This window comes from Ceratotherium simum, chromosome 26 (assembly GCF_057802395.1).
Source record: "Ceratotherium simum simum isolate JZ-2026a chromosome 26, ASM5780239v1, whole genome shotgun sequence".
NCBI lineage: Eukaryota > Metazoa > Chordata > Mammalia > Perissodactyla > Rhinocerotidae > Ceratotherium > Ceratotherium simum.
Genome location: NC_141925.1, coordinates 39,236,679 through 39,302,827, shown reverse-complemented (window position 1 = coordinate 39,302,827; position 66,149 = coordinate 39,236,679). Strand labels below are relative to the sequence as shown.

The 66,149-nt window shown below is 41.7% G+C and overlaps 2 pseudogenes; one reads left to right on the top strand and one right to left on the bottom strand.

Annotated features, from left to right (window-relative positions):
- Nucleotides 1-21,498: 21,498 nt before the first annotated feature.
- LOC101387351 (cytochrome P450 3A12-like) lies at nucleotides 21,499-56,651 on the bottom strand (annotated as a pseudogene).
- Nucleotides 26,864-27,195, top strand: LOC101388129 (tumor suppressor candidate 2 pseudogene; annotated as a pseudogene).
- Nucleotides 56,652-66,149: the final 9,498 nt, after the last annotated feature.

The window sequence follows — 66,149 nt, the reverse complement described above, 5'->3', positions numbered from 1 at the left end:
TAACACTTGGCACAGTGTCATGGACACTCCAGTTTGACTTCCTTTGAGTTCCTATTCTGTGGGAAATCAATAAACAACTCAATCAATGTTATCAGTAAGCCAAAAGTTACAGACACTCAAGTAAAGCTACTGGCCTTCAATCTCTAACTTGCCCTTGACTCCATGGCTGCATGCACTCCGAAATACTTGAAATCCTTCAAACTGGCTAGGACTACAGATCTTTACCCATTCAGTTTCCTCTGCCTAGAAATGCACCTGTGCCTCCTAGAAGGCCCCTACTCATTCTTCTAAACCCAGCTCAGACAGAACCCCCTCTGTTAGGGCATTTCCTCACCAATCTCCTTAACAGATATAACCACTTCCTCCTCTGGGAAATTTCTATCTCCCCCCCAATCCTATTGTTGTCCTCTCCACCTTCCAGCACTATTGTTGGTTTCCACACCTAGTTCTCTTACCCGATTGAGAGCTTCTCAAGTGCACAGTCTGGGTATTAGTCACCATATATCCCTAGTCCCTAGTAGAGTGCTTTATGCAAAGGCTGCATCCAGAATGGTTACTGGAGTCGAGTTGATGGAAGTAGAAATGCTGGGCCCCCTGCGTGTCCTTTCCCTGTGGCTCATTGCTGACCACACCATATTCTTGGACTGTTACTACAACAAGAGGGCCTGGCTGTGCCTTGACCACTATCACTGTAAACCTAGGCTGATCCATCACATTCTGCTGACAAGAGAGCACCTGAGGGAGAGGCAGGACATTGACAAGGTGGTGATGGCTGCACCAAGCGGTATCAATTCATCCTGCTTCCTGTCCCACCCTTCTGATGGTCCTGTAAGTATAAAGCAAGCCAGACATGATTCTTGACCAAAGAATAGACCCTCTTTCTGTAAGATCAATGTCCAAGAATAATGGGCATGAAGGGAGTGATGAGGAGAACAGCAGCTTGGATGGCCAAGTGGACCCAAAGCACTTGGTCCACCAAATATGTCACCACAGGCAGCACACATAGCACCCAGGACTCCAAAAATTGACATGAGCTTTTTCTTCAGGGATCAGAGCAGATGGCTTCCTGCTTTTTGATGAGTGGAAAAATTTCTAATGGGTGGTGAGGAGATGGTAAGGAGGAGGTCTGTAAAAGCAGTTAGTGTCACCTGTGAGACACCCACCACATAGCTGATGGGAAAGATCCAAGGGCTGAGCATCTTAAAATTATACCAACTCATTATCATCACTCTGACCCATGTTCTGTGCCTGCTTGGCCTGAGAAACTGTAGATTATGTGAAAAACAAAACTTCAAATGTTTTTTAAACTCGACAAGAACAGAAGACATTTAAGCTGTATTTGTGCACTTCCTTCTCTCTTTATCCTTTCTTACCTTCAGCCCCTCTGAAGAAAGTGATACTCATCCCTCGTCAACTCATTCCATCTCTCTAACCTGAAAGTCCCCCGGGCAGCCCAAAACTGGTCTGAGTAGGTGGACATCTCATTTGTAAAATGCAATAGGTCCAAACTATCTCAACCATCTCCTTTTATTTACTTGGGGGCACATCATGGAGCCTGAAATTTACACCATCACAGTTTGTCATCTTTGTCTTATGGTTCTCTTCAGGAGGCACCTGTTAAAACCCATATCTCACTGGAAAGTGTAGTGCACAAATTCATTTATTCATTCATGCATTCACCCCAGGAAAAATGGGTGAATGTTAAGTGTAGGTATCATGCAGGCTATGGGCTAGCAGCCATACAGTCCCCTTTAGAGGGACAGAGACATAATATGCTCAGAACATGGGTTTTAGAGACTCTGGGATAATGGAGCCCTACAGAGAGGGAATTAAGGATAGAAGTGGCTGCAAACTGGAATACCAACAAAGGACAGACATGGGAAGCTAGAATATGATCCCCAGAAAAATTAAGATAGAAAGTTCCAGGAATTCAAACATGTATCTGACACCTTTTTGTACCTTCCCTGGGCACTGGTAAATAGGGTCATGCTACCATCCCCAGTTTATGGATGTAGAAACTGAGACTCAGTGACAGCAAGTGGCTTTCCAACAGCAACTGATCACAACATAGTATAAATAAGCTAATAGGAATGGAGACTGAAAAGTCTGCTACTCTGAAATGCCAATATTCAACATTTGCCATTTCCTGGTAAGGGCCACTATCAGAACTAGAGAGACCCATGGCTGCAACAACAAACTTGTTAAAATTCTGGTTCTTATATCCATGGCCAACCCCACAGCAGCTCCACCATGGGTCTTCCGGAGCAAAGGTCTCCATCTCATCTCAGCAAGAACAAAGACAGATGCAAGTCAGGAAAATACTAAGGGTATTGTTGGGTAGGATCTCCCCTCTATGCTCCCAACCAGAGAAGTACCAGAATACATCCAAATTAGGAAAGACTAGAGTGTCATCTGATAACTATTGACAACTTAATTCTCTCACCAAAGTACAAAGACTTTCTTATTCTTCTTGGAAACAAAACCTCATCAAAACTAATATGCATTCATCTTCCTCCAAAATGCATACTCAGCTACAATGATTTTGTAACTAAGCTGAGTATGACCATCCACCTGCCCCAGTCACCCCAGTGCCTGATCCAGCTGGGATCTATCCCAATGGTGATAGGCTAGTCATTGCTTAGAACTAAAATGTAGCCAGCACCATGTCCTAACCAATGCAAGTGGCCTTGCTCTGTAAGGAGAAATAATAGTTGCCATGATCTTTGTGCCCCTTCTTTCCTCAGAAGGTAACACATAACGTGAAGAGACTCCCATCCTAACAGTTGTGCTGAATATGTGAAGGAAGACATTGTGTGTTGGAAGAAAACCCCACACACCCCATGTCTGTCTCTCATCTATTTGTTTCTGTGCTAATGGGTTCCTCATATACTTTCAAAACTCTGTGCTAAATGCTTAGGGTACAAATATAACTAAGACCCAGAAGTTATTCAGGTTGAAGATAGAGACAATAGATAATTATAGTACACACAAATAAAAGTAATTATATAGTTATGAGAAACAGTGTCCTCATCAACAGAAAGTGGCTTATCTGCTTTCTCAGTCTCCTTAGCAATCGGTCCAAGTTGAATCTCAAATAGCATTCAGGTAAGCATTAGGCTCAGATATCAGTACAGGTGGACAGATTGTCAGGGACTCAGTGATACAAGAAGGCCCATCAGTCTGACAGTCCCATCCTTTTATACTGTTAGCCCAAGTGGCTCCTCTTCTGGGGAGCCTGTCCTGACTTCCACTGGCCAAAAGAATTGCTCCTGGTATGGGGAGGCACCATTGATCTGGAATAATTTGTGCATTAGATTCAAATTTCTTAGGTCAAGACCTAGAATGTGCAAAAAATGAAAGCAAGATTATGTATCTGTAACTCAGCTCTCAAGCCCCTATTCTTCTCATTAGGGCAAACATTGGTCTTGCCAATTTGGGGTAACCAGGTGGTATCTATGTTTTTGTGGCTGGGCCTTGTAGTTGGTGGGGGAGTGGTGATGAAAGCGGCGGGTCCATGTACATTCTCTCTCGGCATTGGAGGAGGTTGGAGGCAACTCTTCTCAGTGCCATTGTATGTTGGTTGGGTTCTATGCTTGCTGTGCTCAGCTATGGGCCAAGACTGAATACAAAAGAGTCAGGATCCTTGCCCTCATGAAGCCATGGGGGAAAGATACTAAACAAATGAACATGCAAATAAGTATTGAGTTATAAATCGGGACACGTGCTATGAATTAGCAGTATTGGACACAGTTGACCCTTCTTCTTTCCTTAAATTCTCTCCTCCTTTGAAAGATATAAAGATAATAGAATCAACAGGACTTGGTGGATTGGAAGTATGTGACCTTGGGCATGCTTGTGCTTGTGTCCTCATCTGTCTGTGAAGGAAATTAACCAGAATCAACCCAAGAGAACCTTATCCCGACCACAAGGCCCCTTCCCTGCCTGAGTCTCTCAGCCTCTGTGTCTCTTGAGGATTTTCTCAACCCTCCTTCCTCCCCATTTATTCTCCTTCCTGCTGTTTAGGGTCCCCCAGTTCCCCCAGCCCAGTCAGGAACCAAGTTTCCTGAATGCAAGATGGAGAGCAAAGATGAAATAGGTGGACCTATGAGAAGACAATCACCCATTTAGGCCCTGAGCTCTAAATTCTATAGTGGTTTCTCAACTGGGATTGCAGAGAAAGGGGCATACAACATACCACACATGGCTGGCTTCTTCAGTCTTGTCTTCCTCCACTTCCCTGTGTGTACACGATATTTTAAGCAAACAATAAGTTTAGCAATCTCCAAGCTCCCACATGAGACATATCTGTGTCTCCTTGTGTCCGCACATGCTGTTCTTGTGCCTGGAATGGGTCCACCCCATTTTCCATGTGGTGAATTCCTAGGCATCCTCCAGGAGTCATCCATGGCATCATCTCCACTGCCTCTGTAAGAACATGCCAGAGATAGAGAAGGACAAGGAAAGTATGTGGCTTGGAACCTGGCCCAGGTGGCCCCTGAGCTCTCTATGTACTCGAGGGACATCTGTGCTCTCTGTTGTGTAGACAGCAGGCAGGTAGGGATCCACAGAATGTGACTGATATTCAGGCCCTGTGTGAGTTATATAAACCCTCTCAACCTCAGTTGCCTGATCTATAACACGAGCATCAATAATTATGTCTTTCCTTCTCAAAGGAGCCTAGGTCAGACCAGACCCTGGACCACAATCTGCAGGGGCTTGGGACCTTGATCTGCAAGTCTGGTGCCTGGTGGTTTTAACTGAAGAGAAGGTGTGATGTTGCCCAGCCAGATACCTGACCCTCGGCAGGCCGTCCAGAAATGTTCACCAAATATGAACACATGAACAGTTCAACTACTGGCTGAGAAAGGACAAAGTGTTATACGGTAACCCCAAACTGTGTAATGTTTTTTAGGAAGAAGAAGAAATATGAGTTTAAGTTTTAGTTGAATAAATAACTAAAAGATTGGGAGTTTGCTGCGTGGACTGTTTACCTTTTTCCTTCCTACTGAGAGTGTTTACATAGCTCTTTTTACCACCTGCTGTGTTGGAGCCACTGAGGTCACAAATATTCAGAGACTTAATTTCCTGGATTCTAATTGAGGCTGGTGGTGCATGTCCAGCTGTATGAGCACAGGGCCCAGAGCAAGATCACCATGCCCCTCTTTCCCCACTCATGTAGGATCTCAAAGACCCCCTTTCTTGGATGAAATCCCTTTTACTCTCCTCTTCACAGACTAGGGCAGAATCTGCTTCTACACAGTTCCTAAAATTGAGTGCACTGTACGCAGAGAAAAGGCAACTTCAAAGGAACTATAAAAAGGAGTAAAGAGGGCCGGCCCCATGGCTTAGCGGTTAAGTGCGTGCGCTCTGCTGCTGGCGGCCCGGGTTCGGTCCCGGGCACGCACCGACACACCCCTTCTCTGGCCATGCTGAGGCCGCGTCCCACATACAGCAACTAGAAGAATGTGCAGCTATGACATACAACTATCTACTGGGGCTTTGGGGGAAAAAAATAAATAAATAAAATCTTTAAAAAAAATAAATAAAAATAAAAAGGAGTAAAGAGAACTCATTCCCACCTTACAGACACAGTGTGTTTATAAAATTCAGTCAGAACCTCCAGAGCTGGGACTAGAGCAGTGAGAGTGAGGCATTCCACTTGAGCACCCAATGGCCAAAAATCTCAGTAATCATGATAAATTATACTCTAACCAATATTTTTAAAAATCAACATTAATGTAAAAAAATCTATGAGGGACAAAATATCAAAATTTACAATAAAGATGCGGTCAGTAGGTTAATTTTACTTACACACCGGGGTTCATCCAGTTAATGACACACATGCTTCAATGTTTAGGGGTGAAGTGTTCTCATTCTGAAACTTACACTGAAATGAGTTAAAAGTAAAATGGGTTGATGGATGGATAGAGGGGTAGACATAGGTGATAAAGCAAATTAAGCAAAATGCTCATTGTTCAATCTAGGTGGTGGGTATACAGGTTTTACTAAACATTTTTTTCCCACCATTTTGTTCAATTTTTCCGTATTCAAAAAGTTGTCATTATAAAATTTGGGGAAGCAATAACTAGCAATATCTTTTAAGAACTTAAACATCTTTCAAACATTCCCTTCTCCTCACTCCCCCTTCACCCTGCCCCAGTCAGACCCTCATCATCTCTGACCTCAACAATAACCACAGCCTCCTGGCTGATCTCCTTTCCAAGGGCCACCTTTGCACGTCTGATCAGGGTGCTCCCGAATTTGACCCCTCCCTCAGTCCCTTACTGCCAGTGCCTCCTATAGGTGAGAGGTGACCACACCCAGCTGGGTTCTCAGTCCCCTCCTCAGACCATGTGCTGCATCAGACTGGAGTCTTTGCAGGTCCCTGCACACTCCGTGCTCCACACCTTTGCTCAGGCTGCTCTGCCTGCCCTATTCTCTCCTGAATGCCTCCTTGTCTTTAAGATTCCTTCAGAAACTTAAACATGGTGGACTGAACACATGAATTTACCTCTGAAGCTGCCTGAAGCCCCAGTAAAATGAACTAAAGGGCTTTCTTAAAAGGCATAAATCCACAGGGACAAAGACAACCAGAGAGGAGACAAGAGCCACTGTTTGGCTGCATGCCCAGCTGGGTGAGTAGTGCGGGATAGGTTGCAGAGAGACCAAAGAAAGGACCCAGAGACAGCGAATGAGACATACAGGTTTATTGGGAGTTACTTACAGGAAAATCCAGTGGCAGCTGGCTGGAGGGAAATGTGCACCTGTAGTTACAAGTAGGGAATGTGTTGCTTATGTAGGCAGGGGAGACAAAGGTATATGCTTGCCAAGAAGGGCTGTCCCTGGTATGACCAGTGGTCCCAGGAACAGTAGCTCACATGGATGGGCTCCGTGTCCCTTTAAGACATAATGTTCTTTAAGTGAGATAAGGTAGGATAAGGGTTGACCAGGCCCTGGATTGTTCCAAATCCCAGCAGCTGGGCGTCCTGCCCAGAAGGGAGCCAGAAGGACACATGGTTGCAATGGGCTTGTGGGCGCTGGATTAGTAAGTTTGGAGGTTTTGGGTGGCCTCCCCACAATGAAGGGTGTTACTTTGATATCCTGTTCTAAGTTTGTTCCCCAAGGGGCTAAGAGACCACACCAGCAGGGCCCCACCAGCCAGTCTCAGGGCCAAGTGACCACGTGGGTACCAGTAGGGAGTCCCTGTGGCAGAGGCAAAAGCAAGTTGTTCTGAGTGCCCATCTGTGGGTGTAGCGTCTCTCCTTGATTAGCTCTTGTCTGTAGACATACTGTCGTATCAGGTCCTTGTGTCAACATCTGATATGCGCTGGGTCAGGTGCGCCTCTCGTGTTCATTCAGTTGACCTATTGCAGTTGTTAGGCATCACGTCCGGTGGGCTACGGTCCTGACTTCTGTCCTCAGTTGTTGTTTCAGCAAGCTATTCATTTGTTCCATCAGCCCTGCAGCCATGGGGTTGTGTGGCAGGTGAAAATGCCAATGTATGTCCATTTGATCAGCCCACTTCTGTACCTGGTGGCCAGGAAAATGTGTACTTTGGTCACTGTTGATGTTCATGGGAACACCATACGCAGTGCAGAGGTGTCCTAGGCCTCTTATGATGGTCTTTTGTGTGGTCCTCTTGCTGGGGTATGCCTGTAGCAGTCCTGTATATGTGTCCACACAGGTAAGGGCATACCGACAGCCATCAGAAAGAGGCAAGGGCCCAATGTAGTGCACCTGCCAGCGTTGAGCAGTCTGGTTGTCTCTAGCATTTGGCCTGTGTCCCAGGGAAAGGCCCAGGGTCTTTGCAAGGAACAAGAAGGGCACACCTGGCAGACCTGCACCACGCCAGCATAGCGTAGGGGGAGGCCCTAGACCTTGGCAATAGCCCATAGGGTCCTTTGTCCTTTGTGTCCAGTCTTGTGTAGCCATTCTGCCACTCTTTCAGCTGGTACTTCTTCCAGGAGATAGATCCGAGTTAACTCATGTTTGTTGGTTTTCTGGCAGTGTTGTCACCTGATGCACAGACACATTGTATACTGCAATCTTCATTCCACAGACCTACTGCCGGGTGTCATCTCAGAGTTCTGCTCCCCACAACGGGCAACCATTAATAGTTCACTTTTGTCGTGCCCATTGTGCCATCCACAGGGTGAGCCATTTATAGACTGCCCAACTGTCCATGCACAGACATATTAGATTGAGCTCATGAGTCAACACCATCCAGGCAGCCTGCAATTCTCCCTATTGACTACTGTTCCCAGAGCCGGAGACCAACCACATGCTGTCAGTTAAAGGCTTGATGGCCACTGCCGTCTACTGGGGGGTTACCCCTTGCGGAACCATCCATGTACCAGACCTCCTCCAGGATTGGTCCTTCTCCTTCTTGACAGGGTTTAAGGCATGGGTACCTCATCTAACAGAGTTGTTTCTTCTGTGGTGTATGTTACTGATTTCAGGATGGCATGCAATTCTGCGCTGATGGGACTACTGGTGAGGGTCCCTTGTTGTACTATGCACGCCAACTTGCTAATGTCTGTGTTGGGGCTGTTCCCAAGTGGGCCTTCTGGAAAGTGTCTCACAGCCACTCCACAATAGGCAGATGAGTACGGACTGTGACCAGCTGGGAATGGGTTATGGGCTCCACCTGCTGGAGGACCAAGTAAGCAGCACACAATTGTTGTTCCAGGGTGCTGAACCATATTTTAGCCCCTTTCCACAATTGAGACTAAAAGCCAAGGGGCACTCATTTATTGCCTTGCCTCTTCCAGATACTCTCACCTGAACCCCTCTGGATAACTGGAAATGTCCAATTCGCATGGTTGTCCTTGTGTGAAAACACCCAAGAAGTGGATCTGTTTCAGTGCTACTTTGGCTTGGGTGAAGGTCTCTTGCTCGGCCATCCCCCAGTCCTGTATAACGCTCTTTTGCACCAACTTATAAAGAGGACAGACAGCCTGTATCGTATCTACAACAGCATCAGGAACTACTTTTGTTTTACCCGACCAGACAACACCCAAGCATTCGACAGACAACCCAGACCTTTGCACTTTGTTGTCGTTCACTGTGACAAGGGAGCAGGAGTATTCCTGGAGGTCTGGAAGAGATTCAGAGGTTAACACGACATCATCAGTATAACGGAACAATGCAACACCAAGGGATCATGTTTACTATGCGGTGCCATAAAGGCGTTGCCACAGGGTGGGAGAAGTGATGGAAGCCATGTTGCTCATTTCTACCCCTGACAGCAAAATGCCTTCCACTTCAGTAGCCCAGAGACGCAAAAGCCACCCAGGGATGCTTTCCCTCCCCTTCTGCCGGAATTTATTTCCCAGTTCCACCAGTCATCACTTAATCTTAGCAAAACAAGAGGCTAGGATGTCTATTTTCTTATCAGACTCCATAGGCATGTCGACAGTGCCTCAGCTGTCCTGGCTTGAACCTGTTGAGCTCTCTTTCTAATTTCAGTTCCTCTTGTAGCTGCCTCACCTTGGATCTTGCTTCCATCTCAGCTTGTGTTGTGAGCCTTACAGCAGCAAGGAGGGGCCACCCCACAGCACAGCGACTGCCCAGGCTTCTGACTTCTTTTCTTCATCATTTATCATGCCCAGGACGTCCCCTGCTTTCACTGCAAGCCATCCCACAGTGAGGAAGGGCCACCCCACGGCTGTAGAAACAGCCTGGGTCCCTGAATTTTTCTTTTCTACATTTCTCATGCCCAGGACTTCCCCTAAGCCCTTTGGCATTTTCAGGGTGTCCTTGTACTCATGCAGTGGGCCCCATCCATCAAGAAGGATGGTGACTGGCTGCCACAGGGAAGACATCGGCCAATCCAGGACTTACCCTGCAGATTTCCTCTTCCCGTCCCCCCCGTAGTCTCAGCACTCCCAGCGGTGTCCTTGGTCTCATGGCTGGCTCGCCAATTACCCGGCCATACTCCCAGTTGGGTGAGCAGTGCCGCATAGGATGCAGAGAGATCGAAGAAAAGACTCAGAGACAGCGAATGAAACATATAGGTTTATTGGGAGTTACTTACAGAAAATGTCCAGTGGCAGGTGGCTGGATGGAAATGTGCACCCACAACCATGAGTGGGGAGGGGACACAAAGGCTACATGCTTGCCAAGAAGGGCTGTCCCTAGTACAACCAGCATTCCCAGGAACAGTAGCTCACATGGAGGGGCTCTGTGTCCCTTTAAGACACGATGTTCTTTAAGTGAGATAAGGTAGGATCCAGGCTGGCCAGGCCCTGGATTGTTACAAACCCCAGGAGTTGGGTGTCCTTCCCATAAGGGAACCACAAGGACACAAGATTGCAATGGGCTTGTGAGTTCTTGCTGAAAAAGCAAGGCCCAGGCCCTACAACCACCAAACATTTGAACTCAGCAATTAGATGTAGTCAAGAGTCACCACAAGCTCTTCATGCCAGACACCTTTCTAAGCACTGTCCTTAGTCCTCAGAATAACCTCATGCAGTAAGTTCTCTTATCATCACCCCCTTTTTACAGGCACAGGGAGGTTAAGTCACTTGGACAAGGTCACACGGCCACAGAGCTGGGATGTAAACCCAGACTCTGGCCCCCCAGAGTCCATCTCTGTGACCATTGTATTTCTGCTGTGAAAAGTCACTCACTTGGCAGAGCAGAGAAAGCTGAAGCTGAGGCCTGCAGCACTGCAGAGACCAGAAGCCAGCAGAACCAGGCTGTTGGAGCCCAACAAGACTCAGGAGCTGAACTAACCAGGAACGTCGGAAATCAGAAGTAGTAAGTGAGGCTGAAAACAGAATATTGTTTAAATTCTGTATAAGAAAGAGTTAGACTTCCAGATTCCCTCCTATACTGGGTTTAATAGTGTTTCCCCCAAAATTCATGTCCACCAGCAACTCTATTTGGAAATAGAGTTATGTAGATGTAATTTGTTAAGATGAAGTCATACTGGAGTAGAGTGGGCCCTAATTCAATGACTAGTGTCTTTGTAAGAAGTTACAGACACACACAGAGGGAAGGCAGCTGTGTGAAGATGGAGGCAGAGATTGAAGTGACACTGCCATAAGCCAAGGGACACCAAGGATTGCTGGTAACCACCAGAAGCTAGGAAGAGGCCCAGAGCAGATTATCCCTCAGAACCTCCAGTAGGAACCCACCCTGCTGACACTTTCATCTTGGACTTCTGGCCTCCAGAACAGTGAGAGAATAATTGTTTTAAGCTGCCCAGTTCATGGTACTTTGTTATGGACACATCTCTGACCCTGCAAAACACTGGGAGACTATCTTATGCACATTTTGAACTGGAAAGAAATGGACTCAGGGGTCCCTAGCAGAGAAGAGGATGAGATGCTGGACTGAAAGTGGGAAGATCCATGAGATTTCCATCATATTCGGCCTTCTGGCCAGCAGTCCAGGTTTCTACCTCCTGGGCAAAAAACCAGAGAATTCCTCCTTGGGAAGCTGCCCAACCCAAAGGCTCTACAGATCCTGATATTTAGAGGGTCTCCAGCCAGATGTATCTACCCCAAAACACACCCTTGACAAATCCCACACACTCTCAAATACAAGCAGACAGCCAAGGACCAGCTGGCACTCAAAGGAAAGACCAAAACAGAGAGCAGAGCTTGAACAAACAGAAGGAATGTGGGAGGAGAAAAGGAGCTTCAAAAACAGTCACAGCACCCTGAGAGCTGTGCTCATCTGAAATCATAGCGAAAGCAAAAGGAACTCTTAAATATAAAAAATATAACAGAAGAAGTAACATTCTGAAGACAGGTAGGAAGGTGAAGTTAAATAATTCACTCCAAAAGAAAAATAAGGATGGAAAATGGGAGAGAAATAATAAAAGAATTAAAGAATCATTCCAGGAGTTCCATCATCTGACCAATAGGGGTTTCAGAACAGAGGACAGAAAAAATGAGAGAAATAATTAAAGAAAATTTCCCAGGACCGAAGGCGAATACACTGCATTGTCCAATATGGTAGTCCCTAGACAAAAGTGGCTAGTTAAATTTGAGTACAAATTTATTAAAATCAGATAAAATAAGAAATTCAATTTCTCAGTCACATCAGCCATGATTCAAGTGTTCAATAGCCTCATGTGGTGGTGGCCACTGTGCTGGACAACACAGACACAGAGCATCTGCATCTTCGAAGAAAGGTTGATTGGACAGCTCTGGCCTAGAATAATGGATGAAAGTAGATCCACCAAGGCACATGGTCATGAAATTTCAGAACATGTGGGACAAAAAGAAGATCCCAAAGCTTCTAGAAAGGTTGACAGGAGAAAGAAACAGGTCACATTCAAACGATCAGAAATCAGAAGGGCATTAAACTTCTCAAGAACAATACTAAAAGCAAAACTCTATGTCTTCTCTTTCAAAAGCAGAGAGAAAATTCTATCCCACCTAGAATTCTATGCCCAAACTATCAATTGAGTATGAGGGTAGAACAGAGAATTATTCAGACATGCAAATTCCTAGAAAAAAATTTACTCCTGCGCATCACGCCTCAGAAAGTTACAAGAAGATGCCCTCTACCAAAACGAGGGAGAAAATGAAGAAAGGGACACCACAGGACCCAGGAACAGGCAATTCAGTGCAGCAGAGGGGCAAGTGGAATCACTAAAACTATGGCTCTGCAGAAGCCACGTGAGCAAGCAACCTGGACTGAAACAAGGAGAGTCTCGCAAGGGTTTAAACTTGCACAACAGAGTTACACTTCTTGCAGAAAATGCATGATAGGCACAGAGAAAACACATCAAGTCATAAAAAGGAACTATTGATTCCAAGAAAAATGAAAGTTGTTGAGAACAGAACTGAAAACATAAAAGTGGGTGTGGCTCACCTGTGAATAATAGGTACTTAAGTCATATTGATACAGACACCGAATAGGATTCCGATTCTCATCCCTGTTTTGGGAAGGCAGGAAGTGGCTGTGAGCCAAGAGGGATATCAGGAACCTAAACTGTCATCTTCCAGAACAATCAAGAAGCAGTAGTATAAGCATGTCATTTAGTGACACAGCAATAATCACCAGAAGAAATTACTAAACAGGTTGAAAATAGACTCTGGAGGAAAAGATGAGAGTGCAGATCAAGTAGGGCAAGGTGTCCCTAGTTTTCTTATGAAGTTTGTAGAACTGTTTGACTTTTTAAATCATGTACATCTATAAATTTGATTTTTTTAAATAAATTTTTAAAAGCCCCAGATCAGGTGTCACCTCCTCCCAAGCTCCTCCGGGGACAAGTACTTCTTCACTGTGTCCCAAAGCACCAGGGCTGACCTCCGGCCATATCGAATCAGTCTGTTCATGGGTCTGATGTTTTCCCACCAAACTGTGTGCATCTTGTACACACCCAGAGTGGTGCACAGGAAATGTCTGTGGGTATAAAGCAAAGACTGGACAAGGACCTCCCTGCTGACCTCCCCGGGGTGTTTGAGGCTCAGATGAACCTCGTGACATCAGGTATTGGGAAATCCCCAAGTGCCGTAGGACAAGTGGCACCAGTGGAGTCCAATGGTGTTTCCAATATGTGTTTAAAAACAGACATGAGATAATTTACTGAAGGCCTACTAAGTGCTTGGCAGTGTTCAAGGTCCTGAGAGGACACCATTGGGGCCAACGTTAGCCTCAAGGACATCCTGCACTTTGGGAGCCTCCTAGGCTCCATCCCAGCAGTGGGACTAATGAGGTTATTTGGAAACAGCACAGCATAATGGTTAAGGCCACGTGTCTGGAGGGCTCCAGCTTATCCACCTCCCTCACCTTGGGCAAGTCACTAACCTCTCTGTGCCTCAGTTCCCTCAAAAGGCTATTAGGAGGATTATATGAGAAATCTGTAAAATTAAAGCCTTGTACTCGAACACTGAGACTCCTTCTAACTCTCTGCTTCTCTCATTTCATCTTTGTTCATCAATCAACTGTTACGATACCAAATGCAGAAATGAGAGATATAGTGTTTTTGAAACTGCACACAGATGCTCAAAGGAAACGTAGATTTTTACCTTTTCATAATTGAGATCATCATCCCCATGAGATCTGGGGTGGGATTGGGGAGGGAGAATTTCTTGTTACCAGAAGACAACTTCTTGGTCTCACTTGGGTAATGAGCTTTTTTGAGTTTGGTCTCTCTGATCCACCCCATTCTTCCCCTGCTCTTCTTAGGATGAGATCAGGATGATCCGGGATATAACTTACAGGAATGGGAAAGTGGGCTCAGACCCTCTCCCTGCCCTGAACTTTGCAGTTGACACCTGCTCCCTACCCTAGTTCTGCAGAGGGTCCTCAAGTATTTACTGCTGCATTCCTGATTCTATCAGGCCTGAGAGTCACCCCTGCTGACCTGGGCCCTTCTCACTGGCACTCAGGTCCCAGTCCCACCCTCCACCAGCCTTGATGAGAGTGCACATGCACTGCTGTGTGTCCCCCTAGCCCTCCTGTGACAGCCACCTGCAGGCCCCTGGGATCTCTTCTCAGATCCTATTATAAGCTGAATTGTGTCCCCTTCAAATTTATACGTGGACTTCCTAACCCCTAGCCTCTGAGAATGTGACTGCAGTTGGAAATAGGATACTTAAAGAGATAATTAAAATTAAATGAGACCATATGAGTGGTCCTAATCCAATTTGAGTGGAGTTCTTATAAGAAGAGGAGATTAGAACACAGACATGCACAGAGGGAAGACCATGTGAGGACCAGGGAGAAGATGGCCATGTGCAAGCAAATCAGAGAGGCCTCAGAAGAAATCAGCCATGCTGACATCTTGATCTTGGATCCAACCTCTGGAATTGTGAGAGAATAAATTTCTGTTCTTTAAACCTCCCAGTATACCGTACTTTGATATAGCTGCCCTAGCAAATTAATATATATCCCTTCTCCTGCCCTCATGGGCCAGAGCAGAGGGTGTCTAGGGGCACACTGATTGTGCAATAATTATGTGTCTGTCTCTCCAATTAAATTATGATATCCTCCTGGGTAGGAACTTCAATTTATTCATTTCTATATTCCTAGGGCCTTAGAGTGCTATAGCTAGATGGTGATTTTGAATGAATACATGAGTAAAGGAATTGTCTCCACTTTACACAAGTATTTTCATATTTTAGTAAGATGGGGAGTGCAGAATTCACCTCACTCTGTAAATAGACCAATTAATTATCATTAGTACCAGTTCTCGTGGCATAACACAAAGGTCATGGATGCAATGATGTAAGCTGCTTGTAAGTCACTGGGATAGGAAGGGTCAAGCATTGGGTGAGTGTGGCTAGGGCTGTGGAACCCTTGACACCTGCAGTGGCTGGCTGTAAGCCCAGTGTCTGCTTCTGGCACTTCACCTGAATTCAATTCAAGATAAGTCAATTCACCTACACAGTAAGACACTAAGATCTAGATATTCAATCACTGCCATTTCTCTGACAAAACAGAGACATAAGCCCACAAAAATAGAGAATACAGTAAAGAGGGTTTGAGGGAAAGCCCACCCATGCACCACTGTGCCCATAGAATGGGGGCAGCAGGGTAGGCCCAAGGAAGGGACAATGCAGTGGGGGGGAGGCACAGATGTCAGGGCAGGACACAAGTCCTGAATAAAAATAGTAAAGCATGTTTACAGGAAAACCCACTCCTTCACCTCAGAGTGCAGCATCACAGGTTGGGGGGGGGGAGAAGTGAAACCTCACAAAGTGTCCTCAGGAATCCAGTGACTGAGTCATTCAGCCAAATGACTCTCCAGCAAATTGATCTGTGACAAATAGAGCTACCTCCATCACTTCTGCAGCTCAGGGTATGAATCTTAATAACAATGGCCAGCACTCTTTCTGGTTCACCACACGCCTGGAATCATTCTCAGAGTCTCAATTGTATTAACTTTGTTAATCCTCCCAATCACTCCAGGAACTAGGTTCTGTTATCAACACTGCTTCAAAGAAGAGGAAACTGAGGCTCACCAAGGTTAAATAACGAGGTCCCCCAGCTTGTAAGTGGAAGAGCTGGTTAACGAATCCAGGGAGAGACTGCCTTCTCAACCACTACACTTTATTTGCAGCAGTAATCTTTACCCTTTCATCAGGACGACTGCTGGGCTCCTACCTCTTCACATGTGTGTGAACACCCCTGTAAACACACACACACACACACACACACACAGAACCACTAACACTAACTCATTCCCTGGCCCAGCAAGTTCAGCTGACAGTCCCACCCCTGGACAGTCTTCAGAGTTCTCTGTTGCAGCCACCCAAGGTGATGTCTCAGCTCCTCTGTCTCTGTATTAGTTATCATTTGCACTGTAACAAATTACCCTAAAACTTACTGACTTAGAACAATAATTTTATTATCTCAGAACCTGTGGGTAAGGAATTCAGAAGTGACTTCACCGAGTGGTTCCAGCTCAGAGTCTCTCATGAGATTGCAGACATGCTGTTGGCAGGGACTGCCGTCATTTGAAAGCTGGACTGGGATAAATAATCTATTTCAAACGTAGCTCAGTCATGGGCCTGAAACATCAGGACTAATTATGGTAGGAGGTCTCAGTTCCTTGCCACATGGCTACTTGAGTGTCCTCACAACATGGCAGCTGGCTTCCCCCAGAGTGAGTGATCCAAGAAGAAACATGGTGGAAGCATCTATGTCTCTTATGACTCAGCATCTGAAGTCACACTTCATCACATCCGCCATATCCTAGTGCATCACAGGTCAGCCCAATGCATGTGGGAAGAGAGCACACAAGGGTGTGAATGCCAGGAGGAGACAATCAGTGGGGGTGCTTTGGACAGCCTACTGCCACAATGTCCCACTTACTGAAAGGTATGGTGGGAACACAAAGGCTTGGTGTCAAGCAGACTCAACACATGATAAGTATTCAATAAAGTTAGTACCCTCCCTTTCCCTTTGGTCCATGTGACTCCTGGTGTCACCTGCTTAGACCTTGGCACTCCTTCCTCTGAGGTGACACCCTACACCACTGCTGCTTCCAGTGATTCACAGTAACTTAAAGGTTCATTGCTACCTAAAATTTCCCTCAGTTCTCATCTGTCTTCTGGGTCTTATACATCTTACTGTACCTGAAGTGAAGGAAGGATGTTCAAATTATCTATTGTGGCATAACAGACCACTCAAAAAGAGTGGACAATAATGATCCTTTATTTTGCATATGAATCTTGCGTTGACTGGACTCAATTGGGCAGCTCTTGCTTGGGGTCTCTCATGTGGTTACAGGCAGGCTGGATCTGGGTCATCACAAAGGCTCTCCTCACACGTCTGGGTTGGAAAGACTCAAACAGCTGGGGGCTGGAAGGGCTGGGTCTCCTCAGTCATTTCTGTCTTTCTATATAGAAACAAAGATGATGATGATGATAGACAGATAATAGATAGGTAGATAGATAATGGATATATAGATAGATAGATAATAGATAGAAGATAATAGATATGTGATAGGTATAGACAAACAAATATAGATAGATGATAGATAAGTAGGTATATTGATATAGATGCATATAAATGTAGATAGATGAGTTATAGAAAGATAGATCAATATAGATAAATGATAGGTAAATAGGAAAATATATATACATGATTGAGAGTTATAGACAGATATATAGATAGATAGATGATAGAATGATATATACAGACTTACACACTGACACTTATAAGGACATTTTGCATCTTCAAACCGTATTCCATGAAGAGGATAATTCTTGGCCTAAAGAGGTGAAGATACAAGTTCAGACACCCAAATAAGGGCCTACCAGATCCACTTACTCTGTAGAAGGTCTCAGTTAGTCTGTCAGAGGAGAGGAAGTGAATCCCTGAATAAACCAACTTTGACTCAACAATTCCACGGCCCTGCCTATCTTTGAGCCCTGAAGGGATAAACCTGTCTCATCCTATCTTTACATGTATCCTGGACACTGCACAGCCTGGACATGAACAGAGATACTTGTCAGATTTCTGGGACCAGAAAAGAAAAGTAGGGGAGGGCAGAAGAGGGCCCACAGGAATGCAGTGGGAACGTTTCCCTTGAGTCAATTCAATGCATGCCCCACGCAAAGTTGCCTACACATAGTTGTTATGACAAAGACATACCTGAAATGGGGATGTTTATATTGTTTTTAGGGAAGTTATTGAACAACATCAGCTGTGACACCAATGATTTCATACTTAAACTTCCGTGAAAGATGGATGCAGTTATTTTCAAAACTGTTAGGTGAAGTTGGAGTTGATACTGCTGGACCCCAAACTTCAAAATCAATATGGGCTCCCTGAGGATTGAGCATAATATGTCTACGAAAATAATAGCTGACATTTATTAAGTGCTCACTTCCTGCCCCGTGATCTGTGTCCTAAATACTTCACACACCGCATCTGACTCCACCATCACTTGAGTTAGGTGCTATGTTATTTCTCTACTTTGCAGATGGGGACTCTGAGACACTAAGTACTAAGGTATGAAGGTAGTAAGTAATTTGTTCAAGGTCGCACTTGTAAGTGTATGTAGTGTAGGAGGGTACCAGATCCCTTTCACTGGGCTGCACACCCCTCCCAAGTTGCTGGGAATATTGCCTGTTACTAGCTCACAGCTGCCCCATTCTCTAGAGAATCACCCTTGGCCAAACTAAAGCCACTTCACCTGGGAGTTTAAGCATTTGCCCAAAGCCACTGATTGGTCCAGACTGGGCCCTGGACTGAGCTGGGATTCAAAACCCAGGAGATCCAGCTTCAGAGCCCCCCATCTCTCAATCACTGTGTGGTGCTGCCTCCTGATACTAAAATAATACAAGTAAGACTAAGATGAGAGAGTGGCAGAGCTGTGTGAGGCAAAAGGTGCCTTTATGGCTCTTTGCCCACCAACAATCAAAAACTTACAGAAGAGACAGTTCAAAGAGCTGTTTTCCTGAATCACCTCAGAATAAATGCAGAGCTGATCTTTCATAACCCGTGTATTTCCTATGAAAGGGATGTTGTCCTACATTTCCTCAACACAACCATCAAAGTCAGGAAGTTAACACTGCTACATGGCACATCTAACTCTCACACCCCATTGAATCCCCCCAGTTGTCCCAACAATGTCCTTTATAGCAGAAGAACCCAGCCCACATGTCATATTTAGATGTCACCTCTCTTTAGTCTCCTTCAGTCTGGAACACTTCCTCAGTGTTTGACTTTCATGACCTTGACACTTGAAGATTACAAACCAGTCATAGATGAGGTGTAGAGTATTCCTCAGTTTGAGTTTGTCTGACTATTGCAGGATTTCTTTCAGGTTTCCTTCCTTGGCAGAACTATCTCAGAGGTCACACTGAGTTCTTCTCACTGCATCCCATCAGGTGACACCCAATCAGTTCACCCTGTTCCTGGTGATGCTCTCTCTCATCATTTGATTAAGGGAGTGTCTGCCAGGTTTCTCCACTGTGAAGCTACTCTTTGCCAATACACTTAATGGGTATTTTGAGCATCAGCACTTTGAAACTGTGTAAACATCTTCATCAAATTGCTATTTAGCCATTTATATATATTTATATGTACTCGTGTTTTCCCTTTATACAGTAGCTCATAATCTCTTACCATCCTTCTTTATTATGATGCTCAAATTGTCTCTGCTTTGGTCAGTGGAAGCCCCTCAGGATGGCTTCTGGGTCCTGTTGACAGGTAACCATCACTTTCATTCTCTTCCATTATAGCACAACAAGACATTTCAGGCTCATCTTGTACTTTCCCGGTCCCAGCTCTGAAATCAGAGTTCTCTAAGGACCCCTGGTTCCTCTAGCAAAAAATATTATCTATAAGGCAAGATCTGGGCACGAGGTGTGTCATTGCTATTAGGGTGTCACTATTTCCAAGCATTATCAGTGGAGAGAAGTAAGGACAATATGTTTTTATATCTACGCAAACACACACACACACACACACACACACACACACACATACCTACAGCTATCTATCTATAAACCATCTACTATATAGAAAGCATGAATTTACTCTAATACATTATGATCTGATCTCTGACTCTGCAGGGTTCATTCCAGGCTTCTCCCTTTCTGAATCAGTGACTCCTTTATCCAACAATGGGAAACCTGGCTGCCATCATCCGTAATATATTAACTTATTTGATCAATCCCCCTTTATGCGGCCAATCCCCACTCCATCACTTTGCACTCACAGATGCACTCCATACCCTGCATGGTTTCTCCACATCCTATTTAGGCTCTGGCTGTTTTCACCAGGTCACCCCTCTGCGTGGACCCCCTTCTCACCCTGCTTATCTCCCACACCCATGCCATGCTGCTCCTCCCTGTACATACCCTCCCCACCCTACTCTGCTCTGACTTGGAGCCACTGCGACTCCCATCTCTGCCCTTGACCCACAATGTGTGGCTGGTCACATTGCTGTGCCCTGCCTACTGGCTTTAGGACTAAATTATCCAGGAAGAGAAAAGGAGGGAAGGGGAGGAAAGGGCCAGAACGGAAAAGGAAGAACATGTGCGGCTTCTGATACCAACTGAAACTGATGAAAGACAGCATCCTTTCTGCCCAATCAATTGACCAACCAATCACTTTTTATTTGATCTTCATTGTGTTAAGACAGTTGGGAGTTGAGGATGGAGTACAAAGACATATAAGAAAACATGTTTCCTGCCTTTCAGAAACGTCAGGGGAGAGGAGAAGAAAAGATTAAATCAAAACTAATAACGTAATAATAAGCGCCTCAGTTGAGTGTTACAAAAAATATGTGCTCCAGGGGCCAGCCCAGTGATGTAGCAGTTAAGTTCACACACTCCACTTCAGCGGCCTGGGATTCACAGGTTCAGATCCCAGGTGCCAACTTACATACTGCTTCTCAAGCCTTGCTGTGGTGGTGTCCCATATAAAGTAGAGGAAGATGGACAGGGATGTTAGCCCAGGGCCCATCCTGCTCAGCAAAAAGAGGAGGATTGGCAATGGAAGTTAGCTCAGGGCTAATCTTCCTCACAAAATAAATAAATAAACGTGCTCCAAAAAAGAGGGCATTAAACTATGAATATATTTTCTAAGCAACAGGCAAAGTCACAGTGGGTTGACTCTCTATGTTAATGTATCAAATGAGTGTTCTCAAAAAGGCCCAGCCAACCAGTGATTGTGATGGCCAAAAACATTTACTCACTGGCTCTCACTGATTGAGGTCTTTAGATTCCCCCTAATGTGCACAAAGACATCAGATAATACTTTTGTAAAGAGACGTATATTGACTTGCTCAGCATAATAATTCATAGAAGATTCAAAATGAACGTGTGATATAAATGTCACTACTACAATCAGCACAATAATTCTTATTTTCATTAAAGTGTGTTGATACAATTGTTGAGAAACTTTTACTCTTGACCAGTGCTCAGGAAGAGTAGATGGTACTAAATGGGTGTGGATGGAGATTGTCCTGTGAGAACCAGATAAGCTGAGTCTGCATATCTGGCACTTACTAGGCCTTTATATTGAACAACATATAATACTCTACACAGACACTGAGAAAGTCCTTAGGGAGAGTCAGGCTCCACTCACAGTCCCATCTCTGGACTCAACCTTTAGAACAATGGGGTTTTTTGGTTGAAGAAGTCCTTGCCTGCTTAGTTTCAGGGGGATCTGCAACAGTAAAACATGCATATGAGAACTGACTGATAAGCTCTGCCAACAACAGAAGCAAAGTAGATGAGATATGTTAAGGGCAATAATACTTGAAAAACATATAAACTACTTTTAACATCATATATCCTTGATTCTTTATACTTAGTCTATACATTGTGTCAGACTGGACAGTAAAGGTTTCATCCACCCGTTCATTCAACAAAATATCTATGCAGCACCATTTTTGACCAAACCAGGGACAAAATCAGGTTGGTTTGTGCTCCCTTTTGATTTAAATTTTAAGTAAAAAGAATGAACTATTAAAATTTTAAAAAAATTCTTAAGGATTATGGCAAAATATTTTGAAAAGCCATATAGACTTAATTTTGTATATGTTGGAACTTGCAAGGTAATCCTGAGTGGGTATTACACATTTTAATTGTATGAGCCATCCTTGACTTCTAAAGAGCCCTATCACCTCTCCCGATGGAAGCAATCCAGTTTCATGATGGTAAAAGGTCTTTATGAAGCCTTATGCCTGTTTTCTAACATCTCTTAGATCACAGGCATAGTGTAAATGGTGACCTTCTGACATACAGTGTTTTGACTGATAGTTTTAGCTCCATTCTCACCCAGTCACTCCTTCAGTGTAGGGAGACTAGCAGCGGATTCACTTTTGGGACTCAGTTGAATGAATGGCAAGCAAATTGTCATGGAAGGTGAGAAGTGTCAGTCTGTGCATGACTGGGAGCTTGCAGGGAATGTCTGCCCATTCCGAGTGTGCCAGAGACCTGCTTTCTCTCAGGACTGAGTGCCCTGTTTGTACACACTTACAGACTGCCACACAATTGCCCTAAAGCAAAAAATAAGATGAAAACCATCTCTATTCTCCTCTCCCCTGAAGAAAGCCTACTTAAGGGGAGGAGCTGCATATTAAATGCAAGAATCCTAGAAATAATCCTTCTTATGAGGCCTTGTTTGATAAGAATAAATGGCAACCATTCCTGATGTTCATCAGAGGAGAGATTCCAGATCTTTCTATAAATATGAAACCTTGTTATTTTATAATTCAATATAGCATATGTGTATTTTCCCTGAAGAAAGACACACACACACATAACATGCACATACACAAATGTCATTTAAGTTTTTATAGTTAAAATTGTTCAAAATTTGTATCTAAGATCTCTAAATCAACTCAAATCACTCTATAAGCATTCACTGGATGGCTGCAAGACACCAGCTAGAGTTAAAGACATTCTTAGGTACAAAGAAAACATAGAACATGAAACTGGATGGTTTAATGATAAAGTGTTAACTTAGGTGGCCCAACCAATGATACCAGCCAGCAGAAACTGATAACAGAGCAGAGGAGAGAACGGGCTCTGGACTAGATGGAGAAGGCTCCATGGAGGGGCTTGGGTATTGAACTTGGACTTGAAGAATGAGAACAGAATGTGGAGGACACTAATAAGAACATTCATAAAGTTATAACTAGGATGTAAATGGAGCCCAGCTTTACTGGAGCAGGGCTCCTGGAAGGCGAGGTCAAATAGCCCAGATGGCCCTAGACTGTGGGAGTCCTTCACATCTGGCACTAAAGCTTTAAATCAGTGATTCTCAACTTTGGCCACACATGAGATAACACAATGGTGCTTTTAAGCCCCACTCCCACGAATTATTATAGAATTTCTGAGGCGACCTATTCATCAAGATTTTTGAGCTCCCCATTGATTTCTTTATATAGACAGTGGTTAAGAACTGCTCTCACAAAGCTTCTGTAAGTTCTGGTGGAAATGAGCATCCTTCAAAAGTCATGACATGGTAATCACTGTATTTCATGGTTGTGCACAACACTCTTCCTTACTTCCAGTGGACTTCAAATCAAATTTAAAACTTGTCTCAAGTTCAAAGGACTGCTCATATTCATGCCATGCTAATTGAGTTGACTCTAGATCACCTTTATAGTTGGATCTTTGTAACACCACAGACTTAGCAGTCCAGAGCCAAAGGGCCCTAAGGTCACTGGCCAATATTAAATGATTCTTTGAAGAGAACACATTCTTTCAAATACTGAGAGATAGACACCCCCAGTTAAAAAAAAAACTCCAAATAAGACATTATTTATGTAGAACATTAACTGTCTGACCTGTGTTTCTTTACAAGGTTGGAAGGAGAAGTTCTGCAGTATTCTGACGACAGCAAGTTTCATGTTTAGGATAGCAAACCTCATGCCAATGCAGTTGCGAGGTCCAGTTCCAAAAGGCAGGTATAAATAAGGATTTATGTTGTCCTTGTTCTTCTTACTGAACCTGGTTCCACAATAGTAGATGAAAACAAGTTAGTGAAACAAAAACCACAAGAGCTAGGAGGGTGACGCCAGCATCATAGTGGAGTGAGTTGTTCCCTTTGTCTCTCCCTTCAAAGTTACAACCAATCAGACATCCATTGATGAACAGAGGATTGTCAACACAGCACAAAAGGGTGCATAAGAGATCCATACACCTATACATCGGAAGGAGGGGGAATGGAACACCTGGAGGCAGTGGAACTAGCGTAGCAGCCACCTGGCCCTCCCTCAGTAACAGCAATCCAGGGTGTGGAGACTCACGCCAGTGCAAGTGCCTGCAAATAGTCACTGTGAGTGGAGAAGAAACAGCAGTTGCCATGGCTCACATGACCGCAAACAGTGCAGAAACAGCAGGCACCACAGCTCATGCAACTGCATGCAGAGCAGAAACAGGAGGCACAGTGGGAGCAGACGAAGTGCACATTGCACCTTGCACAACTGTAAGCAGACATGGCAGGAGCAAAACTAATAAGCATCACTTCGAGTCTCACAGGGGATTCAGCATGCATGCCCCCCCCCACCATGGCAGTGGCCATGTCTTTCCAACAGTAGGGATAGTATACAAAACACTGATTGACCTGGCTGGAGTGGGATACCTTGACCTGAGTTTTCAAAACACACCAGCCAGTGCCTGAGACCTGAGGCTGCGTGAACTAGCAGCAAAAACAACATCTCCTAGCTGAGCCTCTGCTCTCCCCCTGTGGTGTCAGGGTGGACCTGTGACCAGAAGCATCAGGAACCACAGCAGAACCAGTGAAACATCCCCCACTGGTGGCAACCCCAACACCAGCTCCACCAGCTGCAGTAGTGCATACAAGTCCCCTGGACCCCGGACCCCTGGCAACAACAGCAACACCTGTGAACGCAGCACTGGTGGCACTGATGCAACCAGCACCAGCAGGCAGCCCAGGAGCAGCAGTGCAGGTGGTGCACAGGTCAGCAGCATCTGGACATACAGAGAACTCATGGAGAGCCAGTGAAGGAACACAAGACCCAGGTGTGCCTGGAAGAAACAGATGTTCCTGCAGCCTGGAGACCTCGGTGGTGACAGCTGAGGTGGCAGTGACATCACAAGCAGCAAGGCACCAACAACCTCAGAGGCAGAAACTACACAACGAGCGCACTGACAATGCCTCTAGTAGAGGCAGTGGAGGGAGGAAAGTGCAGGCTCTCAAATACAAGCAGAAGCAGCTCAGAACCCTAGTAACCAAAGTCTTACCCGAATAAGAAATGATGTTACCACCACAAATGCTCTGGCAGATGATCAGTTCATCAAACACCATGAAGAACTACAGTAACATGGCACAACAGAAAGAGAATGACAACTCTCCAGAAACCAATCTTGAAGTCACAGAAGACTACCATCTAAGTGACAGAAATTCAAAACAGCTGTCATAACGAAACTAAATGACTTACAAGAAAACTCAGAAAGACAGCTCAATAAGCTCAGGAATAAAATTAATGAACAGAAGGAGTACTTCTCTAAAGAGACAGAAACTAAAACAAAACAAACAAACAGAACTTCTGGAGTTAAAAAACACAATTAATGAAAAGAAAAATAAAGTAGAAATCATTAAAAATAGAGCAGACCATATGGAGGAGTGAATTAGTGAGTTCAAAGATAGAAACCGAGAAATGATTCAGGTGGAGGAGGAGAAAGAACAAAGATTTTTTTAAACAATGAAGAAATTCTTCAAGAAATAGCGGACTCATTTAGGAACAATAACATAAGGATAATCGGTATTCCAGAAGGAAAGGTGGAAAGGAACAGAGATCTTATTCAAAGAAATAATAGCTGAGAACTTCTCAAACCTTGGAAAGGAACTGGACATGCAACTCATGAAGCTAATAGAACTCTTAATTGCATCAATCCAAAAAGACCTTCTCTGAAGCAAATAATATTGAAACTGTTAAAAGTCAATGATGAGGAATAAAAGCATTAAGGCAACAAGAGAGAAGAAAATAAAATACAAAGGAACGCCCACTAGGTTTTCAGCACCTTTCTCAGCAGAAACCCTACAGGCTAGGAGAGAGTGGAATAATATATTCAAAATACTGAAAGACAAAAACTATCAGCCAAGAATACTATATACAGCAAAATTATACTTCAGATATGGTGAAGAATAAAAGTTTTCCCAGACAAACAAAAGCTTAGAGAGTTCATTGCACTAGACCGGCCTTATAAGAAATGTTGAAAGGAGCCCTCCTACCTGAGAGACAAAGACAAAGGTTTACATAGCTTTGAGCACAGAGTTAAATAGAATCAGAAAATTAAACCTCTGTATCTGAATAGGTTGGCAAACACTTATTTATAACATAAAGGCTAAAGGGAAAGAAAGCATCAAAAATAATTGTAACCATTTCAATTTGGTCACAAACTCACAACACAAAAAAGAATAATTAATCACAACAATAACCTAGAAGGGAAAGAGGAAAAGGACGGAACCTGCATGGGCTAATGGAGATAAGAGGCTATCAGAAAAAGGACTGCCTAATCTGTTAGATCTTTTATGCAAACCTCATGACAACCACAAAAGAAAAAATCAGAGCAGGGTCAAAAATCATAAATGAAGAGAAAACTGAGAAAAACATCACAGAAAGCCACCAAAGTGAAATGGCAAACAGAAACACAAGGAAAAAGAAACAAAGGATACATAGAACAAGCAGAAAAGAAAAGATAAAAGGTCAGTATGAAGCCCTCATATATCAATAATCACTCTAAATGTAAATGGATTGAATTCACCAATCGAAAGACACAGAGTGGCTGGATGGATTAAAAACCAAGACCCAGGAGGTTTCCGTGGAGACAGCAGAGCCTGCGGAAGGTGGCGGCCGTGGTGGCACCTGCCAGCCGAGGCCGAGGCAGGGCATGGCGGCACCGACAGCCCTGTGAGAGCGAAGCGGCCGCGGGGCCCACCATGCGCCAGCGGCCCTGACATGGGTGCCAGTGGCTCCAAAGCTCGGGGCCTGTGGCCCTTCGCCTCGGTGGCGGTGGGCGGTGGTCCGGAGGCTGCGGTCGCTGAGCAAGCTTTGATGCGGCCGCGAGGCCGAGTCGTGCCCCCCTTCATATTCACGCACCGCGGCTCCATGTTCTATGATGAGGTTGGGGATCTGGCTCACGAGTTCTATGAGGAGACAATCGTCACCAAGAACGGGCAGAAGCGGGCCAAGCTGAGGCGGGTGCATAAGAACTTGATTCCTCAGGGCATCGTGAAGCTGGATCCCCCCGCATCCACATGGATTTCCCTGTGATCCTCTACGAGGTGTGAGCCTGGAGGGTGGCAGGCATAAGCATCTCCTGCCCCAGCAAGAAACCTCCAGGCTCAAGGTTTGGCTTCCAGTGAGGAACCTAGGCTGGGGCCACAACCCTGAATAAACTCCATTGGCCTGGAATCTTCAGCTGTGAGCAGGGCAGTCCTGCAATGTTAATTGGGTGTTGGTTTGTATGTGGACAAGAGGTGGCTGGTGGTGGGCAGGGGATAATGGTGAAGTTACCAGCCCACCTTCCCCAGCAGTCTCTACAAGGAGCATGGCAGGGCATATACTGGTCAGGAATGCCTGGTTCCTGTGCCCTTGCCTGGCCTGCTTTCTTCCAAGCTTGCCTAGGGCCCAGCCCTGGTAGGAGCTATAGCACTTTACAAGCAAGGTCTGCCTTCTTCCAGCCCTTGGGCTGTGGGAGCTGTACAGAAGTGGGAACTTCCTTTCCCTCACTTCCCTTACCCCTTCATTGGAGCATTTCAGCAGTTTGCTATCTCGATTCCTCCTGTGTCGGACAGAGGCTGGGGGCAGCACAAGCCTGATTCTTCCTGCCCATCTGTTCCCACCCCCAGAGAGATGGACAGTTTGCTGGCTGTTAATAAGAGTAGGACTGGTGTGGAAGGCTTTTCCCTTCACCCAGGGCTGGGCTGATACCTTCCCACTGCAACTAGTTGTTGCCCTCCACCCCCACTGCCGGTTGAGAGGGCATAAGATGGGAATCAGGAAGGACTATGGATGCCTATGCCTAGGGGGAGTTGCCTCAACCCACCTACTCTGTCTAACCCCCTTTGCCTTTGCACCAGCCCCACCCCACACACACACCCCATTGGGAGGAGACCATCCACTACCCTATGGTGAGGAAGAGCACCCTAGGGCTGGTGCCAGTAGCTCTGTGGAGCCCACCATCCCTTCCCCTACAGTATACCCATCCCTTCAGGATCAGTCAAGGGAAAGTACTGGCGACCCTGGGTAGGGACAGAAAGGAGAATAACCATCAAAGGAATACTTAAAATGTGAAAGTTTGTAAATAGTCTAGTTTATGATGTTGTTGGTGCAGAGTCTGATTTCTACATAGAAATGACTATGACTTTTTTTTTAATTCCTTACTGTGCAAGCTCTGTGCTTCAAGAGTGTGGGAAATGGCTTGGGGAGGGTGGCCCCCAATCTAGGAAGGCTGTTGTTGTGTTTTTTGTTGTTTCAATAAAATTATTTGTAGACCCTAAAAAAAAAAAAAAAAAACCAAGACCCAACAATATGCTTTCTCCAGGAAACACATCTCAGATGTAAAGATAAACATCAGCTCAGAATGAAGAGATGGAAGATGATACACCAAGCAAATCACAACCAAAAAAAGTGGGTATAGTCATACTTATATCAGACAAATAGACTCAAGGCCAAAAAAGATAACAAGAGACTAAGATGGGCATTATATAATGATAAATGGAACAAACCATTACAGGGATATAACATTGATTAATATACATATGCCTAAGATAGGAACACCAAATTATATAAAGCAAGTTTTGACAGACCTAAAGAGAGATATTGACAGCAACACAATATTAGTAGGGGATTTTAATACCCCACTTACCTCAACAGATAGTTCATCCAAAGTCAAGAAGGAAACAGTGGTGTTAAATGAAACAGAAGACCAGATGGTCTTCACAGATATATAAAGAACATTCCATCCCAAAACAGTGGATGGAATTTTCTTCTGAAGTGCACGGGGAACACTCTCAAAGATAGACCATACGTTGGGAAACAAATCAAGCCTCAGTAAATTTAAGAAGGTTGAAATCATAGCCAGCATCTTTATCAACCACACTGCTATGAACTGGAAATCAACTATAATAAAATAGATGGGAAAGCCACAAACATATGGAGACTAAACAACATGATACTGAACAACTATTGGATCAATGAAGAAATCAATAAATCCCTGGAGACAAATGAAAATAAAAACACAACATACCAAAAATTATGGGATGCAGTAAAAGCAGTATGAAGAGGGAAGTTTATAGCAACAGGCCTACTTGAAGAAACAAGAAAAATCTCAAATAAATAATCTTACGTTGTACCTAAAAGGACTGGAAAAAGAACAAATAATGCCCACAGTCAGCAAAAGGAAGGAAATAAAACAAATCAGACCATAAATAAGTGAAATAGAGAACAAAAACAATAGAAATGTTCAATGACACTAAGAGCTGGTTCTTTGGAAAGATAAACAAAATTGACAAAGCCTTACACAGACACACTAAGAAGAAAGAAAGAGGATGCAAATAAATAAAATCAGAAATGAAAGAGGAGAAATTACAACAGACACCACAGAAATACAAAGGATTATAGAGGACACTATTAAAAGCTATACGCCTGTAATCAGATAACCTAGAAGAAATGGATAAATTCTTAGCATCACACAACCTTCCAAAATTGAATCAAGAAGAAATAGAGAATCTGAATAGACCAATCACAAGTAAAGAGATTGAAACAGTAATCAAACCCTCCCAAAAAACAAAAGTTTGGGACCAGATGGCTTCTCTGGTGAATTCTACCAACATTCAAAGTACATTTACTACCTATCCTCTCAAACTCTCCCAAAAAAAAATTGAAGAGGAAAGGATGCTTCCTAACACATTTTACAAGGCCAACATTACCCTGATACCAAAACCAGACAAGGACAACACAAAAAACAAAAATTACAAGCCAATATCACTGATGAACATAGATGCAAGGATCCTCAACAAAATATTAGCAAATTGAATACAACAATACATTAAAAGGATCATACACCATGATCAAGTGGGATTTATTCCAGGGATGCAGGGATGATTCAATATCCACAAATCAATCAATGTGATAAACCACACTAACCAAATGAAGAATAAAAGTCACATGATCATCTCAATATATGCAGAGAAAGCATATGACAAGGTCCAACATCCATTTATGATTTTAAAAAACCTCGGTAAAACGGATATAGAAGGAAATACCTCAGCATAATAAAGGTCATACATGACAAACCCACTTCATACTCAATGGTGAAAACCTGAAAGCTACTCCTCAGAGAACAGGAACAAGACAAGGAAACCCGCTCTCACTACACTTCTTCAACATAGTACTGGAAGTTGTAGCCAGAGCAAGTAGGCAAGAAAAAGAAATAACAGGGATCCAAATTGTAAAGCAGGAAGTAAAACTCTCACTATTTGCAGATCACTTGATTCTATATTTAGAAAACCCTGAAGAATCCACCCAAAAACTATTAGGAATAATCAATGAATACAGCAAAGTCACAGAGTACAAAAGCAACATACAGAAATCAGTTGTGTTTCTATACACTAATAAGGAACTAGCAGAAAAACAAATCAAGAGTACATCCCCATGTATAATTGCACAAAAAGAATAAAATACCTAGGAATAAATTTAACCAAGGAGATGAAATACCTATACACTGAAAACTATAAGACATTATTGAAAAAAGCAAGTAAAATGCCTCCCATTATTTAAATCGTTATTTTCCCTTCTCTTTTCGTCCTCTCCCCACCCTTCTCTCACCCTCTCTGCCTCCTTCCCTCTCTCCCTCTCCCAAACCTTCTCCTTATCCCTCTCCCTCTCCTTCTCTCTCTCTCTCTCTCTCTCTCACTCTCTCTCTCTCTCTCTCCCCGCCATGTAGAACAGCTTACATCAGATGATTTACATGGGCATATAATGCTACTCTACTATAGTATAATCACTGATTTCCTTCTCTGTCTGTTCCACCAGCTATAAATTCCTTGCAGGTTACACTTATGCTTTATTCAATTTGATTCCTAAATATGTGATTACATGAAGAAAAATTGTGGATTTGGGGAAAGTGATAATGGCATTGTGGCTATGTACTTTTAAAGAGTCCTCATATTTTGGAGAACATTCTGGAATAGTTATACATGATATGCCTTAAAAAATATGGGAATCAGGAGAAGGGTAGCAGAGGTGTGAAGACGATACAGCTGACATGGGCTGATGGTTATTGGACAGGTGGTGGACCCATATAGATACATTAAAACTATTCCATAGATTTGTGTCTATAGGATATGCTTGTATATATGTCAAAACACATATACTTGTGTATATATCAAAAATTCTTCATAATAGGCATTTTTTAACATTTGGATTTCTCACTGCCTGGCCCAGTCCCTGAGACACAGTAAGCACTTCCTCTCTGTTTGACGACTGAATGAACAAGAGAAGTATGGTGAGCACTCTCTGGTTTTATGCGTGTGAAACTACAGAGGGGAACTGCTGAGCTTGGAGGAACCACAGAGGTCCTCTGGTCCAGAAAACAGAGCACTTGGTCAACTCTATCTTCTTCTTTCAACAAGTACTATGTGTAGATGCTATACCAGATTTAATGACTCTATGCCAACAAGACAAGGTCCCTGCCATCAGGGAGTTTACAGTCAGGAGTTAATAAAAGTCTAGATCTCAGCTGGTGCCCTAAAAATTTCGTTCCAAATTGTGCTCACCAATACAATAAATGCGAAAGCGTCAGCTCCTTCCAGAGTTCAAGCTGTGCCCAAAGTCAGACCTTGGCTCTGAGTTCCCAGAAGAGCATGCTCAAGACCCCTCCCGGGAGAATGTCTCAGAGTCTAGACAGCAGAGGAATTCCCTTTGGAAGGGTCACCCAATACTGAGAGTGGAAGGGAGCTGGCACAGGACTGCAGCCACAGACAGCACGGGGGACCTGTGCTCATGTTTGTCCTCAATGAGGCTGCTTAAAACACCAGGATGAGGACCTCTCAGGTCGTCACCTCACTCTCACAGTAACACTACAGGAAACAGCAGCAATGTTTAAAAAAAACAGAATATGGGAATCTGGGTGGTAAATTAGGAGAGCTGGAGGGAACAGCATAGAAAACATAAAGGAAAAATGAGCCTATATTCCCAAAATCATGTATCAGTTCAGTAAATTATGGCAAATGCAGGCAATCACACAAAAATATATATACTATGCATATAAGTATACAGTAACATAGGATGTTGTTTATACTTTACTTATGAGTAAGCAGCTCAAAACCAAATAAAATATAATATCATTCTGATATTTTTTCTTTTTTTGCGGAGGAAGATTAGCACTGAGCTATCATCTGTGCCAATCTTCCTCCATTGTACATGTGGGTGGCCACCACAGCATGGCTGGTGAGTAGTGTAGGTTTGTGTCCAGGATGCAAACCCACGAACCCGGGCCACCAAAACAGAGCATGCCAAACTTAACCACTACGTCATGAGACTGGCCCCCATTCTAATTTTTTAAAAGCAAAGTATGCATAGAAAAACATGCATAAGTATATATATCACATTGTTAATGAGGCCTATCTTAAGTTATTCGGAATGTGGAAAGCTATAATTTTCCTTTTTCTAGTCTACAGTTTGTAAAATTTTGACAACAACAATGACCACTCTTGTAATAAGAAAAAAAAACTGTCAAAAATAAAGAGATGTACAAATAAATGATTGTATAATCAAACATTTGTCATCTATGCTAAGAGATGTCAAAATATGCTCTAATCTGCCAATATCAGGGTGGGTTTCCTTTCCCAGGGGCCCTGCACCTTTCAGGACGGAACTCCTCAGGCTCTGGCCAGAACTCCGAGGCTCGGTGAAGAGCAAATGTGGGCACCATCACCACTGTCCCTTTGGGAATGAACACCCCATGGATTTCCACATCTTTCTTACAGACCCTCTGTAGTCTGACAGCAATTAGGAATAATCTGAGACTTTCATTCAACACCATGTCAAGATACTCCATCTGTACCAGAGCATCATAGGTGGGAGGTTCCTGGGAAGAAAGAAACAGGTTTTGATAAATTGATATTTGGGATCAACTTTTCACTCAGTCTCTGCAGTACTATTGAAATGTTAGGAGTATGAAAGAATAATTCATATTGATAAAGGACCTTAGCATTTATAGACATTTTAATATCTATCATGTCCTTTGACCTGCTCAGTGACCCATTGAGATGCATGGAGTAGCATGGACTCCCAGGACTATAGGAGACTGTTGGGAGAATCCTCTAAACAGGGTCTGAAATCCCTCACACCACCACGTAGTGGATTTTCTTTCTCACGTGAACAAATGTGACTAATAGACTATGACTCTTACTCTTAAGTGAAATATGCCCAAGTCACTGCTTCCTCTCAAAACAGAGGCCACACATCAGTAACAAGGAAAGAGAATGCATAAAAGAGCAAATGCCCTATTCACACAAAGTTTTTTAATGGAAAAATCCTTCTTGATAACTCTTTAGTTTATATATATGTAATTTGGAGAGAAAAACTGTTTTAAAAAAATTAAAAATAACTTGGGGAGAAACTAGTTCCTTTCTAAACAAAATATGAAAAAACAAAAGGTAAGATAGGATGCTACCTTGGCACTTTCAATTTCATTTCTCAAGAAAGTTATAAAAAGGATCGGAACCCCACTCTCAGCCCCACCCTCGGTTGCTGGAAGTCTCCTAGTGGCTGCTTCAGAATTGGACTGTAAGCTCTGAAGATCTAAACAAGCCACTCTAGCCACAGAGACCAGGTCTCTTCTCATTACAAAGAAATCCTGTTTTGGAAGAGATCTGAAAACTGTGTGGTCAATATGTGGCTATCACCTGGTATTACATTAAAGAGACAATATTGTAGAGGGTAAGAGTTTGGCTCTGGGGCCAGATACCCTGGTTCATAGCTGGGCTTCTTCATCACTAGTTATAACTAGTGTATGAAAGTATTTTATCTCTCTGTAGCTCAGTTTTCTGATATGTTCCATGGAGATGATTTGAGTTGACACTTCATAGGGCTGTTGGACAGAGACATTCACTACTTACCCAACATCCATGTCCTCTCACACATTTTACAACCCAATGAACTTAGGGGAAATCAGCTTTGGCGATGGGCTGTGAGCTGAGGTGATATATGTCGGTTCGGGGACAAAACATTTGAAAAGCCAGTGAGAAACACTGGCTCTTTCTTCTGTAGCCAACAGGAAGGGCTCCTGTTCCAGACAATCAGCTAGAAGAAGATGGAGCCTCATAGGCTGTATCCCTAGCAAATATGTGGAGCAGAGACTCCCACTCTCATCCTCCACTACATCCACTTGGACATCTAAATGACAGTTAGAAGTGAACATTTGCTGTGTAAAGCCTCTGAAATTTGAGGGATAATCTGTTACTGAGGGTAAACCTAGCCTATCCTGACCTATACAGAATTTTATGAAGATTAATTCATTTATAAATAGAAAGCATTTAGAAGAGACACATTTAGTAATAAGCAACTATTAGCTACTCATGTTGTTATTGTCCTTGTAAATATTATTATAAAAAAGGGAGAACACAATGTTTAGCTAGTCTCTGCCTCAAACTGACCTTTTCATCATATTGCAAACAAAAGAATCCCAATACAGGTTTTACCAGGGAAAAGAGATAATCTCTAATTTGGGTACGCCCTAAAATGGATTCTTGCCTTATATCTGAAAGACCTAATGCTCAGAAAGGTCATAAGACTTGTCCAAAACCGCAGTCAAGACTCAGAGTCATGTCTTCCATTTCCTGTCCTATTTCCTGCTCTTCCCTGTACACCAAACTCTCCTAATCTGTAAAGTTTACCATGAGTAGTAGACTGCACTAATGGTCCCAATACTTCACCCTTTCCAGTGTCCATGCCCTTTGCCATCTAAACTTGTGTTGTCCTTCCATTCTGACTCTGGGCTTGGCCAGGTGCCTTGCCTTGGACTAGTGGAATGTTGGGTAAGTGAGATTCAAGCACAGTTCTGAAAGACACCCATATGATTGGGCTTCTTGCTCTTGCCCTCTGCCATTGCCCTAAGAAGGGCATACCCAGGCTGGTTTTCTGGAGCAAGAGAGACACGTGGAGCTGAGTAGCCTAGTCAGCTTAGCCAAGGCCAGCCTACATCAGCCAATAGCCAGACCAAGCAAATCCAGCCAATATCAACAGAGATAACTACCCAGACACTTGAGCAATAAATGCTTATTGTTAGGTGCCATTGAGGTTCTGGGGTTTTCACCTGGCAATACTGTGGTAAAGGATAATAGGTACGTCAGGGCCAGCACTTTTTTCCGAGATCTCATATTTATGTGAGTAGCATACATTGCCTAGGTTTCTCCCTTTGTTTTTGTCTCTTTACATCCATCTTAAATAGAGTAGGTGAAAGAATTGATGTTTTTGCTTTTTGAAAAATTCTCATAGGTAGTATTAAGGAGACATTCTTGCTAATAATTCACCTTCTCCCTCTCACTCCAGGTATCAGCCACTCACCGTATTGGGAAAGTCACATCAATCTCCTCCTGCAGCTTCTGCTGGACATCAGGGTGAGTGGCCAAAAGATACATAAGGAAGGAAAGAGAAGTGCTAGTGGTCTCATATCCAGCAACAATAAAGATAATAGATTGGGCCACAAGCTCCAGATCAGACAGAGCTAAAAGGAGAGGAAAGACATTTTAGGTGAAGCAGGTCAATGTAAAACATCACAATTTAGATGAAGAGAAATCCAAATGAAGCTCCCAAAACCCGAGGGGAAAAAAATAGAATAGCAGTTCAAACTGAGAGTGGTTCGCACTCTGATGTGTATCTGAGAGAACAGAAAAAGCAAAAATTGTCTTAATTCAGTTTTTCCCGATGTGTATACTATTCTTGGACATCTCCTCCTGGTTATGCCACCGTCCCCACGAACATAGCTAGGTAGTTTAAGAGACAGAATTTCTGTCTAACATATACAGTGTTCAGCATGTCCCATGGAGAATCCTAAAAGTACTTTAGCTACAAGTAAAGTGGAATAGCATATCCCCAGGAATAACTTAAATTACTCTAGCTAAAATATAGCTTAAATTTTTTTAAGAGAGTTGCAATAGTAAGGCTTAATTGTAGAGAAAATTAAAAGATATTTCCCCTGATATGTTTGAGGGAATTAAAGAGAATAATATTGGCCTACAGATAAAACCTTGCTACTCAAATTGTGGTCCATGGACCAGTAGCATCTGGGACCTCATTTGAAATGCAAATCTCAACCCCTACTCTAGAACTATCGAATCAGAACCTGAACTATCAAAAGATGTGGTGTATTGTGTGCACAACCTAGCTTGATAAGCATGGATTGTGCCTTCAGAGGCATTAAGTAATGGAAGATCTGAGGCGCAAGACATCAAATGGAAGACCCCAGATATGTATGGAAACTACAGAGACAGACAAAAATGCTAGAAGAGTGGTGATTGACCCTAGTCTAATCAGTGGCATTAAAATAGTAGAAGAAAGAATAGCATTGACCAGCACGAAATGTAGAAAAATAAGATCCAGTGAGAATAACAGCAATGCTTATTCAATCATGGCCTGAATGTCATCTTCCTCAGCATATGTGTCCTTTCTTTGCCCTGCTTTACAGTCAGCAAATAGCCATTGTGTTTATAAGTTGGCCTCCATTTTGAATTTCTCCTGGAAGAAACTAAGCATAGTCCCACTCTAATCGATTTGCTTGGGACTAGATTAGGAGTTTTAGAGTCCTTAATTAGAGCACTGAAATAAACATGGTTGGTATCTGCTCCAACCACATAATTCACAACTAAAACACTACAAAATGAGTGTAAGAAAGGTCTATAGAGTTCTTACATCCCAATGATGACTTCTGCTATGCTGTTGTGGGTAAATTAATATATCAAATGCTCCCCCAGGTCAGCATGAATCTCTTGATACTGAAAGTTTAGAGCTGTGATGTACAATATGGTAGCCACATGTGGATGCTTAAATTTAAATTTAAGTTACTTAAATTTAAATACATTATAAGACTCAGGTTTTCAGTGGCACTGGCCACATATCAAGTGTTCAATAGCCACATGTGTCTAGTGCTTACTGTATTGAACAGGGCAGATACAGAAAACTTCATCACAGAAAGTTGTACCGGACCATACAGTTGTAGATAGATAGATAGATAGATAGATAGATAGACAGATAGATAGATAGTTAGATAGAAGTAGATATAGATAAAATTATAGTGGTGTGATACATTCATATCATCTGTGCTCTCGAGGACCAACTGCTAAATATTTGGGAATTCTCTGAGATGGTGTCAAACCATTGGTAGCTTGAAATTAACCATATGGGAGTACTCATATCATGGAAATAAACTCTAAATCAGAGCCGTTTTTAGAGAGAGTGAAACAGAGCACGTTTACATCACTGGTTATGCGTAGATACAGAAATATTTACATATATCACTTCTGTGTAAGTATATTTGATGTTCTTAGCTTTGTCCTCTGAGATGATCTAGAAGCAAAGAAACCCTACTAGCAATGAGCACTCCTACATCCCAGATTTTGTTTTCTAAATACTATTTCTCAATAAAAGGAACCAGAGCTCCTTGGAGAAATGGTGGATTCCAGGGTTCGTCAAGGGAAATAGAAGAGAAATCTAGAAAGTCTTCCATCAGAAAGCAAGGAAGTGCTCAGAAAATAGTATGTGAAAAGATACAGGATAATCTGCATACTACAATGGTGGATATATATCATTATACATTTGTCAAAACCCGTAGAAAGTACACCAGGACTAAAGTAAACTATGGACATGGGGTGATAATGTGCCAAGGGAGGCTCATTGATTGTGACAAATGTACCCCTCTGGTAGGGATTTCTATAGTGGACGAGACTGTGTATAGTTAGGGAAAGGGGTATATGGAAAATCTCTGTATCTTACACTCAATATTCCTGTGAATCTAAAGCTGCTCTAAATAAGTCTACTGAAAAAATAAAATTAAAAAAGAAAGAAGAAAAATCAAAGGACACAGGAGCTCCCTTGAAAGGGTTTCCAGTGGCCAAATCTGAGAGAATTTGAGCATCAAAATAAAAAATGATATGAGAGGAAATTAGTAATATATGAGATCATACTAATATAAGTATGTAAACAAATATATTAATGAGATAATGGAGTGCTCTCCTTACAATGGAACATCAACTCATAAATGTCGAAGAAATGATGGAACTGGAAAGCCATCATTTTGCAACCATCATAGGAATAGTGGTTTCGATCTAAAACCATCAATGGATGACAAAACTAGTAGGTGAAATTTGAACAGGTATAGAATGTTTACCCAATATCAAAGGCTTCCCTCAGAGGTTACATATTAATACAAAGGAAAAAATAAAACTTTACAGTAGATTAAGCTAGTGGACACAACTGTAAACAATTCTCCACATTAAGGTCACTAACAATGGGGCAATGTGCCCCCGTGATGAAGCCTTGATGCAAGTTACCAGGTTGAGGCTCTGATTCAGTGGGTCTGGATGAGGTCTGAACACTGACATGAAAACAAGCTCCCCAGAGGTTCTGATGTAGGTGATCCACAGACCACTGACCGACTTTGGGGCATGAAACACTTGTTCATGGTTGCTCTTCAAGATTTGAAAAAAATTATGCCTGTAGCTTTCCAGAAAGTGCCTCTGGCTACCACTTATTTAGGAACATGTGTCTTTCTTCCATTTGTCTTAAATTCTCATCTGTCTGGAAAAACTTTTTGCAGGTTTTCAGAAGCTTTCTCTCCCTCTGAGCTTTCCCTTAGTGGCCTTCTGACACACTCCTTGGTTACCTTTATGTGTGTCCAGTTCTTTGGAATTCTGGGAGTTAATCATCAGCTGAAGAAAATCCACTCGCTGCTGGAAGGAGAGAGACACATTTCAATGATAGACACTTACTTGTGAAGTCAGAAATAAACGAGGAGTGCGGTACTTAACCTCTTTCTTGAGATTATGGCCCCTTTAAGTCCAGAAGTCTGACTAGTGTTGCCTGCATCATCAGTGAACAGAAACATCCAGCTACAAATCTTGATGTTTCCCTAAGAGAAATCCAGCCATCGTGTCCAACTGTTTTTCTGTTCTCACTCTGTCTGATCTTGGGCTTCTCTGGCTTTTGAACACAGCTTCTTGGCCAAAGAGTTGTCTGCCTCCTCTCCTGTCATGAGGAAGTTCCTGACTTCAATCTCTTTTTTCTTCATCCTTAATTTTTAATGAATGGCCACATAAATTAATCCCCTGACATTTGCAGAGTTCATCAGCAGCTTTTCTCTGAACATCTTCAAATGCCCCACACTCCCAGAACTATACACAATCTTCAAGAACTTACTGGGAGCACTCAGCCCTGTCCCCCTGACTACAGACATCCTTGTGCGGGTCTCCAGACTTCATGAAGGCAATGCTGTGTTAGCCAGCTTGCAGCCTCAATGCCAAAGAAGACTCTTGCCCACTCCACACTATGAGATGGCACCGATTTAACACAGACTATACTCTACAGGAAGCCTAATGGGGGCTTCCATTGGGGCTCATGTAAAATAAGAGGCTTGGAATTGAAATGATTCTTTGCCACTCTAAGATCTGGGGAAATTAAAATACCAGTAAAATAATTTTTAAATAGAAATGTTTATCCTTTGACAATTGATTGAAGGGAAGTGGTCAAGTTTTACCTCAATGATATGCATGCAGTGACATAGTAATTGTCATGCCTATTATTAATTTTAAACATGGCCCTCTGACTCATTTTCTTATTTCCCTCCCCCAATTCAACCTTCTTCATTTTCCCCAAAATGTTAGAAGTCTCCTGCTCTAAACCCTGGAGATCTCAACCACCTGAAAAAAACTACAGTTAAGTGCACAAACCATATGTATACAGCTCAATAAATTATGAAAGGTGAACACCCACATGTAATCACCACCAGATTTTACCTTTTCTTTATCTTTGAGGCGACTTTCTTTCATCTTTTTTACAGATTTTACAAAAAAATCCATACGACTTTTTGGAAACATAGAGATATTTAATACTTCAAAAACTGGGTGAAGAAATGGAAAGAGTACTGTAGGGAAAAAGAAAAAAGAAAGCATAATGAAAATGCAAAATTTACCTGGAGCAACTATAATTTCCTCTACCAGTCAGAAGAGTAAATGATAACAAGCTTCTCAACCAGGAGACATTCCCTCTATTACCTTTTCTCAGACTTCCAAGCCAATGGCTGAGCAATTGTAAGTCCACACATAGGGGCCATCACTACAGCAATGAGGTCAGTGGCCCTCTGCATCTTTGGAGTGACCAAAAGAAAGGATTGTATTCCTTGACCTCTTAGTCTTTTATCCATTGGACTAGAGTCTCTTTGGATAAACCAGACCATAGTCTGCTACTTTAATTAATTGTGCAGTTCGAGAAATACAACTCCAGATAGAAATAATACACGTCTTTTAACCGCAATGAAATGAAATCAGAAATCAGTAACAGAAAGAAAATTGGGAAACTCACAAATATGTGGCGATGAAACAATACACTCCTAAATAACCAATGGGTCAAAGAAGAAATTAAAACAGTGATAAAAATTACTTCGAAATAAGTAAAAACGAAGGCACTATGTACCAAGACTTATCTGATGTAGCAAAAGCAGTGCTGAGAGAAATTTATGGCTACAAATTTCTACGTTTAAAAAGAACAAAGATCTCAAACCAATAACCTAACTTTCCAGCTTAATGTACTGAAAAATTAAGAGCAAACAAAACCTAAAGCAAGTATAAGGAAATAATAAAGACAAGAGCAGAAACTAATGAAATACAGAATTAGAAAAAATAGAGAAAATCACTGAAACCAAAAGCTGATTCTTTGCAAAGACCTTTAGCCAGATTGACCATGAAAAAAAGGAGAGACTCAAGTTACAAGCGTCAGAAATGAAAGAGGGGACACTATTACTGACATTAAAAGAATAAAAAGAGGGGTGCCAGCCTCGTGGGATGGTGGTTAAGTTCAGTGCACTCCACTTCAGCAGCCTGGGTTCGTGGCTTCAGACCCTGGGCATGGACCTATACCACTCGTCAGCCATGCTGTGGCTGTGAACCACATATAAAATGGAGGAAGAATAGGACAGATGTTAGCTCAGGACTAATCTTTCTCAAGCAAAAAATAAAAGAGGAAGATTGTCGACAGATGTTAGCTGAGGTCTAATCTTACTCAGCAAAAAAATAAAAAATAAAAAGAACTATAAAGGAATACTATGAACAATTATACGCCAAAAATTTCACTAACTTAGATGAACTAAGCAATTTCCTAGAAAGACACAAACTACAGGAACTGACTCAAAAAGAAATACAATCCCTGGTGGTCGCCACATGGGAATGGGGCAGAGGGAAGGCAAAAGGGGTAACGGGGCACATGTGCATGCTGATGGATGGCAACTAGACTTTTCGTGGTGAGAACAATGCAGTCTATACAGAAGTCAAAATATAAGGATGTACACTTGAAAGTTATATAATATTATAAACCAGTGTGACCTCAATTAAAGAAAAGACAATCTTAATAAACCTATAACAAGTAAAAAGATTGAGTTAGCAATTAAGATCCTACCCACAAAGGAAAGTTCTGATCCAAATGGTTTAATGGGGAATTCTACCAAATATTTAAAAAAGAATTAACACCAATTTTTCACAAGCTCTTCCATAAAATAGAAGAGGAGGGAACATTTCCAAACTCATTCTACAAGGACAGTATCACCCTGATACTAAAACCAGACAAAGAAATCACAGGAAAAAAACAAAAAACAAAAAACTAGAGACCAACATATCTTATCAACATGGCTGCACAAATCCTCAACAAAATAATAGCAAATTTAATCCAGCAACATATAAAAACAAGTATACACTATAACCAATGGAGTTTATTCCAGGAATGCAAGGTTGTGTAATACACTGTATCAATAGAATAAAAAACAAAAACCACGTGATCATCACAACAGATGCAGAAAAAGCATTTCACAAAATCTGACACCCTTTAATGTTAAAAACACTCAACCAACTAGGAGTAGAAGGGAATTTCCTTAACGTGATAAAGGACAGCTACAAAAAAGCATAGCTTACACCATACTTAATAGCAAAAGACTGGATGCTCTCCCTTAAGGTTAAGAGGAAGTCAAGGATGCCTCTCTCACCACTTCTATTCAGCATTGTAGTAGAGGTTCTACCCAGAGGAATTAGGCAAGAAAAAGAAATAAATGGTATCCACATAGGAAATGAAGAAGTAAAACTATCTCTATTACCACATAACATGATCTTGTATATAAAAAATCCTAAAGAACTATTTGACTGTAAAAAGAAATGAAGTACTGATAAATGCTACAACATGGATGAATGTTGAAAACATTATGACAAATAAAGAAAGCCAGCTGCAAAAGACCACGTATTGTATGATTCCATCTCTATGAAGTGACCCAGCTAGGTAAATCTACAGAGAGAGAAAGTAAATTGGTGGTTCCTTAGGACTCAGGGGAGAGGAGGGGTTGGTTAAAATGTACAGGGTATCTGTGTTGACAAAAATGTTCTAACGATTCACTGTAGTGATAGTTGAACATATATTTGAATGTAATAAAAATCTTTATTTCCCATTTAATTGAATTATGATTGACACACAGTACTGTATAAGATTAAGAAGTATAGGATAAAGACGACATACATATATTGTGAAAAGATTAGCACAATAAGTTTCATTACATCCATCACCTCTTATAGTCACAGAAAAATAATTTCCCTTGCAATGAGAACTATTAGGAGCTACACTCTGGTAACTTACAAATATACCATACAGCACTGTTAGCTACAGACATTATGCTGTACATTACATTCCCAGTACTGATTTATCTTATAATCAAAAGTTTGTACCTTATGACCACATTCCTCCAATTAACCCACTCCAAACCATGCCTCTGGTAACCACAAATCTGAGTTTTTTTTCCTGTATGAGTTTGGTTGGGTTTTTTTTAGAGTCCACATATAAGTGAGATCATACAGTATTTGTCTTTCTCTGTATTACTTATTTCACTTAGCATAATGCCCTCAAGGCCCATTCATATTGATGCAATGGCAGGATTTCCATCCTTTTTATGGCTGAATAGTATTCCACTGTATATTTATAAGGTATTTGCTTTACCCATTCATCTGTAGATAGATACTTAGGATGAAAAAACAATTGAATTGTACATTTTCAATGGGTGGAATATATGGTATGTGAATTATAAATCAATAAAGCTGTTACAGAAAGAAAGAAGGAAAGAAGGAAAAAAGGAGAGAGGGAGAGTGGAAGAAAGAAGGAAGGAAAGAAAGAAGGAAGGAAGGAAGGAAAGGTGGGAGGGAAGAAGTAAGGAAAAGAAAAATAGTAGTCCACATACTTGTTGAGAGAATGAGTGGATCCAGGAAATCAAGTCTTATGAGCTTCCTGCTGTTTTGCACAAAGGGATCTTGTGGGTTGTTGAGGGAATCGATGTTCACTCCAAATGATGTGCTAGTAATCACATCCATGCCGTAGGCCCCAAAGATGCTGGGTAGAAAAAGAAAGACACAGAAAATTAAAATCAGCACCTCTTTACTTTCCTTATCCAAAACATGCAGCAAGAGGTGTATGCAAATTCGTATGCTCAGTCAAGACAGGTAAAGAGCCATACATCATCAAACCTTCTACTGGATCATCTGAAGAGTCTATGCTACTGTCACTCTCACTCATGAGGTGTTTATCAGGTTTCAGTGATGAACTTGGCCCTGTCTTAGGGGTTATGGGGACACTAAGGAATGTTAGACCCTCCTCTGACCTGAAAGAGCTGAGCCATAGAGGAAGAGACCCATAATCAGAAAAATTTCAACAGTGTGTTTTGAATATGGGCAATAGTACTTGTATGAGCACTGTGTTTCAGCAGGACAAAGGGTGAAATAACTAACTCATTCTAGGGGATTCAAGAAAGGTGACATTGATCTCGTCTTGCCTCACCACAGTATCTATGCTCAGAGCTGATTCCTCTTTAGCACATTACAGAACAACAGGACCCTGTTCTGAGTTGCCAGGAATGTCATCACTCCTTCTCTATACCCCTGCTAAGGCTCCTGAAAGACCCACTCCTCCTCAACTCCAGTGATCTCAGGTTGCCCTGAGGGCAGACTCATTTCTGTAAATGTAAAAACTAAGAATGTTCCCTAGTTAGAAAATAATAATAGAGCACTCCAACGTTGATTTAGGTGATCCCATAGCTAAGTGATCATGTGTCTCCAGTTTTCCCAGGACAATCCCAGTTTACATCTGTTGTTCCTGCATAATTAAAAATATCCCACTTTAGCCAACAGATGAAATGGGCACCCTACCCATAGCCTGTACAGGGCCTTCTCTCTTTGAGACTGAAGGAAGGAGAAGTGGTGGAAAGATTTAATATTTAGCATTTTGCTGATATCCTCAGCAAAATCATGAAGGGGTTTAAATTAAACCAAGTTCTACAGCGTAACTTTCCTGCCCCTCCTACTGCCCACCAATATGTAACAAATGCCTTACCCTCCCACCACTCCATACCCTCTAAACAGAAAGCTTTAGTATGATCATGCTTCTTCTTTCTAAACTACGTATTTTTGTCTTCCAGAATATCCAAGGTGAAAATTAAGCAGACAAATCAATCCTTGCTCATGTACACAGGTGAGAAGATCCTTTCTCTCCTGGCTGCCCTGCCTTCTAGGGTGAGTCACCTCTTCTTGTGTGACTCATTGGAGCTGTAATACCATAGGCTTACTTCTGTTTGGTCACTAGAGTAACTCAACAGTGGGATTTGCAGCTCCATGTCAGGCTGCTGGAGGGTCTTGTGACAGAGCTCAGACTACCAGCAGGTACAGTCCTACTTACTCTTTCAAGGTGATGAGCTTGCCTTTCTCCGCTGCCTTCTTCAGGTTTCTCACCAACACATCTCCACACTGGCCAATGATGGGGAACATCTAGACACAAAATACAACACAACCCAAGTGAAATGCTGAGACTCGACTCCTAGAAGGACTTGGCTTTAGCAAGCATGGAACAGTAAGTGACATTTTATAATGAATCTTATAATGTCTCTTTAGGATGTAAAGATAAAACACTATTTCTAGGAAGCTCAAATTGAGCAAAGTACCCCTTGGAGAGGGGCTATGATCTTATTTTCTATCTGATGCCAGGTGCTTTCCTTAAGTTTCTATTTAAAAGTCCTGTCAATTTCTTACCTCCTTGAGCTTTCCACTGGTGAAGGTTGGAGACAGCAATGTTCGTATTCTCTTCCATTGTTCATCTGTAGACAGAGCGATGGCATTTTTCATAAATCCCACTGGACCAAAAGGCTGGCCTCAAAAGCCAAAGACATGTTGCCCTACATGAGTTTTGGAGGTCTCAACAATTGTGGAAAATTTGGTAAACTGGTATCAATTATTTAAGAAATATTTAGTGATTGTGTACCTAGTAGCAGACCCTATGATAGATGCTCAATAAATATTTATTTCCAATGTCTAGGTTCCTTTGAGGGTGAAGGAGACATGTAGCCACCTGATGTAGATTCCAGCCTTTATATTCCAATCTCCTTTTAAATGCAAATGACCCATGTGGTAGGGAATCTGTTCTTCCAGGGGAATAGACAGGCATAAGACTTAGTACATCCTAGAGGGATGATCAGAGGAGAAAGGGATTGGTGACAGATAGCCAGATAGCCTTGGAGAACTGTATGTTGCCTCAGACCAGTTCTGGTTTTACATATATATCTATATATATCTATATCTATATATATCTATATATATACAAAAACAACTTGAAAAAGGGATGTCCTGATATGGAAATTTAAAAAAAAGTAGTTAATAATTAAAAGACTAGTAATCTATTTGCTATTCTGCAGAAATTGTACAATCACATGGAAATCCCTTGGTATTACATTTTTCCTCCAGGGTTAGAAAGGAAAAGAGATAATTCTATTTCTTAGCTTGAGATTAGCTTCCCAAGCCAACCTCCCTGAGAATTTCTTTCAACTTCTAAAACTATGTTTTGTTTTAAAATGGATATCTCCAACACCATTCATGATAAAAACTCAAAAACTAGGAAGAGAGGGAAACCCTCAACTTCGTAGGGAGCATCTATAAAAACCCACAACTAACATCACACTTGATGAAAGACTGGAGTGACCTCACTAAGCTGGCTGAGTAGGACTCCAGCCTCCATCACCCCTCAAAGAATAATTAGACAGCTATTCACAGTTGAAAATAGATCTAGAAGAGCTCAGGAGTCTACTTAAGATTCTTCAGCAACACAGTGGAGGAAAAAAAAACTGAGAATAACTGAAAAAATGGGTAAGGACAATAGTTTAACTTGCCTATATCACCTCATCGCCCAGGCCAGCACTCCTCAGCTCAAGGAGGGAACTCCCAGCTTGAGAGACTTCTACTTGCTGGGAATAAGACAGCAGGGCAAGTGACCAGTTTCCCCAGCCTTTCAGGGCACTGCAGAAATGACCCACTTTGGTTTCAAGCCTCTCTGAGACTGGCATAGCTGACACATCTTAAGACAGCTAGTAAGGGCAGGGACTGCCACTGATCACAATGTGGTCAGAGTGACCATGGTTCTCTGTGGCCTGCTCTGCAGAAGATTCCAGAAATCTTTGCTGCTGAGGAAACCAACAGCTAACACAGAGGCTGCAGACACTCTGCAGATTTTGCAGCTGATAACCCCACAGGTTTTTTATAGTCACAGACTCCAGCTGCATGAGTCCTGCCCTGCGCCACTGCTCCCCTGCCAGAGCTGCCCTAGCCAGTGCCACCAATGACTCCCTGAGCCCTGGGATCCACATCAGCAGCAGCCCCGGCCTCTGTGCTTGGGCTTGTGCATGACAACAGCCCAGGGCCCTGCAGCTGCTCAGGTGCCTAAAGCCAGCCCTGAGCCTTGTCAGTGGAATTCACTGCATGTGCCCACAGCTAACCCCTGCAGCCGCCAACCTGCACATTGCAAGCTTCAACTCCAGTCGCCAGCTCCCCTGCAGTGCATGTGCCTGGACTCAGCTCCCACAGATGAGCGTGTGCATACACCCACTCTCTCCACCACTGCTTCTTGTCTAGGTCCATTGCTAATAGAACTGGAGGCATTGCTGAAGACCTCAACAGCCGTTGCAGCCACTGTGGACCCTCCACAGATCTTGCTGCCAAGGATCAAGCAGTTGGTGGTGTTGTGAACCCCAGCTGCCTGAGCCAACCATGCCCCCCTGCATATAGAGCCACCACACATCCCCACATTTGGCACCCAGCACCACTTGACTGAGGGCCGCAGCACACTACATTGTGCCCTAACCCACAAGCAAAGGTCATTCCTTACTGAAGGTAGTTCATAAAGTCTGGAAGAGGTGACTGCTCCCCAAATTCACAGACACCATTGCAAGACTACAGGGATCACAAAGAATTAGGAAAACATGACAACAACAAAGGCACATAGCAAACTTCCAGTAACTGACCTGAAAGAAATGGAGATCTACAAATTGTCTGAGACAGAATTTGAAATAATTGTTCTAAAGAAGCACAGAGAGCTACAAGAGAACACAGATAAACGATTTAACAAAATCAGAAAAAAATTACAAGAACAAAATAACAAGTTCAACAAAGAGATATTAAAAAAGAACCAAAAAGAAATTTTAAAGCTGAAGTTGACAAAGAATGAACTAAAAAATGCGAGAGCTACAAGGGAACCTCCATAAGGCTGTCAGTGGATTTCTCAGCAGAAACCAAGAAGCCCAGGAGAGGCTGAAATGATATATTCAGGTGCTAAAAGAAAAAAATCTACCCACAAAGAATACTTTACCTGGAAAAATGATCCTGCAGAAATGAGGGAGAGATAAAGACATTTCCAGACAAACAAAAGCAGAAAGAGTCATCACCACTAGACCTGCCTCACAAGAAAGGCTGAAGGGAGTTCTTCAAGCTGAAAAGAAAGGACACTAACTAGTAACAAGAAATCATATGAAAGTATAAAACTCACTGGGAAATGTAAATATATATTCAAATTCAGAGTACAGTAATATTGTAATGGTGGTGTGCAAATCACAACTCTAGTGTAAAGGTTAAAAGAGAAAAAGAGTTAAAGATAACTATAACTAAAATAATTTGTTAATGGATACACAATATAAAAAGATGGAAATTGTGACATCAAAAACATAAAATGCCAGTGGGGAGTAAAAGCATTGAGTTTTTCAGTGAGAACAAAGTTAAATTGCTATCAGTTTAAAATAGACTGTGATATCTACTAGGTGTTTTATAGAAGCCTCATGGTAACCACAAAACCAAAACCTATAGTAAATACAAAAAAGATACAGAGACGGGAATCACAGCACACCACCACAGAAAAGTATCATATTACAAAGAAAAACAGAAATAAGAGGTGAAGAAGGAACAAACGATCTATGAAACACCCAGATTAACAAAATGGCAATAATAAGTCCTTTCAATTAATAATTACTTTAAATGTAAGTGGATAGATGAATGGATAAAGAAAATGTGTGTACATACATATGTATAGATATGTATATCTATATATGTGTATATATATACACATGTGCGTATGTATATAGATATATGTATGTACACACACAAACATACACTGGAATATTATTCAGCTTTTAAAAAGAAAGAAATCCTTCCATTTTTGACAACATGGATGAACCTGGAGGACAACATGCTAAGAAAATTAAGTCAGACACAGAAGGACAAATACCACATGATCTCACTTATATGTGGAATCTAAAAGATAAAAGTCAAACTGATAGCAGCAGAGAGTAGAAGGGTGGTTATCAGAGGCTAGGGAAGGGGGAATGGGAGATATTGTTCAAAGGGTACAAACTTTCAGTTATAAAATAAATAAGTTCTGGAGACCTAATGTACAGCATGGTGACTATCGTAAATAATACTGTATTGTATACTTGAAATTTGAGAAGAGTAGATCTTAAGTGTTCTTACCACACACACAAGAAAAGGTAACTATGGGAGGTGATGGATATGTCAATTCATTTGTGGTAATCATTTCACAATGTATTCATACATCAAAATATCACATTGTACACCATAAATATATGTATTTATTTGTCTAAAATAAATTTTTAAAAATTTTTAATGGTGAAAGAATAAATGCTTCCTCCCAGATAAGGAGCAAGGGAAAAATATCCACTCTCACCATTCTTATTCAACATCATACTGGAAGTCCTAGCTATTGCAGTAAGACAAGAAAAAGAAATAAAAGGCATACAGATTGAAAATGAAAACAGAAGTGTCCCAATTTTCAAGTGACATAATTGTCAATGTAGAAAATCTCAAGAAACATAAAAAGAAATATAAACATGATGTAATCCATGCAGAAATAGAAGTATAATGATGTACACCTGACATTTATACAATGTTATAAACCAATATTACTGCAATAAACAAAAAATTTAAACAAAAAGAAAAACCTCTAGAACTAATAAATGAGCTCAGCAAGGTTGTAGGATACAAGATCAACACACAAAAATCAACCACATTTCTGTATAATAACAATGGATATGTGAAAACACATTAAAAACACAATAACATTTACAATCACTCCAAAAAAAATGAAACACTGTACGAGTAAATCTGACAAAACATGTATAGAATCTCTATGCTGAGAACTACAAAATGTTGATGAAAGGAATCAAAGAAAACCTAAATAAACAGACATTCTGTGTTCATAGATTGAAAGTCTTGACCTAGTAATGATATAGATCTTCCTCAAATTGATCTGTAGATATTATGAGAATCTCAGCGATTTTCTTGTAAACGTGGATAATCTTATTCTAAATTTGTATGCAAAGGCAAAGGACGTAGAATAGCTAAAACCAATCTGAAAAACAAAATAAAGTGAGAGGAATCATTCTACATGATGTTAAGATTTACTCTGTAGCTATAGAAATCAAGATTGTGTGGTACTAGTGGAGGGAAAGACCCACACATCAATCAATAAAGAATGAGAAATAGACCCACAAGAATAGGTCCAACTGTTTTTTGACAATAGGGAAAAACCTATTCAACTGAGGAAACACAGCCTTTCCACAAATGGTGCTAGAGCAATTAGACATTCATAGGCAAAAAAAAAAAAAATGAACCTTGATCTAAACTTCACACCTTATACAAAAATCAACACAAAATGTATCACGGATTTAACATAACACATAAAATTATGTAATGTTTGGGAAAAAAATAGGAGAAAATTTTTGAGACCTAGGGCTTGATGAAGAGTTTTCAGACTTGACACCAAAGGCACAACCCATAAAAGGAAAAATGGATCAATTGGCCTTATCAGAATAAAAAATGTTTGCTCTGCTAAAGACCCTGATGAGAGGAAAAGACAAGCTACAGCCCATGACAATAAAAGAATAGTAAGAGAGAGCTTTGTGGTGATGGAACAGTTTTGTATCTTGATTATGGTGGTCGTTATACAAATCTACTTATGTGACAAATTTTCATGGAGCAACATACACACACACACGCGCACACAAATGAGTGCACATAAAACTAATGAAATCTGAATCAGTTCACTGGACAGTACCAATGAAATGTCCTGCTTTGATACTGTACTATAGTTATGCAAGTTATTACCACTGGGGGAAACAAGGTAAAGGGCACCTGATGTGGCACCTACCCGTACTTTTTTTTTTTTTTTGGAAACTCCCTGTGAATCTATAATTATTTCTAAATAAAAATTTAATAAATAAATAAAATTTTACATTAAAAAAATGGATGCCTACCTGCTGGTTTGTGAAAACAAAATAACATTCTTTCACTAGTACTGTTTTGATCATGTCTGGATCTGTGATAAAAAACACAGGCCATCCACCATCATAAAACCTGTTGGGAAAACAGAGCTGATTACATTGAATAAGCTGGATTCTACAGCTGGAGCCAAACCTGAAAGTCCAGACTTTCATCCTGACGTTACAGAATCCATACTCCTAGATATGATGGTGGAAATAACAATAGAACATTGGCGAAGTCTAGGTGGTATGTACATGAGTATTTCCTGTACCATTCTCTATAATTTTTTCTATGTTTCAAGTATTTCATTATAAAAAGAAAGTTAGGTTAGTAAATAACCGAAGGTAAGTAAATTGTCTAAGAACCAAAACAATAATTAATTAGGAAAGCCCACCCACTCAGTCATGAAAAATTATATCAAAAACATGACAAATGCATATGACACAATATTAGATGAAAACTGTAGAAATACTGATCACAAATATGTATAAATGTATCTACAGATGGAGAAAGATTTGGAATTCTCAAAAAGTGATAGTAGGATTATGAATGATTTCACTGCCCTATTTCTAAAATTTCTAAAAGAGGCTCTGGACTGAAATTACCTTCCATACGGTGAGGGCACCATCATAACAACAAGTCTATTTGATGATAGTTTCCAGAATACTCACCCTCACATTTTTCTATACTTTTTAAAACATTTCTCGTCAAAATCCCAAACTCCCTGTAAGGAAAAACAAAATTATATTAGTAATCTAAATGTATTGAACCCTACCTATAATTGGCACAAAAATTACTCGAATCTCATAAATCAGTCTTACTATCTTTCACTGGTAATGAGAGGGAGCTCTTGTTCAGAGACATCTTAAAGAAAAGAAGAGAAAATAGAGGAGATATCTGAAATGGAGAATTAAAGTTTGAATGTTCTCCAAGTATCGTAGAAGCTAAATGACTTACCCATGTCATGAAAACTAAGTAACTCCTTCTCTTTCTAAAGTGTTTTCCCTTGTACATGCTTGTCTCTGAAATTAAATAATTCTCTAAATTATGACCTCCAAAAACACATGATAAAACTGAAGCTGAAGGAAAGTGAGAGTGCCCTGGACAGTCTTACATCTACTTGTTAAGCATGTTTTTCATTTATCTCATGAGCCCTCTCTAGAATTCTAGCAGAATTAGGAAGTTAAGACACCAGGGGCCTCTTTTAGTCCAGCAGATTTAAATAAGTCTAAGCCATGTTTGTTGAGTGATAAAGTGAGTGAGTGAATGATTGAATAACAAAGTGGACCTGCCTTCCAATTTTCCAGCTCAACCTGGAAAAGAAGGGGAGAAGCTACCACTCAACACAGGACAGAGCAATTTAAAACACTTGCTCTGAGTTTTCATTTCTATAACTTAAAAAGAAATCTCCCCATCACTAAGAGTTGTGATGATTTGACTATGAAAAAAAGGTCCCAAAAGGAGGATCTTGTGGTGTATCCACTAATACGCTGATCTGAGAAAGTTAGAAAGGAAATTATTGCTTTTTCAGAGGGAAAGATGTACAAAAGTTCTAAGGCAGTAGTTAGGCACTGAAGGCCTCAGTTGGGAGAATTGGGTTCTAAGAAACAAGCCTCAGGTCTGTGGGAGAGGAAATCTAGACAGAGACCAGCTTGCATGCAAGGTGCTGCCTGTTAAGAGTCTGGACATGAACTTGAAACCTTCCACTCAGGGACCAGGTGCTGAGAGACATCAGAGCTGAGTTAACCACAATGTCTCCACTGAAACTCACAGTCCATGTGTCACCTAGTATATTCCGCTCAGTTATATTTAATTTTTAATAATGTTGTCCAATCACCTCCCTTCTAGTGATGTTGTATAAGTGAGTCTGCATTTATTTAAAAAAACACACACAATTCAATTAGTGGTTAAATATCTGAAGTCCATTGACAACCACCATCTTGTCTCAGTATACGCACTCCTTGCTCAGACTCACCCATAGGGCGCCTCCTCTGAAGGAAGAGAAGTAAAGCAGAAAGCTCTTGTTCCATCTCTCAAATCCCAAAAGATGTCACTGGTAGCAATAGGGGGAATAAAGCAATGGATACAACTGCAGGGGTTTAGCAGTTCCTGAGAGAATTCAAGATTTTGTGAAATACCTGACAGTGAATACTTGGGCTACCTTTGAACTGAAGTTTAAAAACTACCCAGCAGGGAGTCCCGGTGGCCTAGTGGTTAAATTCAGTCCACTCCACTTCAGTGGCCCGGCGTCAGTTCCCAGGAGCGGACCTACACCCCTCGTCTGTCAGTGGCCATGCTGTGGTGGTGACTCACATACAAAAAGAGGAAGATTGGTAATAGATGTTAGCTCAGGGAGAATACTCCTCAGAAAAAAAATAAATAAATAACCAGGAGGAAGGAGAAAAAAAAGCTACCTTATGTTACAAACAGAGAAGTCTGACTCTAGTGTATGCACTTAATGAGCTACTACTGAGAACTCCATTCATTATTTTCTCCTAATACTAAGTTCGATTGTGCCTTCCTGGGAGTCTGCACCTGGCAGAAAGAAAACCCTCTTCACAAGGCTCACAAGTTGGACCATCAAGTCCTGTGCTTAATCAGCCAGAGAGCTGGGCTGTCCAACTGAGGCAAAACCTGAGACTCCTAACAGCTGACAATAGAGCCCTGTGATAAATCTGGCCGTGTGCTGGGTGGGGTCTATGACACCATTTCTGGAAAGAGGGAAAGCTCAAAAATTCTTCCTGAGCAGTGGCATTGTTACTGTGGAAATAAGCTGGGATTTGAAACCATAAGAAACAAAAGAGGGGGCTGACCAGTGTTATAGTAGTAAAGTTCGCACACCCTGCTTCGGCAGCCCTAGGGTTCACGTGTTCAGATCCCGGGCATGGACCTACTCACTGCTCATCAAGCCATGCTGTGGCAGTGTCCCACATACAAAATTGAGGAGGATTGCCACAGATGTTAACTCAGTGACAATCTGCCTCAAGCAAAAAGAGGATTGGAAACAGATGTTAGCTCAGGACCAGTCTTCTTCACCAAAAATAAAAAAAAGAAGAAGATGAAAAAGAAGAAGCACAAATGACACTCACCTTATGGTAGCTCAAAACATTTCCAAAAAAATGCAGAGGTGTCGGCCCTGGAATTCCCAGCTTCTTAAAAAGTCCTTGAGTGTAGCTCCCATATCTATAAAGTGAAAGAGAGATCAGGTCACAGGGATTGTGGAGTAGGTGCTGGGGCTGGCCAGTCCCTGACTCAGAACTGGAACACTGAAGAGAAGGAGGTAACGTGGAGGCGATAAATAACAGCAACTCCAACAGCAATAATTACATTCACTCATCACCTCCTTTCCCAGCTCCTCTGTAAGACCCACAAACAGTAATGATGAGTAGTTAAAAGCAGCTGAAGTCCCCATGGTCCCAATCCTAGAGTGCATACTTGACAACTGATGCATAATGCAAAATAAAATGAGTAACCATTAAATGTTCCAGAGAGTGGAATTAAGACCTTGTCTCTTCTTCTTTGGAGGTTACCATTTAAGGCAGTACTAGTTAAAAACATTCTGTATAAATCCAGCAAATGTATGTGATAAAATAAAACCAAAAAATTGCATGAAAGGACCTGTGTTTGAAGGACCCAGCAGAGGACCCTTGACCAGGCCCAGCTGGGCATTTGGATCCTTCCTCCAGAACAGTTGATGGAAGCACGAGCACTGACTGCCAGAAACAGAGTTGGCCTCAGTTAATCCCACCCAGTTCCTTCCTTTGCCACCACAACCACAGAAAATCAATTAAACCAATTTCTGCTTCTGAATTTTCAATGTGCTACATGAACTCTCAAGTGAGGCCAAGCAATTGAGTAAATGTGTCAGCAACACTGGTCCGCAAGGAAAAATCTGGTCTAATATCTAAAGTTACATGGTTCCATATTAAGGCAGACGGTGGGCTGCGTGAATTCCTCAGTTTCTTTCCAGCTTCCCTCTTTTGGGTAGAGTAATGAGGCTTTAGGTACAAGTGAGGGTGCTAACAATAAAGCCAATCTTTTTTATTATGTTTGCATCGTTTTGGCATAAGGAGGACATTTTCTACTCTACAGCTACTGACTCTTGGCTCCAAGAGTGTCTGTAAGGCTACAGTTTGCTTGCCCAGTGGTGACACTATCTAGTGACAATCCTCCTACCAGACAGACCACACACAGAATGACTTAGATAGTGTCCTGATCTACAGGCTTCAAGCAGATGAGATGCTAACCCTGCTTCCCTAGTCCTGGGACCAGGACTGAGGATGATCTCTGCTCCGAGGGATGAGGAATATTCTTCCTCTTCATCCTGACTCCTACCTGGATGCCTTTCATATCATCACTGGCTCACAGTCTCACTTACTCACCTGCACTGAGAGATTAAAAGAACCTGCTGGGCAGGGATATTTAAAAACAATTATACAATCTACATCATATATGTGTAGCCTAGATTCATATTCCTCACTTTATTCTACAAAGGTGAGGTTATTTATGCACTTTTCTAACCACAAATACTGAAATGACAGCCCTCTTATCCTTCAGAAAGTACACGCTGAAAAGAGTCTTATCTCAGTAAAAAATGTAGTATTAAATACAATGAAATTAAACCACATAATTAACTTTAACATGTCATCAGTCAGGAAATATGTTGCCAAAATACCCGGATATCCTAACATGTCTTCCAGTGAATTAAAACCAGATTTCTATTTCCTGTGTTTGTAGCTGTGTTCATGATTTCCTACTCTCAGAAAAGTGAGATGGAAGCAGAGGTCAAATGTGACATGGAGGGGCCTTCACTACCCACATGTCAAAGTCACTCCTCTTGCAACCTGCACTATGACACCAGGATCCCACCATTGAAGAATTCCTCTGCTGGATGGTTTTGATTCATATTCCCATACTCCAACTTAAAGGGAAAACATATTCAAAATCCAAATTCACTTTTTGGGCTCGTGTCTTTGCAAGCTGTTAGCAGATTTCATCGGGGGAAAAAGAAATCTCTATAGTGATGCTAACCCTCCCAGAGACATGAAGGAAAAGATGAAAGAAAATAATACATTTTCAAGATTTCTGCCAGGTCTCCTCTGCTCTAAAGATTTCTCATTTAAGGATAAGTAGTTCTGCATGTTACATGATGGGGGAATTGATTCTTAGGAGGGGATACACAGAGGAGGGGAATAGCAAAGAAGATGAGTTGAGTCTGAGGAGAAGGGTACAGCAGTCTCTAGCCTTAGCAAATTCTAAGCGCACAAGGGGAATTGTGTAAATGATGCCTGGTGGTAGGAGGGAGGGAAGCAGGAGCCACCTGAGTGACACAGGGGCCAGTCCTTCCACATGTCTCTTCTAGTAAACACAGAGCCTGGAAGGTGAAGATAATGAGACAAAAAACCAAGCCACTTTGTCCTGCCTCCAGGATCCCCAAAGTTTGGGAAGGGGGTGAGAACCCCACTGCCAAGGGTCCTGTCAGTTATAAAGAGCCTCTGATGAATTCTGGTTGGTTAGTCTAGGTCCACACTGGTAGTCAATCAGAAGATCAACCCCAGGAGCAAATAAATTCACTAAACTCTCCCAGTTATAGAAATTTTTGGAGGAGGGAGGTGCTCCTTCAACACATCTGGGTCAGATCAATAATAACCTCTCACATGTTTCTACTACCCAACAATTAAGCAACTTCCCCTTTGTTAATTCTTGTAATCTCAAGACAGATAAGGGAAATGGGGGCTGATTAGCACCCCAAGTCCAGGGTTACAGAGGACATAAGCCTGAACTGTTACTCACAGATAGAGGAGCACCAGGCTGGCAGCCAGGAGAACCCAGGTTTCTGTGGAAAAGCTTGGGATCAGGTCCATGGCCACTTTCCTTATGAGACCCTCTACTCTGAGTTTTCCTTTCAGCAATCAGTGCTACTGTTTGCAGACCTGTGGATACAGAGTGACTCTTCCAGCCAGGAGAGATTCAGTGATGCTGGATGGTTTATGTGCTGGGAAAGGGGGTGGTGCAGCAGCTGCAGCCAGTAGAAGGGACACCTGTGCTCCACCTGCGGGTGCCCTCTCCCCTCTGACAGTTGGCACAGCATCATGGACACTCCAGTTTGACCTCCTTTGAGTTCATATTCTGTGGTAAATCAATAAACAACTCAATCAGTGTTACAAGTAAGCCTAAAGCTAACTGAAACTCAAACAAATCTACTGGCCTTCAATCTCTAACCTGCTCTTGACTCCATGACTGCATGCACTCCAAAATACTTGAGATCCTTCAAACTGGCTAGGTCTACAGATCTTTACCCATGCACTTTCCTCTGCCCAGAAATATACCTGTGCCCCCTAGAAATCTCGTACTCATCCTTCAAAACCAAACTCAGACAGAACTCCCTCTGTTAGAGTCTTTCCTCACCAACGTCCTGAACAGATATAAGCACTTCTTCCTCTGGGCATCTTCTATCACCCCCCAATTTTATTATTGTCCTCTCTGCCCTCCAGAACCATTGTTGGTTTCCACACCTAGTTCCATTATCAGAATGAGACCTTCTCAAAGGCAGTCTGGGTATTAGTCACTGTTATGTCTCTAGTTCCTAGCAGAGCGCCTTATGCAGTGGGGACATCCAGAAAGGTTACTGGAATTAAGTTGGTAGAGGTGAGAATTTCTGGGCCCCCTGCACGTCCTTTCCCTCTGGCTCATGGGTGACCACACCATCTTCCTGGATAGTTAATACAATAGGAGGGCCTAGCTGTGCCTGGACCACCATCACTACACATTCAGGCTGATCCATCACATTCTGTCTTCAAGAGGGCACCTGAAGGAGAATCAGGATAGGGACAAGATGGTTATGGCTGCACCAAGTGGTATCAATTCATGCTGCCTCCAGTCTAGCCCCTCAAAGGGTCCTGCAGTAGACAGCCAGTTAGACAGATCTTTGACCAAAGAATGGCCCCCTATGTCTGCCAAGATCAATGTCCAAGAATGATGGGTGTGACAGGAATGAAGAGGAGAAAGCAGCTTGGGTGGCCAAGTGGACTCCAACAACTTTAGGCACCAAAGATGACACCAGGGGCACCACACATAGCAACCAGGACTCCAAAAAGATGACACGAGTTTTTCTCCAGGGCAAAGGAGTCAGAGCAGATGGCTTCCTGCTTTTTGATCAGTGGGGGAATTTCTAATTGGTGGTGAGGAACTGGTAAGGAGAAAGCCTGTAGTAGCAGTCATTGTCACCTGTGAGCCCCCCACCACAAACCTGATGGGAACGATCCAAGGGCTGAGTATCTGGAAGTTACATGAGCTCATTATCATCACTCTGACCCATGTTCTGTGTCTAATTGGCCTAAAAAACTGTGGGTTGTGTGGAAAACAAAATTCTAAACTTGACAGAAACAGACACATTTAACCTGTGTGTGTGTACTTCCTTCTCTCTTTATTCTTTCTCACCTTCAGCCCTTCTGCAGAAAGTGACACTCTCCCCTCACCAACTCTTTCCAACTCTCTGACCTGAAAGTCCCCAGGGCTGCCTGTCACTGGCATGAGTAGGTGGACATCTCATTGTTAAACTAGCTCATGGCCTCCTTTTATTTACTTGGTACCTTGTCATGCAACCTTAAATTTATACCATCACACTTTGTCACCTTTGGCTTAAGGCTTTCTCACGGAGGCACCTGGTAAGATCCATAGCTGCCACTGGAAAGTGTAGTGCATGAATGCATCTACTCATTCACGCATTGATCCCAGGGCAAGTGGGTTAATATTATGTGTAGGTATCCTGCAGGCTGTGGGCTAGATGACATACAGTCCACTTCTTCATGAGCAGCATCCCACTGGAGGGAGAGAGACACATGACGGTGCTCAGACTATGGATTACCTCTGGATTCTGTGGGATAATGGAGCTCTACAGAGAGGTAATTAAGGAAAGAAATGGCTGCAAGCTGGAATACTAACACAGGACAGACATGGGAAGCTGGAAGATGATCCCCAGGAAAAGTAATGTAGAAAGTTCCAGGAACTGTGGCAGGAGGTGACAGCAGCCTTAAACCCCCAGTGTGACTACTTTCTTATTCTGTGGGAGACCCCACAGGATTGCTGCGATGCCAAGGAGTGACCCTGGCTTGGACAGGCACAGCTGACAGAGATCATGGCTGCAGACTCAGATTACACAGCCCCTGACCACACCCCCCAAGTGGTGGCAGGTTGAACCTGCATCTGGGAACTATCACAACACACCAGTACAAATCCACTCTGTCAAATAGTATAAAGAAATATATTAATACTCCAGAGAAGAAGGAAAAAGACAAACACCCATAAATCAATCCTGAAGGCACAGTAATCTACAATCTTAATGACAAAGAATTCAAGAAAGCCATCATAAGAAAACTCAATGAGCTACAAGAGCATTCTGAAAGACAGTTCAACGAAATCAGGAATCAAATTACTGAACAGAGGGAATTCTTCACAAAAGAGATCAAAACTATAAAGAAAGACCAAACAGAATTGTTGAGATGAAAACCACAATGGATGAGATGAAGAAAAATCTGGAGTCCTTAAACAACAGAGCTGACGATATGGAGGATAGTATTAGCAATCTAGAGGATAGAAACACAGAAATGCTTCACATCGATGAGGAGAGAGAACTTAGGCTAAAAAGAAATGAAGAAATTCTCCAAGAAATATCCAATTCAATTAGGAAATACAACATAAGGATTATAGAGGGAGAAGAGAGGGGAAAAGAATCAGAGAGCTTGTTGAAAGAAACGATAACCGAGAACTTCCCAAACCTGGAGAAGGATCTAGAATTACATGTAAAAGAAGCCAACAGAAATCCTAATTAAATCAATGTAAAAATACTTTCTCCAGGACATATAGTAATAAAGCTGGCAAAAGTCAATGACAAAGAAAAAATATTAAGAGCAGCAGGACAAAAGAAAATAAGCTACAAAGGAAGCCCTATCCAGCCTTCAGCGGATTTTTTAACAGAAGCCTTACAGGCTAGGAGAGAATGGAATGATATATTCAAAATTTTGAAAGAAAAAACTTTCAGCCAAGAATACTATATCCAGCAAAAATATCCTTCAGATATGATGGAGAAATAAAAACATTCCCAGATAAACAAAAGCTGAGGGAGTTCATTGGCACAAGACCCTCCTACAAGATTTCATCAAGAAGGACCTCATACCTGGAAAAAAAAAAAAAAGAAAGAAAGGGTTTACAAAGCACAGGGATAAATAGGCAGAGAAAATCAGAAAATTACAACTCTCTATCAGAACAGATTAGCAAACACTCAATTATAACTCTAAACATAAAAGGAAGGAAAACATCAAAAATAAATATCATCACTTCATTTTCACAACAAATTCACAACACATAATGGAGTAAGTTGTGATAACAACAACTTAGAAAGGGAAGGGGAAAGGGATGAAACATACTTAGACTCAGAGAACAAGAGGCTATCAGGGAGTGAACTATCTCATCTACAAGATCTTTTATACAAACCATACAGTAACCAGTAGAAAAAAAAATCAAAAGAAAGACACAAATGATAAAAAAATAGAAAACTGAGAAAACCATCATAGAGAGCCACCAAACTGAATTAAAAGACAAAAATACACAAGACAAGAAACAAGGCAAATACATTACAACTGAAAAACAAGCTATAAAATGGCAGCATTGAGCCCTTATATATGAATAAACACTCTAAATGTAAATGGATTGAATTCCCCAATCAAAAGACACAGAGTAGCTGTATGGATTAAAAAGCAAGACCCAACAATTTACTGCCTCCAGGAAACACATCTCAGATATAAACACAAACACAGGCTTAGAGTGAAGGGATGGAAGATGATACTGCAAGCTAATGGCAAACAAAATAAAGCAGGTGTTGCCATACTTATGTCAGACAAAGTAGACTTCAAATAAAAATGGTAATGAGAGACAAAGAGGGGCAGTATATAATGATGAAAGGGACACTCCACCAAAAGTCACATCATCTATAAATATATATGCACCCGACACAGGAACACCAAAGTACATATAGCAACTATTAACAAACCTAAGAGGAGATATCAACAACAACACAAAAATAGTAGGAGACCTTAACACTCCACTTACATCAATAGATAGATCATCCAGAGAGAAAGTCAATAAGGAAATAGTGGACTTAAATGAAAAAGTAGACCAGATGGACTTAATAGATATATATAGAGCACTCCATCCAAACACAGCAGATTACACATTCTTCTCAAGCATGCAAGGAACATTCTCAAGGATAGACCATATTCTGGGAAACAAGGGAAACCTTTATAAACTTAAGAAGATTGAAATCATAACAAGCAACTTTTCTGACCATAATGCCATAAAACTAGAAATCAACTAAAAGAAAAAAGCTGGGAAAGTGAGAAAGATGTGGAGATTAAACAACATGCTACAGAACAACCAATAGATCGTTGAAGAAATTAAAGAAGAAATCAAAGAATATCTGGTGACAAATGAAAATGCACCATACCAAATCATATGGGATGCAGCAAAAGTGGTCCTGAGAGATAAATTCATAGCAACTCAGGCCTACCTTAACAAACAAGAAAAATCGCAAATAAGTCATCATACTACTCCTAACAGAATTAGAAAAAGAAGAAAAAACAAAACCCAAAGTCAGCAGAAGGAGGGAAATAATAAAAATTGGAGCAGAAATAAACAAAATTGAAACTATAAAAACAGTAGAAAGGATCAATGAAACAAAAAGCTGGTTCTTCAAGAAGATAAACAAAATTGACAAACACTTAGCCAGACTCACCAAGAAAAAAAGAGAAGGCTCAAACAAATAATAAGACATGAAAGAGGAGAAATCACAACAGATACCACAGAAATACAAAGGATTATAAGAGAATACTATGAAACACTATATGCCAACAAATTGGACAATCTAAAATAAATGGATATGTTCTTAGACTCATACAACCTCACAAAACTGAATGAAGAAGAAATAGAGAGGGGCTGGCCCTGTGGCTTAGCGGTTAAGTGCGTGCACTCCACTACTGGCAGCCTGGGTTCAGATCCTGGGTGCACACCGACACACTGCTGCTCCGGCCACACTGAAGCCGTGTCCCACATACAGCAACTAGAAGGATGTGCAACTATGACATACAACTATCTACTGGGGCTTTGGGGAAAAAAAGGAGGATGATTGGCAATAGATGTTAGCTTAGAGCCGGTCTTCCTCAGCAAAAAGAGGAGGATTAGCACAGATGTTAGCTCAGGGCTGATCTTCTGCACCAAAAAAGAAAAAAAAAAGACAAAATAAAGAATCTGAACAGACCAATCACAAGTAAAGAGACTGAAACAGTAATCAAAAGCCTCCCAAAAAATAAAAGCCCAGGACCAGATGGCTTTTCTGGAGAATTTTATTAAACATTCAAAGAAGATTTAATACCTATCCTTCTTAAACTATTCCAAAAAATAGAGGAAGATGTAACTCTTCCTAACACATTCTACGAGGCCAACATCACTCTGATACCAAAACAAGACAAGGACGATACAAGGAATGAATATTACAGGACAATATCGCTGATGAACATAGATGCAAAAATCCTCAGCAAAATATAGGCAAACTGAATACAGCAATACATTAAAAAGATCATACACCATGATCAAGTAGGATTTATACCAGGGACACAGGAATGGTTCAACATCCACAAATCAATCAATGCGATACACCACATTAACCAAATGAGGAATAAAAACCACATGATCATCTCAATAGATGCAGAGAAAGCATTTGACAAGATCCAACATCCATTTATGATAAAAACTCTCAACAAAATAGATATAGAAGGAAAGTACCTCAACATAATAAAGGCCATATATGACAAACCCATAGCCAACATCATACTCAACAAGGCAAAACTGAAAACCATCCCTCTGAGAACAGGAACAAGACAAGGGTGCCCACCCTCGCTACTCTCATTCATCATATTACTGGAGGTTCTGGCCAGAGAAATTAGGCAAGAAAAAGGAATAAAAGTAATTCAAATAGGCAATCAAGTGAAACTCTTGCTGTTTGCAAGTGACGTGAATTTATATATAGAAAACCCTAAAGAAGTCGTTGGAAAATAGTTAGAAATAATCAACAACTACAGCAAAGTTGCAGGGTACAAAAGCAACTTACAAAAATCAGTTGCATGTCTATACTCTAACAATGAACTAACAGAAAGAGAACTCAACAATACAATCCCATTTACAATTGAACCAAAAAGAATAAAATATCTAGCAATAAATTTAACCAAGGAGTGTAAGACCTATACAATGAAAACTGTAGGACATTATTGAAAGAAATCAATGATGACATAGAGAAATGGAAAGATATCCCATGCACATGGATTGGAAGAAACAAACATAGTTAAAATGTCCATACTACCTAATGCAATCTACAGATTCAATGCAATCCCAATCAGAATCCCAATGACATTCTTCACAGAAATAGAACAAAGAATACTAAAATTCATATGGGGCAACAAAAGACCCCAAATAGGTAAAGCAATCCTGAAACAAAAGAACAAAGCTAGAGGCATCACAATCCCTGACTTCAAAATATACTACAAAGCTGTAATAATCAAAACAGCATGGTACTGGTACAAAAAAAGACATACAGATCAATGGAACAGAACTGAAAGTCCAGGAATAAAACCACGCATATCTGGACAGCCTAATCTTCAACAAAAGAGCTAATAACATACAATGGAGAAAGAAAAGTCTCTTCAATAAATGGTGCTGGAGAAACTGGACAGCCACATGCAAAAAATGGAAGTAGACCATTATCTTTTGCCATACACAAAACTTAAAATAGATCAAAGACTTGAAGGTAAGACCTGAAACTATAAAACTCCTAAAAGAAAATATAGGCAGAATGCTCTTTGACATCGGCCTTAGAGGGATCTTTTCGAATTCCACGTCTACCTGGATAAGGTAAACAAAAGAAAAAATAAACAAGTGGGACCTCATCAAACTAAAGAGCTTCTGCAAAGCAAAGGAAACCAAGATCAAACTGAAAATACAACCCACCAGTTGGGAGAAAATATTTGCTAATCATATATCCGACAAGGGGTTAATCTCCTTAATATATAAATAATTCACACAACTGAACAACAAAAAAACAATCAACCCGATCAAAAAATGGGCAGAGGATTTAAACAGACATTGCTCCAAGGAAGATATACAGATGGCCAAAAGGGATATGAAAAGATGTTCATCACTAACCATCAGGGAAATGCAAATCAAAACAACACTAAGATGTCAACTTACAACAGTGAGAATGGCTATAATCAACAAGACAAAAAATAACAGATGTTGGAGATGTTGTGGAGAAAAGGGAACCCTCATTCTCTGCTGGTTGGAACGCAAACTGGTGTAGCCTCTATGGAAAACAGTATGGAGATTCCACAAAAAGTTAAAAATAGAAATACCTTATGATCAGCTAACCCACTTCTGGGTATTTATTCAAGGAATTTGAAATCAACAAGCCAAAGAGGCTTATGCACCCCTATGTTTATTGCAGCATTATTCACTATAGCCAAGAAGAGGAGCAACCCAAATGTCCATCGACAGATGATTGGATAAAGAAGATGTGGTATATATGTACAATGGAATACTACTCAGCCGTAAAAAAAAAAAAAAGACAAAATCGTCCCATTTGCAACAACATGGATGGACCAGGAGGGTATTACGTTAAGTGAAATGAGCAAGACAGAGAAAGACAAACACTGTATGACTTCACTCTTATGTGGAATATACACTAACACACAGACAGAGATAATAATTTGGTGGTTACCAGGGACAAGGGAGATGGAGGGTGGGCATGAGGGGTGAAGGGATGTGTTTATATGGGGACTGACAATTAATAATGTACAACTGGAATCTCACAATGTTATAAACTATTATTACATTAATTTAAAAAAATTAAAAAGAAAGAAAGAAAGTCTCAGGAATTCCAATATGCTTCTGCCCTCTTTTTGTGCCTTCTCTGGGCACAGGTAAATAGGGTCATGCTACCATCCCCAGTTTACAGATGTAGAAACTGAGGCTCAGTGACAGCAAGTGGCTTCCCAACAGCAATTGATCACAACATAGAATAAATAAGCTAAAAGGAAGGGAGACTGAAAAGGCTGCTGCTGCCCTGAAACACCAATATCCGGTGTTTGCCATTTCCTGGTAAGGGCCACTTCGGGAACTAGTCAGACCCAAGGCTTAAAGAGCAAACTGCTTAAAATTCCAGTTCCTATCTCCATGGAGACCCTCACAATAGCTATCCCATGGATCTTCCAGAACAGAGATTCCACCTCATCTCAGCAGGAACAAACACAGATGCAAGTCAGGAAGATACTAAGGGCATTGTTGGGTAGGATCTCCCCTCTATGCTTGCAACCAGAGAGGGACACAGAATACATCCAAACAAGGAAAGACTAGAGTGTCATCTGATAACTATTGACAACTTAATTCTCTCACCTAAACGCAAAGTCTGTCTTATCCTTCTTGGAAACAAAACCTCGTGGAAACTAATATGGGTTCATCTTCCTCCAAAATGCATACTCAGAGACAGTGATTTAGTAACTAAGAATAATATGACCATCTACCTGCCCTAGTCACCTCAGGGCCTGGTCCAGCTGGTTAGGATCTATCCCAAGGGTGATAAGTTAGTCATTGCTTGGGACTAAAATGTAGCCAGCACCATGTTCTAACTCATGCAAATGACCTTGCTCTGCAAGGGGTAATAATAGGCATGATCTTTGTGCCACTTTATTCAACAGAAGGGAACACGTAACATGAAGAGGCTCAGATAACAGTTGTGCTTCATGTGTGAAGGAAGACACTGTGTGGTGGAAGAACACCCCACACACCCTGTCTCACATCGACTTGTTTGTGTACTAATGGGCTCATCATATACTTTCAAAACTCGGTTCTAAATGCTTAGGGTACAAATATAAATAAGACCCAGACATTATTCAGGTTGAAGATAGGGAAAAATTAATAGATAAGTATAGAAGAGTCAAGTTAAAGTAATCATACAGGTATGAGAAATACAGTGTTCTCATCAACAGAGAGTGGCTTTTCTGCTTTCCTGTTCTCCTTGGCAATCAGTCAATGGTGAATCTCAAATAACATTCAGGCAAGCATTAGGCTCAGATATCAAGACAGCTGGAGGTTGTCAGGGACTCAGTGATACAAGGAGAACCATCAGTCTGATATTCCTCATCTTTTATATTCTTAGCCCAAGTGGCTCCTCTTCTGGGAAGCCTGTCCTGACTTCCACTGGCCAAGAGAATTGCTCCTGGCATGGGGAGGCAGTGTTGCTCTGGGAGTATTTGTGCATTAGA